The 72089-nt window shown below is 46.5% G+C and overlaps 1 protein-coding gene and 1 pseudogene across 1 annotated transcript in view; one reads left to right on the top strand and one right to left on the bottom strand.

Moving 5' to 3' along the window:
* The window catches only part of LOC103190958 (fibroin heavy chain-like), a 108720-nt gene extending 99146 nt beyond the window's left edge, over window positions 1-9574 (bottom strand). The window contains exons 1-9 of the mRNA XM_042345323.1: window positions 9492-9574; window positions 8644-8661; window positions 6573-6590; window positions 5371-5388; window positions 4827-4841; window positions 3591-3608; window positions 3177-3200; window positions 1192-1215; window positions 683-700 (exon numbers count right to left, since the gene is read on the bottom strand). Of these exons, the coding sequence (XP_042201257.1) occupies window positions 683-700; window positions 1192-1215; window positions 3177-3200; window positions 3591-3608; window positions 4827-4841; window positions 5371-5388; window positions 6573-6590; window positions 8644-8661; window positions 9492-9555 (217 nt within the window). The 5' untranslated portion in view covers window positions 9556-9574. The remainder of the gene's footprint in view (window positions 1-682; window positions 701-1191; window positions 1216-3176; window positions 3201-3590; window positions 3609-4826; window positions 4842-5370; window positions 5389-6572; window positions 6591-8643; window positions 8662-9491) is intronic.
* A 7675-nt stretch (window positions 9575-17249) lies between these two features.
* Window positions 17250-37708, top strand: LOC121851467 (annotated as a pseudogene).
* The last annotated feature ends 34381 nt before the right edge of the window (window positions 37709-72089 follow it).

Here is a 72089-nt window from a genome sequence, read left to right as displayed (position 1 = left end):
AGCACCTTCTCAGGAGTTTACTGTGATTTCCAAAAGAGGATATGGAAATGCTATTTGCACACGGTGTTTGGGGGCATAGAACAGTTTGTGATCTGTCACAGCACTCTGTGGAATGACAGATATCGGTTTAAAAGGTGGAAGGTATTGTGCATTCTGATTCCTGCGTCCAAGACCGTAACCATGAACAACTGTGAGGAGAACACATTATCGTATCTGTTCTCTTCCCAGTTGTGACTGAATGAACATCACCTCACATTTCATAACAATATTGATATTTTGTGCCAGAAAGTAGATTATCACTCGTGACAGAGGATTATCCGCAGTGATAGAGGATTATCTCCGGTGATAGCGGTCTGACCAGAGATGTGAGGAGCGTGCGACTGACATCGGGGATATCATCTCAGGAATATTGTGGAATAAGAGATATTGTGACTTTTGATTCTTACCTCCTAGACCGACACCAGCTGTGAAGAGAACAGATTTTAGTAACTGATTTATTTATTTATTTTGGAATGAATATGAGATTTCAAAAGGTAGCTCACTGCTCCGAATAATCCTCACTGAGCCCTTTTCCCTCGATGCCCAAGTTTACTTGTCAGGAGTTTACTTATTTATCAAAAGAGCACCTTTTCAGGAGTTTACTGTGTTTTCCAAAAGAGATATTGTGACTTTTGATTCTTACCTCCTAGACCGAGACCACCTGTGAAGAGAACAGATTATAGTAACTGTTAATTGCAGTCAATTCACATCATTTCAAAACAATATTTCTATTTAGTTGCCAGAAAGTAGATGCTGTGGAGTGTGATAATTCAAACATTTCATGTGAATTGCTGCTGTGAGCTGGATGTTTATTGTGTACTCAGCTTTGGTATTACTGGTCGATTGTGGTAAATTGATCAAGCTAAATAACTGAAATATTTATTTTGAAATGCCTTTCAGATTTCAAAAGGCAGCGCACTGCTCCGAGTAAGTCCTCACTGAGCCCTTTTCCCTGGTTTACTTGTCATGAGTTTACTTATTTATCAAAAGAGCACCTCATCAGAAATTTACTGTATTTACCAAAAGAGGATATGGAAATACTATTTACGAGGAGTGTTTTGGGGTCATAGAATGGTCTCTGATCTGTCGCAGAACTCTGTAGAGACCCAGATGTAGGTTTAAGGAGGAGATAATGTGAATTCTGATTCTTACCTCCAAGACCGTAACCATAACCAGCTGTGAAGAGAACAGATTATTGTAACTGTTGAGTGCAGTCAATCAACATTAATTACATTTCACAAGAATATTTCGATTTAGTGTCAGAAAGTAGATTCTGTGGAGTGTGATAAGAGAACAGATTATCATAAGTGCAAAGTGCACGGAATCAACATCATGTCACATGTCATAACAATATTTATGTTTCGTGTCAGAAAGTAGATTGTGTGAACTGTGATAACTGAATTATTTGAAAATGCAAATATTCAAAAAAATTGCTGCTGTGAACTGGACATTTATTGTAAATTAACATTTCGTATTTTTGTCAGTTGTGCTTAATCAACCGAGCTATATAACTGAAGTATTTATTGTATGGTTTCATTTTTCAGAGTTCGGAAAAGTTTAAGAATTTGTGTGGTTTTCCCTTCTACAATATGTACAAGAATATTGTGGCTCGGGCAGAAGCTAAAAGAGTGAATTCTTGCGAATTATAGATCATATTTATTCTATTTATCCTTCCTGTCCAACCTTCATAAGAAATGCATGTCACAAGACGATGAGGTTAATTGGTAAACTTGCACCAAAATCATAAAAGATGAAACTCTCCTGAGTATTAGATAATCTTCATACTTTAAAATGCCCAGAAACTACCCCTTTGAACAGCAGTATTTTCATACTTTATCATGTCTTGCAATAGCCCTTTTGCTTCTGTTCTACATTTCTCACTTTAAGTTTTGTTCTCCACTTCTACCAACACTTGGATCATAGTTTTGTTTTTTTTAGTGCATGTGTATGCTAGTTTGTGTGTTCAATCATAATATGTGTAGTTTCACTTTCACAACAGAAAGTTTACATATAAAGCGTGGTAAAAGTGAATTGTAGCATATTTTTGAAGAGTACGTATTTATCATATGGCTCTCCAAAACCAAGCTAACCACACACCTTTGCATTTTTTTTATGATGTCCTGTTTGTAATATTTCTTGATGAAATATGGCCAGTCGTGGAATTTGACCAAACGTGAGTGATAATTACTAACATGGGTGTTTTTGTTGAAGCACAGCTTGAAGTCAGGGATGTAAAGTTACTGGAAAAGTTTTGCATTTCTGATTAAGGGTAGGTATAAATATAGTAACTAAATTATTTAATAATAATAATAATCCTTGCATTTGATATAGCGCTTTTCACGTCTTCTAGGCGTCTCAAATATTTACTGTATATTGCACAAAAACAAGTTTAAATACTCGAGTTATGCAGATATATTTGCTGTCATACAAATTTACTTTACTTTTGCTATACAAATGCAATCTTGTTGTTGTTTACATTTCAGTTTCTCACGTTTGAGAAAATGAAATTGTTACTGGTACACAAAGCACATCCTCAGGAAGGAGCTGATGACTTCAAGTTTATAGCTTATGATAATTTGTCAATAAAGGTTGTGCCTCACTTTTGCTTTTGTTTAAAAAAGAAACTTCTCAATAGCCACTTTTGTGCAGAAAAAGGATTTCTCAATCGTTATAGGCCTGGTAGGGTGAAACCTTGGGCAAGTTTCCTTGCCCCACACACCTGATAATAATTGTTCAATAAAAAATAATAATAATTTGGTCACTCAATCCACGACTGTTTGTGGGACGCTGCTGTGCGCAATTGGCTGCCGCATTTCACCCACAAAATATACAGTCAATTCACTTTACAGTATATTCTGTGAAGTGCTTTGTGACGTCTAGAAGACATGAAAAGCGCTATGTCAAATGCAAGGATTATTTGTATTATTATTTATTTGAAAATGTTCAGCGTGGAAACAGGTCACTCAGCCCAACCAGTTGGTGCAGACATTTTCCATCGCAGTTTTCACTCAACCTTTGCAACCTCCTATACCCTTCTGTTCCCCTCTCCCTCTGGTTATCACAGAGCATGGTGTGTTTATTGCCTGGAATGAAAAGTCAGCTTTAAGGCAAGAGATATTGTGAATTCTGATTCTTACCTCCATAACCATAACCCAAACCACCTGCGAAGAGAACAGATAATTTAATTTTAACTCAAGTGCACTGAATTAATATCACTTCACATTTCACAACAATTTTGTGTGGATTCACCTTTCCTCAAGGTCCTATCACAGAGTTGCAATGTACTCCAACTTTTGTATTTGTATCAAATGTTACTGCCAGATCAGTCCAGATTTTACACAATAGTAATAACTTGACTATCCTTCTTCAATGTAATAATTAGTTTCTGGAATTGAAGATTATTAAAATGCCCCAGCTTGGCTAATCGCTTCTCATGCTCATTCCTCTATCACTGGAGTATGTAATACTGATGTGTGGAGTGCGTATGACACCTGGGGATATCATCTCAGCAATAGAGTGGAATAAGAGACATTGTGACTTTGGATTTTTACCTGCTAGACCAAGACCACCTGTGAAGAGAACAGATTATTGTATCTATTAAAAGCAGTCAAGTAACATCAACAACAATATCAACAATATTACATTTGTATAGCGCCTTTCACTTCGGGAGGACGTCCCAAGGCATTGGACAGACAGAGGTACGGACATCACTTCACATTTGATGTGAAGTTTGATAGTTTGGTTTAGAGTCAGAAAGTAGATTCTGTGGATTGTGACAACTGAATTGTTTGAAAAAGCAAACAATCATGAGAATTGTTGCTGCGAGCTGACATTTATTCAGTTTCCTGTGCCATTCTTCTATCAAGTTCCATTCTTCTGCTCAAGTTAGATAAGTCAATCGGTCCAGACGGGATGCATCCTTGGTTACTGAGGGAAGCAAGGGTGGAAATAGTGGAGCCTCTGGCCTCAATCTTTCAATCCTGCTTGGAAACGGGAGTGGTGCCAGAGGACTGAAGGGTTGCAAATGTTACTCCTCTGTACAAAAAGTGGGAGAAAGATAAACCTGGTAATTGCACACCAATCAGCCTTACATCAGTTTGGGGAAAACTTCTAGAGACGATAATCTGGGACAAAATTAATTTTCACTTAGAAAAATACAGATTAATGAAGGACAGCCAAAATGGATTTGTTAAAGTCAAATCATGTCTGACAAGTGTGATAGAGTGTTTTGATAAAATAACGGAGAGTGTGAATGAAGTTGATGTAGTACATATGGATTTTCAAAAGGCGTTTGATAAAGTGCCACATAATAGATTGGTTAGCAAAATTGAAGTCCACGGTATTAAAGGTTCAGTGACAGCAGGGATACAAAAGTGTCTGGGAGACAGAAAGCAGAGAGTAGTGGTGAACAGTTGGTATTCTGACGATATATATATAGTATACAGCGGTGTACCCCAGGGATCAGCATTAGGACCACTGCTCTTTTTAATCTATATAAATGACCTGGACCTGGGTATGGGGAGCACAGTATCCATGTTTGCAGATGATACAAGGCTAGGAAAAGTAATAAACGGTGAGGAGAATAGTAGCAGACTGCAGGAAGACCTAGACAGACTTGTGAAATGGGTAGACAAGTGGCAGATGAAATTTAATGAGAGAAATGCAAAGTGATGCATTTTGGAAGGAAGAATGCGGAGAGGCAATATAAGGCAACATAAGATATACCAATAATGAATTCTCTTTGCACAACGATTAAGGTGAGGAAGATTGTGAGTTCTTTTACGTACCTCCAACTAATCCAACTGTGAAGAGAACAGATTTGTATAAATATTAATTACACTAAATAAATATCATGCCACATTTCACAATTGTAATAACCCATGGCAGAAAGACATGCAAACTAGGGTAATAGTTCTGTGGAAATGAAACAGCAGGTTTAGCTGGACATTTACTTTATCGCCCCAATCATATTCTTGTTCAAGAATGATTGCCTGTATTCATTTCTTAATTGCGGCCCTTTTTGTTTAACTGTTGGCATTAAGAGAGTGGGAGAGTGGGATTGATTTGGAAAGCTCTTTTAAAAGAGCCAGTACAAACACAATGAGAAGAATAACCTCCTCTGTGCTGTATAATTCTATGATTCTATGACTTGTGTGGTATTCCCTTCTCCAATTTGTGTCAGAATTTTGTGTAGATTGAGGGTCAGACAGTGATTTAGACAGAACTATAGAACACATTTCTTTAAGGTCCTGTCACAGTGCCAGATGCACTCTTTGTAGAATGAAAAATGGTCATTTAAGGCAAGAGATATTGTAATTTTTTTTTGTTTACCTCCAAGATCGTAACCATCTGTGAAGGGAACAGATTATTGTGATGAAGACATGCACTGTCAGTATCACTACATATTTCACAACAATTGTAATAATTTGTTGCAGAAAGTCTGCAATGTGAGCTCTTATAATTAAGTTGTCTGGAAATGGAAAAATTCATAAGAACAGCTGGTGTGAGCTGGACATTTACTGTAACCCCGACCCCCCCCCCCCCCCCCCCCCCCGGCTGCCTCCCCCATCCATTGTCGAGTGGCTTTTCATCCTCTCTGCCCCCATCCTCTGGAACTCTATCCCACAGTCCCTCTTCCTTGCCCCCTCCCTTGTCTCCTTCAAGATCCTCCTCTTCGACTGAGCCTTCGGTCACCCTACCCTCCCTGCCCTCCATTCTTCCTGATTCCAACAACCAGTCAGGTGCGGATCCTTAACTGTCCAGCATCTTGGGACTTCCTCCTGGCGTGAAAGGCGCTGTGCAAATGTAATGTTTTGTTATAAAATAATTGCTTGTGTGCTTGGCTAATTTGGGAGCAAGCACCACTCAGATATATGATTATTGCAGTTTTTCACAGCTTAGTGAGTCAGGAATTAGAGGGCAGAAGTTGAAGTTTTTTACCAAAAAGTAAAAGGTTGGGAGAGCGTTTAATCCAGTAGGTATTTCAGACATAGAATGGCTAACCTAGAGGAGTTATGGAGTGGAAGCATATTAGGTTTTAAGAAATAATTATTGAGCATCTGAAAAAGGCAGAAAAAGGATATGGGACAAAGCAGCAGATGGAACTAATGAGGAAATCTTTCACAGGGCCTCAGCAGGCGTAATGGGCCAATTTTTTTCCCGTAAACATTGTAACAAGATTGTCACTTTCTGAATGATCATTGGTAGAAAGGTACCATTTCCGAGGTACAAAGGAGCCAGTGTGACTTTCCCCTGTACAGTTTGTTTAAGAATATTTTGCAGTTTGTGTAGGAGTGTTTTGTAGATTGTACAGCAGTCAAAAGTCAATTGTTGTTGAAAGAGTTATTACCATCAAAAGTATTTGTGAGCTGCATATCTACTGTAACATTCTAATAAATGTTTTCTTGTTGTTTTAGAATAATTACTCGTATTCAGTTGTTAATTGCGGCCCATTTTGTTCAACTATTAAAAATTACGGGAAATCCCAAAATGGTCATTTAAGGCAAGAGATATTGTAATATTTTTATGTTTACCTCCATGATCGTAATCATCTGTGAAGGGAACAGATTATTGTAATGAAGACATGCACTGTCAGTATCACTACATATTTCACAACAATTGTAATAATTTGTTGCAGAAAGTCTAGTATAGAGCTTTCCATGGGGAGAGCGCACCAGACACACTATGTAATTACTTGCATGATTATTCACTGCTCAGTGAGTCAGTATTTAGAGGACAGAGAATTTGTTTTTTGGTCAGCCGTGTGTCTGATACAAACATAAATCCATCACCATGCTTAAGAGAATTCCATGCATCTTATCTACACATGGAAATCGCAGAGATAGACTGTTGGAATGAAAAGTGCACTCTCTCTCTGGAGAGATGCATCCTGCTTACCTAACTCCGGAAAGCATAGGTGCAGGCTGGCAAGAGCCTCAGTTTGGGGAGCCCAGAGTGTGAGTTGGGGTAATTGCTGGAGTCTAACCAGCTAAAACCGCATAGCTTGACATTGATATCGCTGTCTGGCAAACTTTCCCGCTGCTTGTCCAGCTAGGACCACCCTACCCGTTGAGTAGGAGGATTCCCTGCCCCCAATCACTTATCTGACCTTCTGTCGATGAGCCAGGCTGGAGTACTGTGGACCGACCCGCCTGGCTCAGGAACCAGTCTACTGAGCTCATCACAGACGGCTGGCTCTAATCCGACATTCCTTTGCCAGTGAAGCTCCAAAGTAACCCCACTTATCTCCCCGCAAAGGAGGATAGTCACTGTTTGACTATCTTCTCCGCCAATACCTCTCTCCGAAAGCCACTGAAACCTTGGTCCATGCCTTTGACACCTCTCAACTGGACTATTCAAACACCCTTGTCGTTGGCCTCCCCTCCACTAACATCCATAAAATCCAGATTATACAAGATTCTGCCGCCGTGTTCTAACCCTCACCAAACTCCGCCCTCCGATTACCCTAGTCTTAGTACTGGCTGCCTGTCCCAGAGAGGATCGACTTCAAATCCCTCCACTCCTCTACACCCCCCTACCTCTCTGACCTCCTCTCTCCTCACAACAGTGCCTGTTGCCTTCGTTCCACCAGGTCTGGCCTCCTCCTCATCCCCCGAGTCCTCCGCTCCACCATCGGCGGCCGTGCCTTCAGCCACTACACCCTGAGGCTCTGGAACTCCCTTCCTCACTCCCTTCGCCTCTTCAGGTCTCAGCTGAAGACTTTTCGACCGCGCCTTTGGTCACCTTCCTCCCCCTTCCCCTGGCTCGGCCCCGGGATCCATTACTGTGAAGCGCTCTGAGACTCCATCCGGCGTGGAGGACGCTATACAAATCCAAGTTGTTGTTGTTGTAATTTGATCATTCGACATCCAATAAACGCGGGTTTGAACCCTCACTAGGTGAGTTGGAGAGTAGATACAAGGAACTCACTGTGAGCTTCCCGGTGGGCAACACATCGCACCATGAAATGAGTGAGAATATTGCTACAAGTTATTTAACAGATTGGTATAGAGAAGGTTAGGAGGTTTACAGAGGGGCCAACCAAAGTTGAAAGGATGCATATAAATTTTAAGAAAAAATTAGATAAAATCTGAAAAATATTTTCCCCCACAAAATATACAATCAATCCACTTTAACGTGTGTCCTGTGAAGTGCTTTGAGACATCATTGATGGGATAAGGAATTATATCAAATACAAAGATTAGCATTTTTTTTAAAAATCTGAAAATTTAGAGGGTTTAGGGGAAAGCAGGAGATGGGAATAAAGAGGTGGATCTTCCAGATTGATGGATTACATGGCCTCTTTCTGCTATTGTAAACATTGTAACAAGGTGTTCACTTTCTGAATTTAAAATTGTCGATGATCACTGGTGTCCGAGGTCGAAAGGAGCTGGTTCTGGCTAGGTTAAGAGCCTGTGTGGTTTCCCTTGTACAGTTTGTGCAAGAATATTTTGTAGATTGTGGCTCAAACAGAAGCTGAATGAGTGAATTTGAGGGAATTATAGATGACATTTTATCTAAGGTCCTGTCATGCCACAGATGATCTCTTTGTAGAATTAAAAAGTTATGTTTAAAGTAAGAGATATTGTGAATTCTGATTCTTACCTGATTCCTTTAAACCACCTATGAAGAGAACAGATTAATATAATTATTAAGTCCACCTCATCAATATCACTTCACATTTCATAATAAAAGTTATAACTTGTGTCAGAAAGTTCACTCACTTAACTCATTCACTTATTTTCAGCAAATATTCTTTGCTTCACTCTAATGTGCAGTGACTGTATTTTGTTGGCAAACCGTTTAGACATAGGTTATGATTTTCAAAGGGCAATTTCAGGATAGACTTCAGGAACTTTCTTTCCCCAGAAGGTTGCCAAGAAGGGTGGTCGAGGCCAAGATTCTGGACTCAGTTAAAAAAACACAGCACAATGTTGTGATGGAAAGACAGTGGATATTCTGGAACGATGAGATCAAATGACAGAGTTACCTGCTTCATCTGAACCAATCTAATGATGTTGTGAAATATTTATCGTATATATTCATTGCCAATTGTAGCCATTTTGTTCAACTACAATATTAAAGGGTACAAGGGAAAGTGGATATTAAACTAATGAGGGGGTATAGACCGGGGGGAGAAGGGAACTGTGCTCCCTGTTGCAGTACACTGCACACCTAAACCTTTTCACCAATGTCACAGCTTGAGTTTAGTTCCCATCTGAGCCCCAATGCGGAGAATCAGACACACAGGTATCCAGCATATGGGTAACCGATCTGTACTGTAGGCTGTCAGGTCCATTTTATGCCTTATTTCCCAGGCTAAACCTGTACACAATACCAAACAGCAGCACAATACCTCACCTCATCCCACCATCTCTCCAGAGCAACTCTCTCTCAGAGTTGAACCGAGGTTCAGAACGTATCAACGCTCTTGGAGAAAGAATAATCATTACCTCCAAGCGCTGTCGAGACCACAGCTACAAGCACGGACAATAAGAAGAGGCTTTGGGACTTCATCCTTGCAGTCAGTTGGTCAGTCCGAAGATGACTTTACATTGCTATGTGAGGTGGCTGCTATTTATAGGAGAAAGGAACCCTGTATGGATGCTTATCAGGGACTTTGGCTCCACAAATCTTGATTGTACAGATAATCATTACATCAGTCACGATGTGCTTGAGCACATGATAAGAATGATGATAAAAAATCAGAATATCAAGTGGTCCCTGGTTCAGTTTCTCAGGTCACTTGATGCTTGTTGGTCTGTGTCTTTAGAGACTGCCAAACTGTACTCAAAGAGGTTTTCAGATGCAAACTTCTCCAGGACTCAGACAGTGTGGTAAGACGAAATTCATGGTCCTAAATGTAACATAACTTATTATGTTTGGCGGGCCGGAACCTGAGAGGGAGAAGAGAAGTATAACAATCCAGATTCACAGGACTCTAAAAGTAGCAATTTCATAAAACTATGAACCCAGTCTCCAGCTGTCCCTCACAGAAGCCCAAACTGCATTCTATTCCCAGACCAACCTGGAGTAATCCAAACTTCTGTTCTGCACCACACATCACCTCATCCACACACCTCCTCAAGCTTCCTGGATTCTTAACACCAATGCCAAGTGTGAAAGGTTGTTGACTCCTTCATATTTAAAATAGACATTGTTCACTTGGCTGCATCCTCTTTCTCCCCCCCCCACTCCCACCCTGCCCCATCCCTCCCCAATGCATTCTACAACCTCCACATCTTCTATTACTGACCCCACCATTGCCCTCATTTCTCCCTTGACCTTCGCAACTATCATCACCCATATGAAACCCATCACTTGCTACCTTGACGCCCTCCTCACCAAACAGCAAGTCAACTCCCTCCTCTGCCCCTGCCTGCAGACACGGTTAGCTTGCCCCTTTTCTACAAAACACCAGGACGACCAGTAGCCTATACTGAAGAGGAACCATTGGCAGAAAACACATCTTATTTTATCCTCCCTTCACCTTGGAAGGGCAGGCCAATTTAGACCCCCAACCCCCCCCCCCCCCCTCCCCCAATACAGCCATGCCTGAGACCGACAAACTCAGCACGGACAGGTCGGTATTCAAGCTAGCTCCCGATCTGCATTTCTATCCTTTACACCATTAGGGCCAACACAGTCATTGTATTGAATTTCTGTTTGCTGAGACGAATTGTCTCTTGTCCCTCTTCCCCGTTACTTTCTGTCCAAGGAAATCTCCCCTTCCTGTCCAAGGTTCTCGAAAGAGTCGTCGCCTCCCAGCTGCGCTCTTTCCTCTCCACCCACTCATTTCTTGAACCTCTACAGTCGGGTTTCCGTGCTGCCCATAGCACGGAAACCACCCTGGTCAAGGTCACCAATGACATCTTGACCATCTGCGACCAGGGCTCCCTCTGCCTCCTCGTCCTCCTCAACCTATCGGCCACATTCGATACAGTTGACCATGCTATCCTCCTGCACCGCTTTTCCTCCCACCTCAACCTTCAAGGCCCTGTCCTTGAGTGGTTTAGGTCCTACCTCTCCCACCGCCTTTATTTTGTTTCCACTAATGGCTTTTCCTCCAGCCCCCGCACTGTCTTGTGTGGCGTCCCTCAGGGCTCTGTCCTCGGTCCCCTCCTCTTCACCCTTTATATGCCCCCCATGTGGTGACATCATCCGCAGACATGGGGTTCACTCCCACATGTGTGCGGATGATACCCAACTCTACCTTTCCTCCTCTACCCTCAACTCCACGACCCCCGATGTTCTGACAGCTGCCTGTCCGTCATCGAGTCCCGGACGAGAGACAACTTTCTTCACCTCAACGTGCGCAAAACTGAGGCCCTCCTGATTGGCTCGCGTCAGCGCCTCCGCACCTCAGGCGCTGACAGCATCAGCATCCAAGGCTTCACTCTCCACCTCTCAAAGCCATCAGGAACCTTGGCGTTCTGTTCGACCCTGAGCTGTCGTTTCTTCCCCACATTCGCGCCACAACTGGCACCGCCTTCCATCACCTCTAGAACATCGCCAGACTACGGCACTACTATCCCCCACTCACCTGCCCGTACCCTCCGTTCCTCTGGCTCCGGTCTGCTCCACATCCCCCGCCCCAACCGCCCTACCATCGGTGGCCGGGCTCTCAGCCCCGAGGCTCTGGAACTCCATCCCCCAGTGCCTTCGCCGCTTCCTCCCTTTCCTCCTTCAAGGCCGGTCTCAAGACCTTTTTCTTCAACCGTGCCTTCAGCTCCCCTCTCAACTCTCTACCCCCTCCTCACTCCCTCCCTTCCCTCTCCTCACCCTGACCCCCTGCTCGGGTCCCAACCCAACTGTCCAGCGCTTTCGGACGTCCTCCTGACGTGAAAGGCGCTCTATAAATGCAATCTTGCTGTTGTTGTACTTGTCCCTCTCTCTTCTCCTTTGCTTATAGCAATTGGCTGCTACATTTCGCCCACAAATATACAGTCAATTCACTTTACAGTCTATTCTGTGAAGGGTTTTGAGATGTCGAGAAGACGTGAAAAGCTCTATATCAAATGCAAGGATTATTATTATTATTATAGTTGTCCGTTGGCTCCACTATTGTAATTGGCGATCCACAGCATGAGGGTTAAAGGATATAATGTTCCCTAACAGGACTCTCATATCTAGCAAAGATATCACTCCAGATTCTTTCAGATTCTTTCATTTCATGGTTCCATGCTGTGCCAAAGGTAGCATAGAATATACGCCATGGCCAGTTAAAGGTGTCGCAGCTTCACTCAGTTGCTCACTCTCTCACCTGAGGCTCAGACGATTATGGGTTTAAAACCAATGTCAGAGACATTGACCTCTCAAAGGTTATAATATAATAATAAAAATATATTTTGCATTGAGCCTTATCACTTTGTCAAAATTGCTTCACAGGATTCACTATAAAGTGTGGCAGACAAATGAAACAGCCAATTTGCACACAGTTATGTCCCACAAACTTCCCAATGGAGTGAATTACCAATTTTATCTGGGATATTGTCGGCCACAACATTGGGAGAATGTTTTCTTTTTGAATCATGTTATTGGACGTTTAATGTCCAACTGAATGAGCAGATGGGAGCTTCAATTAACATCTCATTCAATATAGAACTCCCGTAGTATTGTATTGGAGTGTCATCCCAGAGTGTGATTTCAAAGTTCCGTTGTGGGCCTTGAACCAGCAACCTGACTTTAAGGCGAGTGTCCTACCAACAACAATACCTTAAATGTATATAGTGTCTTGGAGCATTTAGCTGAGCACTACCAACTGAGTCAGGCTTGAGATTGCGACAGTTAACCACTGCTAGAGTAAATGTCCCTGTACAAGTTATTTTCCAATGTTGGGCACGATTCTTCAAATGAGACCTCAATCTCAGCTCCCACCTGTGTCTGCTCAGGGTAGATGTTAATAATCCTACAGTGATGTCAGGAAAAAGAAGGAAATTTCTGCTTGTGTACTGACTGACAATCCTCCAGATGAATTACTCTTTCAGTATATATCAGACTTTTCTGTGTGTCATTTGGAGAAATATGATAGGGAAGAACAAGAAATAACAATCCTTGCATTTGTTATAGCATCTTATCACATCTTTAAGATGTCACACAATCTGCCAATCGACTAACAACCGGGTTCCAACTTACTGCCAGGTAAACAGAGGCGTGTGGATTCCCTGCCAGGAATCGAACCCAGTTGCTGAAACCCTCTTACACGCATTAATCACCTCAAGATTCGACTAAGGAAACTCGCTCCTTGTCGGCCTCCCCAACTCTTCCCTCCAGAAGCTGCAGATCATCCAGAACTCTGCAGAATGCATCATAACCTGCAGCAGGCTCCGTGACCCTATCACCCTCGCCCAGCTCCACTGGCTCCCCATCCCCGAGGATAGAATTCAAAATCCTTGTCCTCACTTTTAAGGTCCTCCACAGCCTTGCCCCGTCCTACTTCTCTAACCTGTTAACACCCTATCAACCTGCCCGCTCCTTCCGTTCAGTAGGCTTCGGCCTGCTCCATCTCTCCTGCCCAACCCGCGTTACCATGGGCAACCAGGCTTTCAGCCACCCTCCTACCAAGACCTTCCTCTTCGACCATGCCTTCAGCCACCCTCCTACCTTTCTGCCCTCCCTCATCTCAACCATGCCCCCACCCCCCCAGGCTCAGGTCCTGATCCCAAACTGTTCAGCACTTTGGGATGTCCTCCCAACGTGAAAGGTGCTTTACAAATGTAATTTGTTGTTGCTGCTGTGAGGGGAGTGTTGTAATCACTGAGATACAGGATTCCGCTAGGAGTAGAGAGTGAGAAACACAGTCCATTTGCTGAGTTGAATTGACAAGAGTGAGGTTAAGGAAGGTCACACATCTAGGGAGGGGCGAGTACATGATGGGATTGTAGGTGAGGATCTTGAAATTGATCCACTGGTTTATAGTCGGCTACGCCTGGTGGCTATAAAACAACTTTACACAGCGAGCTTCATGCAGGTAGCGTCTCGGAGTGTATAACAGTGCTAGAGTTTGACGCCGAACTGGGGAGAGGGGGAGGTGACCATAAGCCCAATTAAATAGTAAGGTCTTCAGGTGTGATCTGAGGACAGGTGAGGAGGCAAGGTGGAGGAATTGAGGAGAGAGTTCTATAGTTTCAGGGTCATAGTGCAAAGCACAACCACTGATGGAGATTGCAGTGTGAGGATACAGGAGGCGGAATTTTGAATTAGTTGGAATTGTGAATGTGGCGTGGGGAGCCTCACAATGAGGGCTTTGGAATAATCGAGGTGGGAGATAACGAATGGGTTGGTTGTGAAGAGGTGGGCAATGTGACGGAGCTGGAGGAGACATCCCACACGTTCCCAGCAATGCCTTGAACATCAGCTTGGACTATGTGAGTTCAAAGTTCCAATGTGGGGCTTGAACCCACATCCTTCTGACTCAGAGGCGTGAATCTGAGCCAGGTTGACATACAAGTATCTTATACCCTATTTCTCTCTTGCTGCTGTGATATTGAAAGTACAGAAGGTTGATGTGGTGCTGAAAGCATGGCTGCCAATGGTAGATTAGAGTGGTCGAGGATATGTGAGGATCTTGAAATGGATTTGTTCCGCAACTGGGAGTCAATGAAGCCTGGCAAAGACTGGGGTGCAAAGTTTGAAACCCCTCCGAAGCATGCCTAGTAGCTCAGTACAATGAAGGAGAACTACTTGGGCATGCGTCTTATGGTTCACTGACTTACCTTGATATGGGATCTTGTTGTCATCAAAGATTGATTAAATGATGGTGTAGAACTCCCTGATCACTGGGCCGTCCAGCCACAGCTTTCCCATTTATAGTTTTCTGTTTCCTGGTACTAACACTTTTCCATCCATTAATCTCATGGGCCTTAATGTGCTCAGGAGTGTGTGAAACAGTTTCTGAAAATATCAGATTCACTTCGTGTTTGATATATACTTCTAGATTGTTTTCAAATGTTGAGAAAAACTAAGGATTCGAGGGCCAAATTGTGAGTGTTTATTTAGTTTCTGTTTGTTTCTGAATGATGGTGGTGCCCGAGTCCACAGGTTACTGTGTCCTGTCTCAGTTATTTTAACTTTGGTGAAAATAGTGGCCACTGTACTCGATAACCAAAGACATGGACTGGTGTATGTCACACCCTGTCCCTCCACTCTGTCACAGAGATTGGGTTTGAAGCTCAGACTTGTTAGTTGGTGCAGATACTTTCCAGTTGAGTGAAGCTGATATCCTGCTAAATAATGCCACTATCTTACCACAAGGTGCAAGATTAATCTTGCAATCAATCAATATGACAGAGTTGGAGAAAAGCCATCAGGCGATTGACTTTGCCGGATGGCTCACCGCATTGACCACATTTTTCAGCGCCACAATAATCAACACCTCACAAGTCCGGGACAAAATACATTTTCACTTAGATAAATATGGATTAGTAAGTCAGGCAACACGGATTTGTTAAAGGCAAACCTGATGGTGTTTCTTGATGAAGTAACGGAGAGGGTGGATGGAAGTAATAAATAATAATAATAATAATAAGTAGTGCAGTTGATATCATTTATATGGATTTTCAAAGGGACAATGGCGGTATGGATACAGAACTGGTTGGGAGACGGAAAGCAGAGAGTGGTGGTGAACGGCTGTTTTTCTGACTGGAGGGAAGTGTGCAGTGGTGTCCCCCAGGGTTCAGTATTGGGACCACTGATGTTTCTGATCTATATAAATAATAATAATAATAATAATAATCCTTGCATTTGATATAGCGCTTTTCACGTCGGGAGGACGTCCCAAAGCGCTTCACAGAACACACTGTAAAGTGAATTGACTGTATATTTGTGGGCAAACACGGCAGCCAATTGCGCACAGCAATGTCCCACAAACAGTCGTAGATTGAAAATGACCAATTTATTATTGTTTTTTTTGGTTTTGGAGGGATTATTATCAGGTGTGTGGAGTAAGGAAACTTGCCCAAGGTTTCGCCCTCTGCCTGGAATTGAACTCAGGTCTCTCACTTGCAAAGCGAGTGCTCTAACCACTGAGCTACAGGACTCCACAAAATGACCTGGATTGTGTAAAGGAGCACAATTTACAAGTTTGCAGATGATACTAAGCTGGAAAAGTAGTAAACAGAGAGCAGGTTAGTAGCAGACTGCAAATGGACATAGACAGACTGGTAAAATGGGCAGACACGTGGCAGATGGAGTTTAATGTGGAGAGATGCAAAGTGGTGCATTTGTGAGGAAGAATGAGGAGAGGCAATATAAGCTGATGGTACAATCTTAAAAGGGGAGAAGGAACAGAGAGACCTGAGGTTCATATATGTAAATCTTTGAAGGTGGCCGGACAGGTAGATACAGCTGTTAAAAAAGCGTCCGGGATACTGGGCTTTATAAACAGGGGCATAGAATACAACAGTCAGGAAATTATGATGAACCTTTATATAAAACACTGGTTAGGCCTCAGCGAGAGACTGTATTTAGTTCTGGGCACCACACTTCAGGAAGGATGTCAAGACATTGGAGAAGGTGCAAAGGAGATTTTCATGGATGTGATGATACCAGGAATGAAGGACTTCAGTTATCAGGAGAGGCGAGAGAAGCCAGGATTATTCACTTTTGGAGCAGAGAAGGTTAAGAGGAAACTTTATAGAAGTTTTCAAAATTATGAGGGGATTCGATGGGGTGAACAAGGAGAAATTGTTTCCACTGGTGAGTGGATCGGTAACCCAAGGATACCGATTTCAAATAGTTGTTAAAACAAACCGGGGAGAAATTTTTCACACAGCGAGTTGTTCAGATCCGGAATGCATTGCCTGAAAGGCTGGTGGAAGCCAATTCGATAATTCTTTTAAGAGAGTAGATAATTATTTGGGGAGGAAAAGTTTGCAGGGCTATGGGGAGAGCGCGGGGAAGTGGGATTGAATTGGATAGCTCTTTTCAAGGAACCGACACAGAGCACAGACTCGATGGGCTGAATGGCCACCTTTTGTTCTGTATAATTCTATGTTTCTATGAAGTCACATTAACGCCTGTAAAATAATGGTTCCATAATAGTGGAATTGATGGTGGGCCTAAAACACTTCAGAATTAGGTAAGCAGATCCTTTCATCTGATAGAGGGATCCAAAACAAATGTTTTCAAATTAAAGTTAGGGTGGCAAGGAATTAGATTGTCATCACTCAGGTGGCAGCGGGGAGGCGAGAATGTGGAATGCACTCCCCTAGATGGCTGTAGAAGCAGGATCAATTGGCATGTTTAATGGGAGTGAGGTGGATAATTGAGAAGTGAGATTGTTAAGAGGTATTGAGAAAAAGCAGAGAATTGGGAATAAATGATGTGCTGTAATCCAGTAAACTGGCAGAACAGGGTTGATGGGCTGACCAGCCTCCTCCCATTCCTGAGAACCAATGCTGTATATTCAGAAGTTTGCTACAATGTGTACGTGAGCAGAAGGGGGCACTATGTTTTGGGGACCCCAGAGTGAGCGTTGGGATAACTGCTGGAGTCTAAACAGCTTAAACCGCATAGTTTGCCATTGAGAGCACTATCTGGCAAGCTTTCCCACTGCTTTTCCAGCTAGAAGTACCCTACCATTTAGGATTTGATTGCAGATTTAAGGGAATTTGAGTGGGAAGAATCTCTGCCCCCAGTGACTGGTCTGCCCTTCCAGGTCCTGCTGATGAGTCCAGCTGTCATCAGCAGTGCCCTGGAATACTGCGGACCTGCCTGGCTCAGGAATCGCACAAGAGACTGCCACAAAGGGTGGACTCAATTCTGACATTCTGTCACCAAATATGTCACCTTGGAACCAGTTCAGCTCCAAGGAGACCCACTTACCTTCCCCAAAAGTTAATAGTCACCAGTTGGTCATCTCACTGGGAGAGGTAGTGCGCTCTCTTGCTGATGTTTTCATTTGTTGGTTTTCCAGCACTACACATCAACAGCCACCAGGGTGCCAGGTACCTAGTGCAGCTGAGGGAAAGCGTGGGAGAAAACCTGCCTATCTACCATACAATCATGTCAGCATCAGTGAGCAAGTAAGTAAGGGAAGCCAAAGGACAGGAGAAGAAATATACATTGTAAATCTTGGCTCAAAAAGCATTGGAAACCCACATCACAATATGCCTTTCACTCACGATATCAACTTTATGATCTCCAGTCAGATTGCTCCCTTTCACTCACAAATAACTGATTGGCCAGTGACTACATTTTTTCATGTACGACACAGTACAGGGTGTGCGCAAAGTCCTGTTTACCTCCAGTTACGTCGGAGGAGCTGAAACAAGCTATCAGATATATTTTGCACTCTGCAACCTCCTAACTCCCTACTAACCCGCCCGTTCCCACCGCTCAGCCGGCTCCGGCCTGCTCCGCATCCCCTGACCTGCCCTCCCCACCATTGGCGGGAGAGCCTTCAGCATCTCTGCCCCAACCTTTGGAATTCCATCACCCAATTACTCCGCCTCGCCCCCTCTTTAGCCTCCTTCAAGACCCGCCTCAAGACCCTCCTCTTCGACCATGCCAACGGCCACCCCCTTCCCCTCCCTCCCTTCTCCCTTCCTCACCCCAGCTCGGGTGTGAAATGCTCTACACTACCTTGGGACATCCGCCCGACGTGAAAGGCGCTATACAAATGTAATGTTGTTGTTGCACTCCTCACTCCATCCATGCTACGGAAGATGTTGCATGATGGATCATTATCTGCCATGAACATGATGGCGCTCACACCAAACCTCTGGCATCTAAATACAGTTAAACACTTGTGTTGAATACAGTTAAGTACCTCTAAATTTAATTATCATCATCCTTGCCCATGTTTCAGTTCTAGTTCAATGCACTGTAGAAAAAAGACTTGGGGGTAACAGGACTTTTGGAGACCCTGAAGAAAACCATTCAGCCCATTATTTTGTGTATTTTCTCTTCCAGGAAGCCATTCTTTCTCATCCCCTGTTCTTTCCCCATCCTTGTAGCTCATCTACGCCAACTCCCTGCTTGTTGGCCTTCCAAACTTTTCCCTCCACAAGCTGCAGATCATCCAGAACTCTGCAGCTCGTGTCCTCTCCCACACCAGGCTCCGTGACCTCATCACCATCGCCCAGCTCCACTAGCTCCCCATCCCCCAGAGGATAGAGTCCAAAATCCTTGTCTTCACTTTCAAGGTCCTCCAAAGCCTTGCTGATTTTTGCCTCTGTGACTTAGAAAGTTATGCTTAAGGCTTAGTTGAGGAAGGGCAGGAGGAGGAGAAGGGCAGAGCATGTAGATCTTAAAGAGGAGAGGACCAATGATAGATCCCTGGGGAGAACCATAAGTGAAGGTACGGAGGTGGGAAGAGAAGTAAGTAAAAGTGAAACCAGGATAGGACAGAAACATGAAGGTGCCGCTGAGAGGAGAGTCAATAGAGAAGGATAGCCTGATGGATGTTCTCAGGGGGGGGCACAGAGATCACCAACTTGCATTTATATAGAATTTTTTGCGGGTTTGCATCTCAGAGCACCTAACAGTGCTGGAGCTTGACACTGAGCTGGGGAGGGGCCGCTGACAGATGGCAAATGGAGGAAATTTGCCTCATTCGTGGAATTGACCAGGGCAGTCTGGGTATTGTGGATTGGCTAATGCAATTAACTGCCTCAGATTCCGCAAGCATCAATGGAAGTCAGTGACCAATTTTATTTGAGGAAAAGGTTGGAAGGGAGCAGTTTATAAGGACAAGCAGAGAAGAGGGTGGGGAAAGAAAGACAAAGGAAAAATTTTGATTTTTCTTTTAATTATTTCGGGAGGACACGTTTTCAGGGCTATGGGGAGAAAGCAGGGGCGTGGGATTGATTTTCGTAGCTCTTTTCAAAGAGCCGGCACAGACACGATGTGACTGAATGGCCTCTTTTTGTGTTGTATAATTCTGTGACTATGATCATGAGGTGAGGACAAGAGATGATGAGATCAGAGGTGTTGATGGTGCACTAAAGTTTTTTCTTTGTCATGAAATGCAGCAGCCAGTTGCACACAGGAGTCCCACAAGCAGCCAAGGAGTGAGTGACCAGTTTTATTTAGGGGATTGTTGGCCAGGACACAAGGAGAAACTCCATTCTCTTTTCAAACGATGCTTTGCGACAGGACCTCAGTTTAACACCTCATCCAAAGGATGGAGCCTCTGACAATGCAACACCCTCCCAGCGCTGTATTGGAGCGTCATTTTAGACTGTGATCCTGATGTGGGGCTTCAAGGCACAACCTTCTGACTCAGAGGTGAGAGCGCTACCACTGAGCCAGGCTGACAGTGTTACTGAAAATGATTTTCTTTGCCTTTTCCTCTATGATACTTGTCCCTCTCTCACCCCTCTCCATTGCGTGTTGAGAACCCCGCTGGCTCCTCCATTGTACCACAAACAGCTTCTCCTCTAGCCCCCGCAGCATCTTGTGCGGTGTTCCTCAGGGATCTGACCTTGGACCCCTCCTCTTCAATATCTATATGCTCCCTCTTGGTGACATCATCTGCAGACATGGGGTCAACTTCCACATGTATGCAGATACCCCAACTCTGCCTCCACACTTGGCTCCAGGACCCACTGCTGTGCTGACAGAATGTCTGTCAGACATCAAGTCCTGGCTGAGAGCTAATTTTCTCCAGCTGAACGTCAACCAAGACCGAGGCTCTCCTGATTGGCCTCCGTCAGCGCCTCCTCACCTCAGGCGCTGACAACATCACCATCCATGGTTGCACACTCCATGTCCAGAACGCTGGCATCTTGTTTGACCCTCAACTATCCTTTCTACCCCACATCCGTGCCATGACCCGTTCTGCCTTCCACCACCTCCGCAACGTCGCCCAGCTCCGCCACTGCCTCACACCGCAGGCCACCAAAATCCTCATACATGTTTTCATTACATTGAGGCTTGACTATGCAAATTCACTGCTGGTCAATCTCCCAGCTCCTCCCTCCATAGGCTGCAGATCATCCAGAACTCTGCAGTCCGCATCTTCTCCCGCACTAGGTAACCCTATCACCCATCCTCGCCCAACTCCACTGGCTTCCCATCACACAGAGAATACAGTTCAAGTTCCTGATCCTCACCTTTAAATTCCACTATGGTCTTGCTCCCCCCTACCTCTGCAAACTCCTAACTCCCTACCACCCTGCTCGCTCCCTCCGCTTAGCGGGCTCCGGCCTGCTACACGTCCCCCATCTCGCTCGCCCCACTATTGGGACGCATTCTTCTGCCATTATTCTCCCACCCTCTGGAACTCCATCCCGTAGTCCCCTCCCTTGCCACCTTCAAGACAATCTCAAGACCCTCCTCTTTGACTGTGCTTTCGATCTGCCTGCTCCCCCCCCCCTCCCCAGCCTGCCCGACCCCAATCCCCAGCTTGGGTCCAAAATTCTGCCTGTCCAGCACCTTGGGATATCCTCCCGATGTGAAAGGCGCTGTACAAATATAATTTTGTTATTTTTGTTGTTGTAATTGTCGAATCACAGCAGGAGGGTTAAAGGACGTAATGTTCCCTAACAGAACTCTCATATCAACCGAAGAAATCACACCTGATTCTTTCATTTTATGGTTCCATGCTGTGCCAAAAGCAACAGGGAATATACACCATGGTCAATCACTCTCTTACTTTGGGTTTGAAGCCCACATCAAGGATTGGAGTTCTACACTCCAGGGTAACGCTCCAGTGCAGTATCGGTGGTGGGGGGGGGGAGCAGTGCATTGCTGGAGACGCAATCAAACAAATCAAACTTCAGAGTCCCTTGTACAGGTTGAATATTAACATCTTTAAGTCTTGGACACCGAGCAGCTGAGGTGACCGTAGATATAGTCGACACGCAATTTGTCAGACCATAATAATTCTATAATGTAATAATACTTGCACCTAACGTCAGGAGGACATTTCAAAGCGCTTTACAGGAATTTACTGTAAAGTGCAGTGATACTGTATTCTCAGAGAAATACGACAATTAATTTGCAGACAGTAATGTCCCACAAACAACCATGAACTAATGAACAATTTTATTTTGGGGGATTGTTGACTAGACACCAGGAGAGGGAAACTCGGAATGGGACTCAGTTTATTTTTTTGAAGGGATTATTACCCCCGGAAAAGGGACCCACCAATCAACTTAACCAGGGAGTCCTGTAGCTCAATGGTTAGAGCACTCGCTTTGAAGCGAGAAACCTGTGTTCGATTCCCCGCAGGGTGAAACCTTGGGCAAATTTCCTTACTCTACACAACTGATAATAATCCCTCAAAAAAAAATTGGTCATTTCAATCCACAACTGTTTGTGGGACACTGCTGTGAGCAATTGGCTGCCGCATTTTGCCCACAAATATACAGTCAATTCACTTTACAGTTTTATGTGAAGCTCTTTGAGACGTCGAGAAGGCGTGAAAAGCGTTATATCAAATGCAATGATTATTTTTAGTAGTAGTATTAACAACCAGGTACCTACTTACTGATAGGTAAACAGAGGCATGGGGAGAAAGGAAATTTCGCCCTACCTGGGAATCGAGCCCAGGTCGTCTCACTTGCAAGGCAAGTGCTCTAACCACGGAACTACAGTAGAGAATTTAGCTCAGGTATTTTTAATGTGAATTTTTGTTTTCATGCTCTCCAAGATTTCTATCAATCTTCTCTGTTCTAATGAAAACAGGCCCAGTTTGCAGATTTTTTCTGAGGTGTAGTGCTCGAACCTGAGAACCTGTCTACTTGCCTGTCAGTCATCAAAGATTGGATGAAGATCAACTTCCTGCAGAATTGTGAGATCTGACTGACCTCTGGTCACCTGAACGATTGCCACAAAATATACAGTCAATTCACTTTACAGTATATTCTGTGAAGAGCTTCGAGATGTAGACAATGTCTCAAAGCTCATGATGACCAGCTAGGACGTGGAGGAACTGATCAGTCATGCATTGGAAAAGGAATCCTCCAACTCAGCAGCAATTCACCCTGCAATTGACCTTGGGACAGCCTCCCGACATGAAAGGCACTGTAGAAATGTAAATTGTGTTGTTGTTGTTGCAAGTCAAAGCCTTAAAGATGGACAAGCAGCGTCAAGCTTGTCAGACAAGTTTCTCAATGGCAAACTGTGCAGCACAACACACAACACACATTCTGTGTCCAGCACACATTCTGGAGTTCTCAAGTTTTAGCTTGCATGCTCCTAATAATCTCTGGATTAAGTATAAACTGGATGTGTGGGGCAAGAATGCTCATTTCATTTAGTCACAGGTAAACATCCATGTGTAGGTACCATGAATATGTGGAACTGTATCTAGGTTGGAGACTCCTCAGGGCTCTGACAGCCTCTTAGCAATAAAAAAATTGCATTTATATAGCCATGTAGTTAACTTCCATATGATGCCCAAATCTTTTCTACTTCTTGTCTTGATCGCAGGTTCATTACAATAATAATAATAATAATAATCCTTGCATTTGATATAGCGCTTTTCACGTCTTCTAGACGTCCCAAAGCGCTTCACAGAACACACTGTAAAGTGAATTGACTGTATATTTGTGGGCGAAACGCGGCAGCCAATTGCGCACAGCAGTGTCCCACAATCAGTCGTAGATTGAAAATGACCAATTTATTATTGTTTTTGGTTTTGGAGGGATTATTATTAGGCTCTGTGTGGAGTAAGGAAACTTGCCCGAGGTTTGGCCCTGCCCCCCCGGGGATTGAACTCAGGTCTCTCACTTGCAAAGCGAGTGCTCTAATCACTGAGCTACAGGACTCCACATTGATGTTTGGTCTATGTGCCTGTCAGTCAACAAAGATTGGATGAGCATCAACTTCCTGCAGCTTAACATGGACAAGATCCTCATCTTCTGCAAAGATCTGACCCCTGGTTTTGGCCTCCTCAATCTTCTGGTCTCTCAAACTCACCAAACAAGTGTGAAAACTAGACGTCTGACTTGATCTTTAGATCCCGCCCTTCTTCACATTCAATCTCTGACCAAGAGTGCCTTCCTGTACCTCCACCATATTGCCCTCATTTGCCCTATATTTTACACTGGATGCCACCAAAACCTATAACTGCTCTTTTATAACCTCCCACCATGACTTCAGAAACACTGCTTATTGATCTCTCCAGTTCCACCATCCACAAGATACAACTAATTCAAACCTCCAGATCCGTAACCTCACCCACACTAAACTCTACACGCCTATCACCACATTCTATTCCAGGCACCATAGTCTCCTAGTCTCCCAGCGAATCCATTTCAAGCTCCTCATTCTTACCTCTACATCCACATGCATAGAAATGCCCTTGTAAGCATACAGTATATGTTCATGCCTTGGCACATCTCTATCTTTCTAATCTTCTTATACCCCAGCTATCTCAAGCTTTTTGCATTCCCCACCCAACCTAATAGTTAAGGTAATAGATTCCAAGCCCCTGGAAACCTCAGAACTCCCTCCCTCTACCCTCTACCTCTCCCCCTATATATGCATCTTCAATTCTTGCCTCAAAGCCAACCACTTCAATCTTGCCTTTGGTTACATTGTCTCTACCCAACTTGGTGTCCCAGCACTGTAAAGCGTTCCAAGCCATTATTCTAAGTGAAGAGTGCTATATAAATAGAAGTTGTTGTCTTGGGCATGGTGATGGCTTCCAGCATGTGTCACACCTGGCTCCCCAATCAATAAAACAGAGATATCTGTTCAATGATTGGTGTCTCTCGGTCCTCTCTCCCTCAGGGATATCTGTCCACTGTCTCTCACACCACTCCCTCAGCCTCTGTTTAACATGATGGTGATTTGGTATGTTTTCTGTTGGAATTTTCTTGTTATTTCCTCATTGTTTCGTGTCCTTCGCTCCTTTGCGTGTTACATTGCCCGCTGGCTCCACCATGGTAATTGGCAATCTACAGCAGGAGGGTTAAAGGATGTAATGTTCCCTAACAGGACTCTCATATCAAATGAAGATATCACTCCAGATTCTTTTTGATTCTTTAATTTTATGGTTCCATGCTGTGCCAAAGGCAATATAGAATATGCACCATGGCTATCTGAAGGTGTGGCAGATTAACTGAGTTACTCTCTCACTTCTGTCTCAGAGGCTTGTGGGTTCCAGTCTCAAGTCAGAGCTTAACAGAGTTGAAATTCTGGTAGCTAAATGTTGCCAGAATGAATCTCCTTCTAAGTATTTTCACAACCTCAAACGTTCAAAAAATCTGCGTTAAATGTGCATTTAATTTAATACCTTGCAGCAAATAACCAATATTTTAACACCATTGTTAATTCCAGCTTGGCAAAGGTTAGTTTAGACTGTTGCAAATTTCAACCCCACATGAGGCCATAGAGCTACCAGTCCAGGATTATTCCACAAAATGATTGAACAAGAAAGCAAGGAAATTGATGTGGTTGCGTTTTTATTCGAGGCAATGGAAAGAATAATTGGCATTCAGGAGTAAGTGAATAATTTCCTCCAATATGTTTGAAGCCATTTGGTCGCTAAAGACTACATCATGAATCAGGTGGTTATTCGCTACTCTGTCATGTCCCACTCTGAATGTTCCCCATAATCCCTATGATGAAGCTGATTCTGCTGATATCTACCTTCCTCATTTAGCATGTCCCAACACCCAGCCCCTGATGACCATTTTGAACAGTGGCTTTCCAAATTGGCAGCTTTATACCGAACATTCGGAAGATCAATTTGTATTTGATCAGCCTGGTGTTTTACACATGCAAGTTCTTCTATCCTTACAATACAATACAAAGTTACATTTGTTTAACGCTTTTAACTCCGGAAGGACGTCACAAGTTGCTGAACAGTCGGATTTGGACCTAAGCTGGGGGTCAGGGTGGGTGGAGGGCAGGGAGGGTAAGAAGGTGACTGAAGGCTTGGTCGAAGACGAGAGTTTTAAGATGCTTGAAGGAGCCAAGGGAGAGAGCGAGGCAAAGGGAATTGGGATGGAGTTCCATAGGGTGGGGACAGAAAGGCTGAAGGTTACCAAACCTTTACACATGCAAACCCTTTGCTGTGGTTAATAATCTCCAATCTACAGACATGGACATTTTCCTATGACTGGAATGAAATCCACACTCTCTCCCTAGAGGGACCTTGCTCTAACTAATTCTGGAGAATATTAAGCACAGGCTTGCAAGAGCTGAGGCAGTTATGTAGAGCAGTGCCTAGCAGTGCAGCATCAGCAGCTCAATCCAGGGCCTCATGTGAGGGGCCATGGCAAATGGATGTGACCATAGTGTAGCCGGAGGCGTCCCTCCCTGAAACCGCGTCTTGTGTTTACCACAAATCCAGACAACAAGTTCAAGTACCTTGAAAAGGAAAGGCAGCTTAGAGATGGGTCGGTACCTTGAGAGCATAGAAGGATCAGGTGAGAGTTTTTTGAGGGGGTGTTGATAAGAGTAGTTTTGAAGGAAGTGGGAATTGTGTCTGTCGAGAGGGAGAAGTTCAAGGTCTCTGCTAGCAGGGGGAAAGAAGTGGTAGCTAAGTGGTCAGGTGAGGGTTGGGGTGGAATCAAGGGAACAGTTGGTGTATTCATGCAAGAGATGAGGGAGGAGAAGAATGCTGGCTGGGGTGGGGGAGCAGAATCGAGGCATCAGAGTGGATCCTCTTAATTTTGGACCCTAAGACATCCATTATTTTCTTACAACCTCTCTATGTGTTGTATTTTTTAGGAACTCGCATTGATACCATCCGCCAGTTCTTCCAGATTCTCCCAGAGGGGCCCATTCCTCAAAGCTGCTCTGAGGAAGGAGATGGAGAATCATAGAATTATACAGCCATTCGGCCCATCATGTCCATGCCGGTTCTTTGAAAGAGCTGTCCAAATAATCCCACCTCCCCATTCTCTCCCCATAGCCCTGCAAATTTGTCCTACCTACTTCTCCCTTGAAAGTTGTTAGCAAATCCTTTCAGGCAATGCATTCCAGATCCCAACAACTCACTGTGTGAAAATATTCCTCCTCACCATCTCCCTGTTTTTTTAACAACTATTTGAAATCCTCTGGTTACTGACCCACCCACGAGTGGAAATAGTTTCTCCTTCTTCACCCTATCGAATCCCCTCATAATTTTGAAAATCTCTATTAAGTCTCCTCTTAACCTTCTCTGCTCCAAGGAGAATAATCCCAGCTTCTCTCGCCACTCTTGATAACTGAAGTCTCTCATTCCTAATATCATTTGTGGAGTCCTGTAGCTCAGTGGTTAGAGCACTCGCTTTGCAAGCGAGAGATCTGAGTTCAATTCCAGGCAGAGGGCGAAACCTTGGGCAAGTTTCCTTACTCCACACAGAGCCTAATAATAATCCCTCCAAAACCAAAAACAATAACAAATTGGTCATTTTCAATCTACGACTGTTTGTGGGACATTGCTGTGTGCAATTGGCTGCCGCGTTCACCCACAAATATACAGTCAATTCACTTTACAGTGTGTTCTGTGAAGCGCTTTGGGACGTCCTCCCGACGTGAAAGGCGCTATATCAAATGCAAGGATTATTATTATTATTATTATTATCATCCTAGTAAATCTTCTTTGCACCCTCTCCAATGCCTTGACATCCTTCCTAAAGCATGGTACCCAGAACTGAACACAGTCTCCAGCTGAGGCCTAACCAGTGTTTTATAAAGCTGCATGATAACTTCCTGACTTTTGTATTCTATGCCCGTATTTATAAAGTATCCAGTATGCTTTTTTAACCAGCTTTGTCAACCTTTCCTGCCACCTTCAAAGATTTACTTCTATGAACCCCCAGGTCTCTCTGCTCCTGCACCCCTTTTAAGGTTGTACCATCAGCTTATATTGCCTCTCCTTATTCTTCTTCCCAAATGCATCACTTTGTATTTCACCACATTCAACTTCATCTGCCACGTGTCTGCCCATTTTACCAGTCTGTTTATGACCTCTTGCAGGCTGCTGCTATCCTCACCGATTACTACTTTTCCTAGGATTGCAACATCATTAGGTTGAGGGGAATCCACCTTCGTTGTGTTCATTGACTTTGTCAAGACCTTCGATCTCGTGCCTCATGAGACCCTCATAATGAAGCTAGAAGCCATGGGAATACATGGTAGTGCTCTTGTGCATTTTATGCTGTGATGCGTTGGAAGCTTGTAGGGAGTTGCTTGTACCTACCATGGACCTAGTGAGGGCTCAAACTGGTGCTTGTTGGATGTCAAACGACCAACTAATGATTATCCTCCTTGGGGGAGGTAAGCGGATTCCTGAACTGGCTCCAAGATGACATGCCTGGCAGTGGAATGTCAGATTCAAGCCAGCTCTCTAGCAATCTCAGTACTTCAGTTTCTGAGTCAGACAGTTCCGCAGCATTTCAGGGCACAGCTGATAACAGCACAGCCAGTCTGGCTCATCAGCAGGACCTGGAAGGGCACACAGTCACTGCAGGCAGAGAGACATCCCACTCAGCTCCTGTTAACCCTGCAAGCTACTTTGGTCACTCAATCCATGACTATTCATAATAATATAATAATAATAATCCTTGCATTTGATATAGCGCTTTTCACATCTTCTAGACATCTCAAAGCCCTTCACAGAATAGACTGTAAAGTGAATTGACCGTATATTTGTGGATGAAACGCGGCAGCCAATTGTGCACAGCACTGTCCCACAAACAGTCGTGGATTGAAAATAACCAATTTATTATTGTTTTGTTTTGGAGGGATTATTATTAGGTGTGTACAGTACATTCTATGAAGCACTTTGAGTCGTCTCAAAGACATGATAATGGACTATATCAAATGCAAGGATTATTATTATAAGCCAAAGCCCTAACATGTAGGATAGTCCTAGCTGGACAAGTAGCGGGACAGCTTGCCAAACATCGATATCAATGGCAAGGTTTGTGGTGATTAGACTCTAGCAGTTACCCCAACACACACTGGTGTCCCCAAGCCTTGGCTCTTGCAAACTTGTTCCAAGTACTTTTCAGAATTAGATAACAGGATGTGTCCCTCCAGGATCCACCAATCTATCTTTGGGATTTCCATGTGTAGGTGGGATGTATGGAATTCATAGCTTGGTTTGGATACTTTTAAGCATGGCGATTAGTTTCTGCATGTATCAGACATTAGCCTGACCTCAAAAAATTTTGCATTTGAATGGAGCAGATCCCGGGTTAGATTGTGGCGCCCTCTACAGCCAGACGGCCTGTCAGCACTCATTGTCAAGGCTCACACATGAACAACGGGGTAGGAATCAGCACTTGTGAACCCACACCCCAGAAAGAAAAGGTCACATCAGGAAGAAAGGTGTGAGCCTCTGGGGAGAACATTTTTAAAAATTGGACACTAAATGTAAAAGAAAGAAACAAAGGCTGAGTAAGTATAGAGTGGCTTCAGGGATCTCCATAAGCCGAGAACAGAGGTTACAAGGAATGCAGCACTAACTGCCATCTGTTGGCCATCTCTGACAATTTGGACACAGCAACAGAACCCAACAGAGCATTGTTCTGATGGGTCTGAGTTAATAATTACAGTCTTTACATTCCGTATAGTCTCTTTCACATTGGGAGGACATCCCAAAGAGCTTCACGGGATATACTGAAATTTGCAGTGGTTGTGTGGTTTTTGGGTGAACAGCAAAAACCACCTTGGGAAAGTTTCCTTACTCCACACACCTAATAATAATCCCTCCAAAACAAAACAATAATAAATTGTTCATTTTCAATCCACAACTGTTTGTGGGACATTGCTGTGCGCAATTGGCTGCCGCGTTTCGCCCACAAATATACAGTCTATTCTGTGAAGCACTTTGAGATGTTTAGAAGACGTGAAAAATGCTATAACAAATGCAAGGAGTATTATTACTATTCAGTGTGAATGTTTCTTTTCACTTCAGATGGCTAAGGCAACATGAGAGGTCAATGCAGTGACCCAAATAAGTTTCACCCATTTGAGCTCTGGATGTGGAACCACTAACAAAGCATCAGGATTGGCACACATCTCACCTGGTCAGTCTCAACTCATGCTGTCTGGATCCCAGATGTATCACTCTCATTCAAGCACTATCTGCTGCACCCTTCATAGGAGCTTAATCCTTGCATTTGATACATAGCGCTTTTCACGTCGGGAGGACGTCCCAAAGCGCTTCACAGAACACACTGTAAAATGAATTGACTGTATATTTGTGGGCGAACGCGACAGCCAATTGCGCACAGCAATGTCCCACAAACAGTCGTGGATTGAAAATGGCCAATTTATTTTTGTTTTTGGAGGGATTATTATTAGGTGTGTGGAGTAAGAAAACTTACCCAAGGTTTGGCCCTGCCTGGAATTGAACTCAGGTCTCTCACTTGCAAAGCGAGTGCTCTAACCACTGAGCTACAGGACTCCACAAAGTCTCAGAGGCTCAGAGCTCAGAGGCAGACTGGCCTGGCAACTCAGACATCATGGACTCTGTTCTCCCCGATTGAACCTCTTATCTGTTCTCGCTTGGAGCTCCCTCTGGCTACCATTGTTCATGCTCTTGGAAATCTGCTGAGTTCTCCTGCCTTCTTGCTCAAGCAACACAACATCCTAATTTGAGGTGGTTTGATGTCATCCAGGGACTGAAAGTATCCCAAGCTGGGAATTTGCCTCTCAAAATATACAGTCAAGTCACTTCACAGTGTATTCTATGAAGCGCTTTGAGACGTCTTGAAGATGTGATGAGACGCTATATCAAAAGCAAGGATTATTATTATATTCTGGATCTGTGACCGGACATTAAGGAAACATGGATCTTTACTTTCTTCCAATGAGTTTCTGATCTACTGAAAGTCTAAAGATATTTCTACACAATTTACAAATGGCAAAACCAACAAGAACATAATCTTAAACAAAATAACAAAATACTACGAATGCTGGAAATCTGAAAACAAAAACAAAAGTTGCTGGGAACAGGTCAAGCCTCTATGGAGAAGGGAAAGTGAGTCAACGTTTCAGGTCAACGACCTTCTGTCAGAACGTAATAAGTAATAAGTTTAAGTAACCATGCGAGTGCGGTTGCACTAAGGTGGATGAGGGTTGAAAAGGGGGTGGAATAGGATGGTGTTATCAACTGTCGAACACGGTGGAGAGGTCGAGGAGAACTAGGTAGCAGAGGGAGCCATGGCCACAGAGAGAGAGGACGTCTTTTGTTACTTTAACCAGCGCTTCTTTTTGCTGTGGGCAGGGAGAACACCGGCTGGAGAGTTCAAATAGGGAGTGGAGAGAGAGGTTTTGCGAAGTTGATTTGCAACAACTTTGGCCAAGAAGGGCAGATTTAAGATGGGTGTGAAGTTTTTTTGAGGTTGGAGAGATTGAAGACAGGTTTTTTTAAGAAGAGTGATGACAGCAGTTTTGAGGGGGCAGAGCCTGACAAGAGGGATTGAGGCAGCTGATGGTGGGCTTCATCTGGGTGATGGTGGGGGAAAGGAGAGATAGGGATAGAGACAAAGGAGTGTAGGATAGGCTGTGGTAGGAAGAGAGGGTGATAAAGGAGGCATAAGGGCAGGGGAAGTGGGGTGGGTGGGAGAGGTCAAATGGTGATTTTGTGCAGATTTTTACCAATGACTCAATTTTTACACTGACGAAAGCCAACACAGGATTTGGTTTGTGTGTCCTTATTTCCTTAAAAAGGAAAAATTTGCAGGGCTATGGTGTAAGAGCAGGGCAGTGGGACAAACTGATAGCTCTTTCATAAGAACGCAAGAAATAGGAGCATGAGTAGGTCATTCTGCCCCTCGAGCCTGCCCCGCCATTTAATAAGATCATGGCTGATCTACTAATCTAATTCCATTTACCCGCCCTATCTCCTTGTCCCTTAATCCCTTTAGTTTTTAAAAATCTATCGATCTCAGCCTTGAATATGTTCAATGACTGAGATTCCACAGCCTTCTGGGGTAGAGAATTCCATAAATGTTTTCTCAACTCAGTTATAAAAGGCTGACCTTTAATCCTGCAACTATAACACCTAGTTTTAGATTCTCTACCCAGGGGAAACAGTCTCACAATATCTACCTTGTCAAGACCGTTATAGGATGAACCCCTGTCATTTCTTCTTATAGGTTTTACCTCTAATCACATCAAATTCTTCTATATTCTAGAGAATATAGGCATGGTCTACTCAACCTCTCCTTGTAGATCAAACCCGCTCATCCCAGGAACCAACCTCGTGAACCTACGTTGCACACCCTCTAAGGTGAATATATCCTTTCTTAGATAAGGAGACCAAAACTGTATACAATATTCTGGGTGCAGTCTCACCAGGGCCCTATACAATTGCAGCAAGACTTCCCTACTCTTGTACTCCTGCAATATACGCTAACTTCTATTAGCCTTTCTAATTGCTTGCTGTACCTGCATACTAACTTTAAGTGATTGGTGTACAAGGACACCTAAATCCCTCTGAATACTAACACTACCTAGCCTCTAGAAAATAATCTGCTTTTCTATTTTTTCTACCTTGGTGAATAATTTCACACTTCCCCCACATTATATTCTATCTGCCACCTCCTTGCCCTCTCACTTAACCTGTCTATATCCCTTTGCATCCTCCTTGTGTCCTCCTCACACCAAACTTTCCCATCTAGCTTTGTATCGTCCGCAAATTTAGATGCATCAAGCTCTATTTCCTCATCTAACCACTGAGCTTCAGGACTCCACTTTTTTATTTAATTATTTAATATGGCACAGAACGATGCAACACCAGGAAGATATAATAATAATAATAATCCTTGCATTTGATAAAGCGCCTTATCACGTCTTTAAGACATCTCAAAGCACTACACAAAATATACTATAAAGTGAATTTTGTGTATAATTGCACAAAGCAGTGTCCCGCAAACAGTTGTCGATTGAGTGACCACATTCTTTAGGAATTATAATTTTTGTGGGCGAAACTTGGCAGCCAATTGCACACGCCAATGACCCACAAAGAGTCATGGATTGAGTGACCAAACATGGTGGAACCATGTGTTGTCATGTGAAGAAATAGAAATGGCCAGTTCCTCATGTCACCATGTGGGAGACAGTGCCATTAACTCGGACACGCTACAGTTTTTCATTCATGGGAACAGTCAGATCCAGGAGTGGGATTACTGTGTTTGGAATCAAAGCTCCCAGCCTATATAAGAGCTGAACCTGGATTTCCCAATGTTTCCCTGGCACCGGCATTCTGTTAGGCTCTAAACAAAACTAATTTCTTGCTTAGTCGAGTAACTTTCTCTGAGAACAGAAGAGTGAAGACTAAAATTGAATGCCTTTAACATACAATATATCTAGTTGATACAAAATTAAATAGCATAATGGACAACACTCTAATTATTCTCCACACTCACCCCAAATAAGCTTACAAACACATTAATGGATGGGATTCATCAAGACCATGTATCATGGCAATTAAATAGAACCTTGGGGGTTATTTAACCCATTTATAAATGAATTGCTTGCATCTCTGCATGTTAACCTTCACAGTGCTATGGGAGCCAACGGCTGTGTCTCCATGTTATCAGGTGTGAGCTGGAGAGAGTAAACACGGGAAGAGAGGCCTCTCCTCCCACTCAAGCCTGCACCCCAGCTTAGCCTGGCACAGTGGTAGCACCCTCACCCCCCCAAGTCACAAGACTGTGAGTTCAAATCCCACGTCGAGACTTGGAATCACATTGTTTAGACTCTGACACTCCAATGCAATGCTGGGTATATTGCATTGTAGGGAGCGTCCCACAAACAATCGTGGATTGAAGTGACAATTTATTTTATTTTTTTGGAAGGAATTATTACTCCAGAAAAGCAATCCGCACCAACCGACTAACAACCGGGTTCCTAGTTACTGCTAGGTAAACAGAGGCGTGTGGAGTAAGGAAACTTGCCCAACATTTCACCCTGCTGGGAATCAAACACAGCTCCTCTCGCTTGTGTGGCAAGTGCTCTAACCGCTGAGCTACAGGACTCGAGATATTAAATGAAATGAATACATGCCAAATTTTACAATTCCTATTGGACCATTTACGTTAAATTTAATTGAACTTATAAAACACAAAAACACAAATTTGATTAAAATCTCTAAATAACTTGGACCAGGTTGTTGGTTCATTTTGGGAATTTGAACTTACAGTGCATGCTGACACATCCACTGTGTGCTTTTAATGAGATGTTAAACCAATATCCTGTCTGGCTGTTTAAGTGAACATTGAATATCCCATGGCACTATTGAAGAAGAGAAGGTAGTTTCTCCTGGTATCTTAGCCAACAATTAACCAGATTGGCCGTTCTATTCATTTCTAAGTACAGATTGGCTACTGTCTTTACCTACAAATAACACTTGTCACTTAACCAGAAATGGGCATGATTTACATTAGCATCCAAAGAGCAAAACAGATCTCATCAGTCGGCAGAATCCATCTGTTTGTGTTATAACTGAGATCAAGTTTTCCTCTCCAATACGGACTCTCAGAAGATCTCGGAGAGGACCAGTGAAGAAGGTGATCAGGTAAACAGTGGGGATTTCAGGTGTGGGTTTTCCACTGACTCAAGTATCAGTAAACCTCTTCAGCTAATCAGCAATGTAGATGTGTTGTTACAATAGGACTTAGCACAGGGCTGCAATTCTCACCTTTCGGGTCTGGGTTGGTTTCTTGGCTGTGAAATGGAACCATCACTAATATATGCTCTTGAAGTAAGTAAGGTAAGCAAAGATTCTCTGGGCTTGAGCTGGCTCTAAGTTTACATGCCTGGCAATGGAAAGTGGGAATGAAGTTACGCTTCTATGGCAGTTTCAGAAATCCAGTTGCTGAGCCAGACAGCTTCCAAGTTCTCCCAAGACTCTATTATGACAGAGCATCCAGCTCGCAGGCAGAATGTGGAAGAGCAGACCAGACACTGGAGTAGGGATGTCTCCCACTTGGCTCCTGCCAACCTTAGTGATTGCAATGGCAAGACTTTCAGTTTGAGTTGGTTGATCCCACAGTAGTTACCCCAACACTTCTGTGCAAGAGAGTATGCAATCTGTACCAGGCAAAGGACAAGGTCCATGGATTTCAGTGTATCAGACACAGTGGCTGTGCCAAACGCAATGCTATCACTGAGAGTTTGTCGTTCTTTCTGGTCTTCTGTGTGTGTGTGTGTGTGTGTTTTACTATGTGGCTGTTCGCTGTCTGACACCACTTCTCTGCACACAGCATGAAGATCTTTTTGATTCTCTGCATCTTCTTGGCTGATGTAGTGTATCTCAAAGATGTGGGTAAGTCCCCCAAACCAGTGCAGAAATCCGAGACAGCCAGGCTCACACTTGTGCTTGCTGGACTTTCCTCCCTCTCCCACACCAGGCTCCGTGACCCTATCACCCCCATCTTCACCCAACTCCACTGGCTTCCCATCACACAGAGGATACAGTTCAAGATCCTGGTCCTCACCTTCAAAGCGCTCCATGGTCTTGCTCCTCCCTGACCTTTTCCACCTCCTAACCCCCTACCATCCTGCTCGCTGCCTCCGCTCAGCGGGCTCCGGCCTGCTTCATGTCCCCCCGCCTTGCCCACCTCACTATTGGCAGCCGGCCTTCTGCCACTGTGCCCCCACCCCCTGGAACTCCATCCTGAAGTCCCTCTGCCTCGCCCCTCCCTTCCCTTCTTCAAGATCCATCTCAAGACCCTCCTCTTTGACATTGCTTTTGATCTCCCTGCTTCCTCTTGCCCTCCACCCTTCCAGATACCGACCCCCAGCTCAGGTCCGAAACTCTGTCCAGCACCTTGGGTCGTCCTCCCAACATGAAAGACGCTATACACGTGTAATTTTGTTGTTTTTCTTTGACTGTGTCTGCGTTTCTCACACTGGAGCTCATTTACTGGGTAATGTTTCACTGCCTGAGTCTCTTCATTATTCTCGCTTTCTCTCCTGAAGGTCCTGACTTGGGCTAAAGCCTGTTGTCCACTCATGCGCTGCGACAGTCAACTTGGGCTGTGGGTTAGACAGAGCTGTGCTCAGTAGCGTAACGTTCCATAGCAAAGCCAAGTACTATCTTGCTCATACCCTGGCACCTCCCTGCTTACCCCCACAACCTGCTGTCTCCGCTCGACTGGCTCTGGCCTTCAGCATGCTCCCCGTAGCCTCCATTCCACCTTTGGCGGTTGCGCTTTCAGCCATTACATTCCAAAACTCTAGAGCACTCTTCTTCTATCCCTCCATCTTGCCCCTTCCTTCCCCATACCTGAAGACTTCTTTTCGACCATGCCTATGGTCATCTCCTCTTCCTTCTCCGGCTGAGTCATGCTTCACAACCATCAACGCTCTGGGAGGCTACCCTGCAAAATACAAGTTGTTGTTATTCTCTATTCATTATTTAGGGTTTTACAATAAGTCTGTGTTCTTTGACAGAAGGACAGAAAACAGTTTCCTCAAACTGATCCCTTCGTTTCAGATAAAGCTGAAAGCCCTGACTCTGTGCATGAACCTGGCTTCAGAGAACACGAGAAATGAAGGCAGTCTCTTCTCCTATTTATCAGTTAATAACACCCATGAGATTCAGGTGTGGTTCCGCGGCGATGGGGAAACCTCACAGGAATTTGGAAACAAAAAGATGTTTTTCCAGTTGCCAGTCATCAGCGCAATCTTACAGCATATGTGCGTGACCTAGGAGTCAAAAACCGGCCACACCAGGTTCTGGATCAATGGGATACCCACAATCGCCAAGATTTTGGAGCAACATCATATTGTCCCAATCCCAATCCAAGTGGGTTACAACAGAATCTTAATGGAAAAATTTCAGCAAATGAATACTTTGCAGGCGAGGTGACGAATGTCCACATGTGGGATGAAGTCCTATCTCCCTGGAATATAGCCACCATCAGTAACATGTGTTCCCGTGTGGGAGGCAATATTATTAACTGGGAAACACTCGTGGCAATGTTGAAATACAGGATTGGTTTTACTGCAATCATCGTGGAGTCCTGTAGCTCAGTGGTTAGAGCACTCGCTTTGCAAGTGAGAGTCCTGAGTTCAATTCCAGGCAGAGGGCGAAACCTTGGGCAAGTTTCCTTACTCCACACAGAGCCTAATAATAATCCCTCCAAAAACAAAAACAATAATAAATTGGTCATTTTCAATCTACGACTGTTTGTGGGACATTGCTGTGCGCAATTGGCTGCCGCGTTCGCCCACAAATATACAGTCAATTCACTTTACAGTGTGTTCTGTGAAGCGCTTTGGGACGTCCTCCCGACGTGAAAAGCGCTATATCAAATGCAAGGATTATTAAGGATTATTATTATCATGTCTAACTCACTGAGCACTAATCATTTATATCAGCTACAATCACTGCCTGGAAATAATAATAATCCTTCCAAAACAATAATAAATTGGTCATTTTCAATCTACGACTGTTTGTGGGACATTGCTGTGCGCAATTGGCTGCCGCGTTCGCCCACAAATATACAGTCAATTCACTTTACAGTGTGTTCTGTGAAGCGCTTTGGGACGTCCTCCCGACATGAAAAGCACTATATCAAATGCAAGGATTATTATTATTATTATTATTAATCCTTGCATTTGATATAGCGCCTTATTACGACTTCGAGTTGGCTCAAAATGCTTCACAGAATATACTGTTAAGTGAATTGACTGTATATTTTGTGGCCAAAATATTTAGAATGTAAACCCAGCAGCAGAATTTGGTTTGATTAAAGATAAATATATAATTTCTTTCACTGTGCTCTCCCTTTGTGACTTATTAACGTAGTGTGTCTGAACCAGAAGATGACTCTATCCATCATTGACTGTGAGTCGGAGAGAGCAAGCACCCGTTTGTTAGAGTATAGTGTGTTAGGATTCGATTGGTTGGGTTACATTGACATATGTTGTCATCGTTGACATTGTTCTTGCTGTTGTGTCATCATGGTTATTATTATAAATAATATTAATAATCCTTGGATTTGATATAGCGCTTTACCACATCTTCAAGACATCCCAAAGCACTTTACAGAATGTACTGTAAAGTGAATTAACCGTCTATTGTGTGGGTGAAATGCAGCAGCCAATTTTGCACAGCAGTATCTCACAGATAGTCTTGGATTGAAGTGACAATGCCTTACTCACCGTTCGGTCACAGTGAGTAAGGCGAACCAGATGCTGGGCTGTATTAAAAGGGCAATATTGAACTGAAATAATGCGGTAATCCTGCCACTTTATAAATCACTGGTGTGACCGCACTTGGATTACTGTGTGCAGTTCTGGTCACCACAATATAAAAAAGATATTTCAGCAATTGAGAGGATACAGAACAACAACAAGAAAATTGCATTTATAGAGCGCCTTTCATATTGGGAGGACGTCCCAAGGCACTGGACAGGGGGTCAGGGTGAGGGGAGGGGAGGGAGAGAGGGAGCGAGGAGAGGGTAGAGAGTCGAGAGGGAACTGAAGGCACGGCTGAAGAGAAATGTCTTGAGATCGGCCTTGAAGGAGGAAAGGGAGGAGGCGGCTAAGGCACTGGGGAATGGAGTTCCGGGGCTGAGAGGCTGAAGGCCCGGCCACCGATGGTAGGGCGGTTGGGGCGGGGGATGTGGAGCAGACCGGAGCTAGAGGAACGGAGGGTATGGGCAGATAAGTAGGGGGACAGTAGGTCGGAGAGGTAGGAGGGAGCGAGGCCGTGAATGGCCTTGTAGGTGAGGATGAGGATCTTGAATTCGATCTTCTGGGGGATGGGGAGCCAGTGGAGGCGAGCGAGGGCGAGGGTGGGAGTGATGTGGTGCAGGACAGTACACGAGCTGCAGAGTTCTGAATGACCTGCAGTGTGGAGGGAGGGCCGGGAAGGCCGACGAGGAGAGAGTTCCGGATATGAGGAAGAAAGGACAGCTTAGGGTCGAACAGAACCCCGAGGTTCCTGATGGCTTTGAGAGGTGGAGAGTGCAGCCTTGGAAGCTGATGTTGTCAGCGCCTGAGGTGCGGATTCGCTGACGTGAGCCAATCAAGAGGGCCTCAGTTTTACGCACGTTGAGCTGAAGAAAGTTGTCTCTCGTCCAGGACTCGATGTCGGACAGACAGCTGTCAGGACATCGGGGGTCGTGGGGTTGAGGGTAGAGGAGGAAAGGTAGAGTTGGGTGTCATCCGCATACATGTGGGAGTTAACCCCATGTCTGAGGATGATGTCACCACAGGGGGAGCATATAGAGGGTGAAGAGGAGGGGACTGAGGACAGAGCCCTGAGGGACACCGTACGAGACAGTGCGGGGGGTGGGGAGGAAAAGCCGTTTGCAGAGACAAAATGAAGACGGTGGAAGAAGTATGACCTAAACCACTCAAGGACAGGGCCTTGAAGGTTGAGGTGGGAGGACAAGCGATGGAGGAGGATAGAGTGGTCGACCGTATCGAATGCTGCCGATAGGTCGAGGAGGACGAGGAGGCAGAGGGAGCCCTGGTCGCAGATGGTCAAGATGTCATTGGTGACCTTGACCAGGGCAGTTTCTGTGCTATGGGCAGAACGGAAACCCGACTGAAGGGGTTCGAAAAGTGAGTGGGTGGAGAGGAAAGAGCGCAGCTGGGAGGCGACGACTCTTTCGGGAACCTTGGACAGGAAGGGGAGGTTGGAGATGGGCCGGAGATTGATAGCTGTGACGTATCAAGGGAGGGTTTTTTCAATGTGGGAGTGACGGTGGCAGTTTTGAGGGGAATGGGAACAGAGCCATAGGAGAGGGACAGGTTGATGATGTCTGTGAGAAGTGGGGCAGGAGGTGGAGCTGAGAGATAAGGAGTGGAGTGGGGATGGGGTCCAGGGAACACGTGGTGGGTTTCAGGGACAGGATGAGTTTGGTGACAGAGGGTGGGGATACGGGTTCAAAGGTGTGATGGGTAGTGTGGGAGGGTAAGGGTGGGGGGTGGGTGGGAGTCGGAGTGTGGGAGGGAAGGGGTGGGGGGTTGGGTGAAAGTTGGAGGGGCAATGACCGCGGAGCGGATTCCCTTGATTTTGGATTCAAGGAAATCCAGCATCTCCTCGCAGTGAAGGTTGGAGGAAATGACCTGCGCGGGGTGGCGGGGGGGACGGAGGAGTCAGGATGTGGTAAAGAACAGAAGACTGGGGTTGTTCTTCTATTCCAGGATTATCCTGGAGTAGAAGAACGACTTGGCTGAGGCTGGAGTGGAGCGGTAGATTTTGAGGAGGTCCAGACAGATTTGCCGGTGGACTATTAGGCGAGATTTGAGGCAGGTGCGTTCAGCGGACTGCATCTGGCTCTTCAGTGAGCGGAGGTGGGTGGTGAACCAGGGGGATGAGCGAGAGTAAGAGACAGTACGGGAGTTAATGAGGGCAAGAGTGTCGAGTGTGGAGAAGAGGGTGTTGTGGAGGAGAGTGAGAGCAGAAGCGGGGTCAGTGAGCGATGAAGGCCAGAGGGAGAGAGGTTCAGAGGACTCCAAGGTAGCGGTTAGGGATTGTGGGGGTAACTTCTTTCAGGGGCGGTAGAAGATGGTGCTGGGTCTGGTGGAGGTAAGGAGGGGGTGGACGTGGTGAAGGAGATGAAGTGGTGATCAGAGACAGCCTTGTCGGTAATGGTGACATCCGAGACACTGAGGCCCCGGGTGATCACCAAATCGAGTGGGTGGCCATGAATGTGAGTGTCGGAGTTGATGTGGAGGGAGAGGTTGAGCGAGGAGAGGAGGGAGGAGAAGTCCGAGGAGATGGAGTAGGAGGGGGTGAAGTGCAGGTTGAAGTCGCCCAGGATGATGAGGCGATCAGAGCAGAGGTAAAGAGATGTTAGGAGAGGGCAACCAAAATGATTGAGGGGATGGAAGGACCAGATTACAAGGAGCGATTAGATAAAATTGGAGATGAGAAAGTTGACGGGGGATATGATTACGGTCTTTAAGATTCTGAAGGGAATAGATAATGTAGGCTGTGATGAGAAGTTTTATCTTGTCCTGCCCAGAGGACATGACTTGCGATTGAAGGGGATAAATTCACAACAAATCTGTGGAAACACCACTTCAGTGAACGAATAGTAAACTGATGGAACAGGCTCCCCAGGGAGACAGGCAGACAGTGGAAGCAAAAAATCTTGTTTGTTCCAAGAACAGAATAGATTTCTGCTGGAAAATAATATCAGGGGATACAGTATGTAGTTTGGGTCACGACAAGTCAAGCGACTTCCAGGATGACGGAAGGCGAACAAGATGATTTTTGATCTTCTTTCGCCAGCAAATTCTTTATTTCTTACGACATTCGAGAAGCGCAGATTTGAGCTGGGTGGGAGGTGATCCTGATCAGTCGATGTAATGATCACTCCTCATTAGGTGGATGGTAGGTACCAGGAAATCCCAGAGAGCTTGGGCAACACAGCTCATCAGGAGATGAGTGAGAGCTTTGCCACCATCTTCCTGTCCACAGCTCAGGCACATGTCCCTTCGCATTGAACAGTAGTTCCACCAATTGCAAGTTCAGAGTTGAAGCAGCATCTACTTGCCTCTGTGCAAGCCAGTCAAGGTTGATTCCAGGGGCTGGATGTATGAAGAAACAAAAGGAAAAATACTGCAAATGCTGGAAATCTGAAATAAAATCAGAAGTCATCAGGAACACTCTGCAGGTCAGGCAGCATCTATGGAGAGTGGAATGTTTCAGAGGAATATTTCAGATTGATGACCTTTCGTCAGAACTGATGCATCCAGTCATTCAGGACTGGGGAGGTTCCAACAAAATAGAAACAAGCAGATGTTGTTCCCACATTCAAGAAAGGTGACAGAACCAAACCTTGCAACTATTGATCCATTAGTCTGACGTCAATAATTGGAAAAATAATGCAGTCAATAATCAGAAAGTGGAATTACCTATATAAAAATAATCCAATAAATGACAATTACATGGGTTAAGAAAGGGTAGGTCTTGTTTAACCAACCTCATAGACTTCTTTTTCAGAAGGCAAATGCCTACAGCAGGCAATTGGAGACTGAGGACAAGGCGGGAAAGGGCAGGATTGTAGATGTTGCTCCCTAGGCTCTTCTCCATCGCCTTCTAATAACCATCTGCATGGAAAACAAGTGAGTCTGCAGCAAGATCAATTCACAGCTACTCAATGACATCCCTGGCCAAGAGACTGTGCACAAGTCTATAGATACTGTTCCTGACATCACAAATACTGTCAACTACCCAACTGAGTTTTTAAACTCTTTGGAACCATCTGGTCGGTATGCCTCCATACAAACTCATACTAAAGCTTGGATGCATAATCATGTTGCTGAGGAATATAATAATAATAATCCTTGCATTTGATATAGCGCTTTTCACGTCTTCTAGACGTCCTAAAGCGCTTCACAGAATATACTGTAAAGTGAATTGACTGTAGACTGAATATAGATACAACGAAGATATGCAATGGAACAAGGTTGGTGGTAAAGCAGTTGATGCCACATGTTATAGAAGCAACTATTCTGGCTGGTCAGTTCAAAAGGGAAGATGTATTCATTCCTCACGTCCCATTGCTCCCAAGTGACTGCCATTTGAGTTCAAAGGGCTCCAGTTCCCTGTTCGAATGTGCTTTGCCATGTCAATTAACAAAGCACAGGGGCAAAGCTTAAAGTCTTGCTGACCTTTTCTTGAATACACCTTTTCCCATGGACAATTCTATGTTGGCTGCTCACGTGTGGGTTCATCTCAAAACCTGTACATCATGGCAAAGGAGGAAAACTGCAAATATCGTCTACATGAAAACATTGCAATAATTCGAGGTTCTGCCGGATCACACACTAAACCCCTTCAGTTAGTGTAGCTTTGATCCTCCCACAGGAGTCCTCCCATCTGAGTATAGATAAAGACAAAATGTTTGTCTATTGCTTATGGTTTGAGCCGGGTGGGCAAGCTAACAAGGTGCTTGCCTGTCTCAACATGTTTTGGTCACATGCTCTGACACTCACAAACAGCACAGGGATGACACATGGTGAGGCTCCAAGCAACTGAAGCATCTTCAGACAAGACAAGAACATCCTTACAAATAGAAATAACTGAGAAGTGAAACAAGGTGGAGTCATTCTTACCAGGAGAGCAGTATTCTTACCACCTGTGGGATGGTGACCAGACACAGGTGTACAGACTGCCATGTCATTGCTCATGACATCACCACCATCACATTTGTCCAATTATCTTTTCACCAGTGCAAGGAATTTACTTATGAGTGGAGTCAAAAGGTAAAGTGGCTAGACTGGTGTGATGGGAGTACAGAGTTTTTTAAACATGTCACCATGGTCAGAGGCGAGGTTGATGATGATAGCTTCTGGCCATAAATCACCGTGGAGTCCTATAGCTCAGTGGTTAGAGTACTCGCCTTGCAAGCGAGACACCTGGGTTCAATTCCAGGCAGAGGGCGAATCCTTGGGCAAGTTTCCTTACACCACACAGAGCCTAATAATAATCCCTCCAAAACAAAACAATAATAAATTGGTCATTTTCAATCCACGACTGTTTGTGGGACATTGCTGTGCGCAATTGGCTGCCGTGTTTCGACCACAAATATACAGTCAATTCACTTTACAGTCTATTCTGTGAAGCGCTTTGAGATGCCTAGAAGACATGAAAAGGGCTATGTGAAATGCAAGGATTATTCTCGAATTCAAGATCCTCACCCTCACCTACAAGGCCATTCACGGCCTCGCTCCCCCCTACCTCTCCGACCTACTATCCCCCTACCTACCTGCCCATACCCTCCGTTCCTCTGGCTCCGGTCTGCTCCACATGCCCCGCCCCAACCGCTCTACCATCGGTGGCCGGGCCTTCAGCTTCTCAGCCCCGAGGCTCTGGAACTCCATCCCCCAGTGCCTTCGCCGCCTCCTCCCTTTCCTCCTTCAAGGCCGGTCTCAAGACCTTTCTCTTTGACCGTGCCTTCAGCTCCCCTCTCGACTCTCCCTGACCATTTCCCCCCAATGCTCGGGTCCTGACCAAACTGTACAGCGCCTTGGGACGTCCTCCCGACGTGAAAGGCGCTCAATAAATGGAATCTTGTTGTGTATCTTGTTGTATTATTATTATTATTATTATCCTTCAATAGGTCATAAAAGATAACCATTTGGTCAGACACATTCAGGAGTCTCTGCTCTAAGGAGACAATTATCACAATTTAAGATGTATATTCTAATCTTCTTGGGACATACCAGAACAATATGGTAAGCCAGTTCCATCTCCACATGAACTCCTGCGATCTTCCCTTCATGGTCCTTAGGGCTTGAGGGAGAATTCCATATTATCATTCGGAGCACAGTGGCTGAAAGCGTGTCTGAGCAGGGGCAGAGGTTGGTGGCTTGGGGTGTGAGCAGGTCAGAAGTGTCAAGACGTGAATGGATTTGGAGACAGGTGTGAAGATCTTGAATTCACTGAATGAAATCTTGAGGTCACTGTAGCCAGCCCGCCCTGATCAGTCTGAGAGTGAGCCTGAGGGGGCTACGCAGCAGGGTGCCCATCTTCTGTCTGAATTTGCTCTGGGTCATAAAATAGGCACACATGTTTGTGCTGCATCTCAGCAGTTGGAGCATGAACCCAGTCTCATAGAAGATGTACCCGGGATCAACAAAAAAGCCTGCGTCTTGCGAATCCCCGACGAAAGTGATAGACTTCCTTCTGTTCTCCATCAAAAGGTCACCACATCCCTCCTTCTTGACATCCCTGCTGAAGAGACCTCTGCAGATTTTGATGACAGCCACAATGTCCCGGACGGTGAGGGCATTGAGCAGCAGGATAAGAGGCAATAGGAGGAACGGGGTGGCAATGGTGTCCAACCAAGAGAAAGACACCCAACCAATCGAGGAGAAGAAGCTTTGCTTTTTATCCTGCAGAACCAGGGCACATTGTTAACCACGTACTCAACTTCCAACATGAAGTACCAGGGAAAGTTCTTCACACAGCTGAGGGAGCACACGGCGAGGATGACTCTGTTCGCTGTCCGTTCTGTGCAGTAGTTCAGCCTCAGCTTCTGGGTGCAAATGGCCACCGTGCGGTCAAAGGTGAAGGCAACCAACAGCCAGACCAAGCAGTTAGCCGAGGCTACCAGCAGAACCAGGCGGAGGGAGCAGACTGGTATGATCTCCAACACGGAGAACGGGAAGTGGAGGGCGCTGACTCAGTGTGCTGACATACCCTGAGCCGGGCTGACACACACTGAGCCGGGCTGACACACACTGAGCCGGGCTGACATACCCTGAGCCGGGCTGACACACACTGAGCCGGGCTGACGCACCCTGAGCCGGGCTGACACACACTGAGCCGGGCTGTCACACACTGAGCCGGGCTGACACACACTGAGCCGGGCTGACATACCCTGAGCCGGGCTGACACACACTGAGCCGGGCTGACACACACTGAGCCGGGCTGACACACACTGAGCCGGGCTGACACACACTGAGCCGGGCTGACACACACTGAGCCGGGCTGACGCACACTGAGCCGGGCTGACACACACTGAGCCGGGCTGTCTGACATACCCTGAGCCGGGCTGACACACACTGAGCCGGGCTGACACACACTGAGCCGGGCTGACACACACTGAGCCGGGCTGACACACACTGAGCCGGTTGACACACATTCCAACAGCAGCAGCCACTATCTTGAAAGTTAAATCTGTTCTCCCCATTTTTGCTAGGTTCCTGGCTGCTGATAGCAGAGTGAAGAGACAGACACGATTGGAACCTTTGTTTATACAGCAGACAATCCTCAGCAGATCCCAATTAACCTGTGTTAATCACAGCTGATTTAATATCATCAAAATAATAATCCATGAATCTGCTATGCTGTCTTTCACCTCTGGAGGTCATGTTATCGACCTACCCACCAATGTAAACAGTTTCTCCCTGTTCACCCTATCGAAATCCCTCATAATTTCAAACCCTCTATTAAATCTCTTCTTAACCTTCTCTGCTCAAATGAGAATAATCCCGGCTTCTGTCACCTCTCCTGATAATTGAAGCCCCTCATTCCTGGTACCATTCTGGTCAATCTCCTTTGCACCCTCTCCAATGCCTTGACATCCTTCCTAAAGTCTCTCGCTGAGGCCTAACCAGTGTTTTATATAAAACATTTTACATGTTTATACATGTTTTATATGTTTTATATGTTTTATATACATCACTCCCACCCTCGCTCGCCTCCACTGGCTCCCCATCCCCCAGAGGATTGATTTCAAGATCCTCATCCTCACCTACAAGGCCATTCACGGCCTCGCTCCCTCCTACCTCTCCAGCCTACTATCCCCCGACCTACCTGCCCGTACCCTCCGTTCCTCTGGCTCCGGTCTGCTCCACGTCCCCCGCCCCAACCGCCCTACCATCGGTGGTCGGGCCTTCAGCCTCTCAGCCCCGAGGCTCTGGAACTCCATCCCCCAGTGCCTTCGCCGCTTCCTCCCTCTCCTCCTTCAAGGCCGGTCTCAAAACCTTTCTCTTTGACCGTGTCTTCAGCTCCCCTCTCGACTCTCTACCCCCTCCTCGCTCCCTCCCTTCCCTCCCCTCACCCTGACCATTTCCCCCCTCCTCGCTCCCTCCCCTCCCCTCACCCTGACCATTTCCCCCCAATGCTCGGGTCATGACCCAACTGTGCAGCGCCTCGGGACTTCCTCCTGACGTGAAAGGCGCTTTATAAATGGAATCTTGTTGTTGTTGTTGTATATAAAGGTTCATCATAACTTCCTGACTGTTGTATTCTATGCCCCTGTTTATAAAGCCCAGTATCCCGGACGCTTTTTTAACAGCTGTATCTACCTGTCCGGCCACCTTCAAAGATTTACTTATATGAACTCCAGTTCTCTCTGTTCCTTCTCCCCCTTTAAGATTGTACCATCAGCTTATATTGCCTCTCCTCATTCTTCCTCACAAAATGCATCATTTCTCTGTATTAAACTCCATCTACCACGTGTCTGCCCATTTTTCCAGTCTATCTATGTCCATTTGCAGTCTGCTACTAACCTGCTCTCTGTTTACTACTTTTCCAGCTTAGTGTCATCTGCAAACTTGTAAATTGTGCTCCCTTTACACAATCCAGGTCATTTATATAGATTAAAAAGAGCAGTGGTCCTAATACCAACTCCTGGAAGCACCACTGTATACTTCCCTCCAGTCAGAAAAATTACCATTAACTACTCACTGCTTTCCGTCTCCCAGCCAGCTTTGTATCCATGCTGCCACTATCACTTTAATACCATGGGCTTCAATTTTTCTTTGAAATCTATGGATGTCGCAATTTATCAAAAGCCTTTTGAAAATTCATATATATTACATCAACCCAACTACCTTTATCCACCCTCTCCGATATTTCATCAAAAAATGTGCTTGGTGGGAAAACGAGGCAGCCAATCTATGCACAATGACGTCTCCACAAACAGTCTTGTGAAACGAGTGAGTGATAATGAAGGGAGGTCAGAAAATGTCAAAAACCGGTATGTCTTTCTGCAAATGATTCTGATGTGTATAAGGGACATGTTTTTCCCCATGAGGTTGTTATTGGACAAAGTTATTCACTTTACACTAAATTCTGTAAAACACTTTGAGACAACTCAACAACATGATAAGGTGCTATATCAAATGCAAGGATTATATTATATTAAAAATTAATTATAGCATGTAAACTATAATAATAAGAATCCTTGCATTTGATATAGCGTCTTCGAGACGTTTCAAAGCGCTTCAATAAAATGTAAAGTGAATTTACTGTATATTTTGTGGACAAAACACAGTAGCCAATTGCTGTCCCACAAACAGTCGTGGATTGAGTGACCAATTTTTTTTTAAGGAATTATTACCCCCAGAAAATCGATCCACCAATCGCCTGACAACCAGGTGCCTACTGGTGCCTGCAGTAGCTAAACAGATTCGTATATGTGGAGTAAGGAAACTTGACCAACATTTCGCCCTGCTTGGGATTGGATCCCAGGACCTCTTGCTTGAAAGGCCAGTGCTCTAACCGCTGAGCTACAGGACTCCACAACTGTCATATTGCTTTGCAAATCGTATAAAGAAAATATGTTTGTATTTCCCTTCCAGAAATATAACCCATGAGAATCATATAATAATAATAATACTTGCATTTGATTTAGCGCTTTTCACGTCTTCTAGACATCTCAAAGCGCTTCACAGAATATACTGTAAGGTAAATTGACTGTATATTTGTGGGCAAAAGAAATATAGAAATTCTTACTTAATTTTACCATATTTTAGTTACAATGCCAACTTTAAATAGCAAAGTAAACATTTACACAAATTTAATTATTTACATAAATTTAAATATTTAAACTAATAATACAGCAAGCGAGCAGTAAGAAAACTTGCCTAAGGTTTCACGAACAGTAAGTAGGAACCCGTTTATTAGTTGATTGGCGGATCACTTTCCAGGGGGTAATAATCCCTCCATAATAATAATAATAATAATGTAGTCACTCAATCTACGACTGTGTGGGATACTGCTGTGAGCAATTGGCTGCTGCGTTTCACCTACAAAATACAAAGTCACTGCACTTTACAAGTGTATCCTGTGAAGCACTTTGAGATGTTTCAAAGACGTGATAAGGAGCTGTATCAAATGCAAGGATTATTATTGGCAGGATTAAGGGGTGAGCACCCTTTATTGGGAGGACTAAGGGGTGAACACCCTTATTTTAGTGGTTAGAGCACTCGCCTCGCATATGAGAGGGACCTGGATTGGATTCCCGGGCGGGTCAGGGTGAAACCTTGGCAAGTTTCCTTACTCCACACGCCTCTGTTTACCTAACAGTAAGTAGGAACCCGTAAAATAATTTGTGACTCAATCCACGACCCTGGGTCAGTGCTGTGCACACTTTGCATTTAACCACAAAATAAACAATCATTCCACTTTACGGTAAATCTTACAAACTTACAAGAAGGGATGTTAGAATGAAGAAGACAATACGATCCATATGATCTCATCCCTCCAGAACATCCCACTCCCCCACCCCCTTGCAGTATATATGCAAGTTGTTGTTGCTGCTTTCACCCACAAACACACAGTCACTACACTTTACAGTGAATCCTCCTGATGTGAAAGGCGCGGTAGAGGCTGAAGTTGATTGGGAACTGGAAGGCCACAGCTCTGAGGACGGTCTTGATCTCGGCTCGGAAGCGCGCCTGGGTCACGGCGTAGACACACGTGTTGGTGCAGCAGTTGAGGAGCAGAAGCATGTAGCCGGTCTCTCTGGCGATGTACAGTGGGTCGCTGGGCCCGGAGTGGGAGCGGGAGCCCGTGGCCCTCCAGTACAGGAAATACATCACGTAACTTGACCACAACAGGATGAAGGTGCCAGATATCCCGAAAAGCACCACGATCGACCTCCTGCGGTTCTCCAGCTCCGGGTCATCTCCGCACCGCTCTCCCAGCTTGCCCGCCCTCAGCGCCCGGCGCACCCGACTGCTCCGCACAATGTGCCTGACCGTCAGAGCGTTGAGGAGGAGAACGAGCACAAATGGCAGCAACGGAGTCAAAATGCGCTGGAGCCAGGAAAAGGCAGTCCAGGCCGGAGACGTGTAGTAACTGGGCTTCGTTCTACAGAACCAGGGCACCCGGTTAACCGTGAAGGAGGGCTCGTATTTGAAATAACGTGGGATGTTTTCCACATACGACAGCAGGCAGACAATGGCTATGACCACAGCTGCGGTCTGCTCCGTGCAGCAAATGGCTTTGAGCCTCTGGTAGCAGATGGCCACAGTGCGGTCCAAGGTGAAGGCGACGGTGAGCCAGACAGAGGTGTCCCTCGCCGAGTAGAGCACGTAGGTTCTGAGCCTGCAGACGGGCGTCAGGCTCAGGAAAGTGGCCGGGAAATAGAGGCCAGCGATGCGGTAAAGGATGACATCCGTGAAGACAACCAGGAGGTCGGCAACTGCCATGGACAGCAGGTAGCGAGTGACTGACCTCGAGAGACCACACTCCCCCCGGCTCAAGATCACGATAGTCAGAGAGTTCACTGGAGGGAGAGAAAGACACACAGAATAATGAGAATAATAATAATCCTTAACGATGTTGAGATGTCTCAAAAGCGCTTCACAGAATATTCTGTAACGTGAATTGACTGTATATTTTGTGGGCAAAACATGGCAACCAATTGTGCATAGCACTGTTCTACAAACAGTTGTGGACCAATTATTGTTTTTTTTGAAGGATTTATTATCCCCCTGAAAAGCAACCACCAGTCGACTTGGGAATTTCCTACTTACTGCTAGCTAAACAGAGGCATCTGGATTAAGAAAACTTGCCCAATGTTTCGCAGTGCAGGGAATCGAATCCTGGTTTTCTTGCTTGCGAGGCGAGTGCTCTCACCACTGAGCTAGCGATGAAATAGATTCTGTCAACTGGAAATGGAAAACCGAGAAGTTGAACAAAAGTGACAGAAACGGGAGAGGTGAAGTCAATGAGAGTTCCAAGGTTTTAAATTCAGAGTATGAATAGTTAATCAAGCTGATATGAACTGGGTCTATTCAAGTAAAGGAGATGCAATCAAAATTTGAAAAATGGGCGGTTATCAGAAGGAAAAATGCAGAAAAGGCGAAGGAAAAACCGAACAATGGACCACCGACAAATCTGGCTGGACCTCCTCAAAATTTACCGCTCCACTCCAGCCTCGGCCAAGTCGTCCTTCTACTCCAGGATAATCCTGGAGGCGAAGAACAACCCCAGGCTACTGTTTTCCACCACAACCCGACTCCTCCGTCCCCCCCGCCACCCCGCGCAGGTCATCTCCTCCAACCTTCACTGCGAGGAGATGCTGGATTTCCTTGAATCCAAGATCAAGGGAATCCGCTCCGCGGTCACTTCCCCTCCAACTTCCACCCACCACCCACCCCTTCCCTCCCACACTCCGACTCCTACCCATCCTCCCCTACACACCTTCGTACCCGTTTCCCCACCCTCTGTCACTGAACTCATCCTATCCCTAAAACCAACCACCTGCTCCCTTGACCCCATCCCCACTCCACTCCTTATCTCCCAGCTCCACTTTCTTGCCCCACATATCACTGACATCATCAACCTGTCCCTCTCCTCTGGCTCTGTCCCCATTCCATTAAAAACTGCCATCATCACGCCCACCCTGAAAAAACCCTCCCTTGATGCGTCGCAGCTATCAAGCTACCGGCCCATCTCCAACCTCCCCTTTCTCTCCAAGGTCTTGGAAAGAGTTGTCGCCTCCCAACTGCGCTCTTTCCTTTCCACCCATTCTCTTTTCGAACCCCTTCAGTCAGGTTTCCGTGCTGCCCATAGCACAGAAACTGCCCTGGTCAAGGTCACCAATGATATCCTGACCATCTGTGACCAGGGCTCCCTCTGTCTCCTCGTCCTCCTCGACCTATCGGCAGCATTCGATACGGTCGACCACGCTATCCTACTCCACCGCTTGTCCTCCCACCTCAACCTTCAAGGCACTGTCCTTGAATGGTTTAGGTCGTACCTTTCTCACCGTCTTCACTTTGTCTCGACGAATGGCTTCTCCTCCACCCCCCGCACTGTCTCATGTGGTGTCCCTCAGGGCTCTGTCCTCGGTCCCCTCCTCTTCACCCTCTATATGCTCCCCCTTGGTGACATCATCCGCAGACATGGGTTAACTTCCACATGTATGCGGATGACACCCAACTCTACCTTTCCTCCTCTACTCTCAACTCCACGACCACCGATGTCCTGACAGCCTGCCTGTCCGACATCGAGTCCTGGACGAGAGACAACTTTCTTCAGCTCAACGTGCGAAAAACCGAGGCCCTCCTGATTGGCTCACGTCAGCGCCTCCGCACCTCAGGCGCTGACACCATCAGCATCCAAGGCTGCACTCTCCACCTCTCAAAGCCAGTCAGGAACCTCGGCGTTTTGTTCGACCCTGAGCTGTCCTTTCTCCCTCACATCCGCACCACAACTGGCACCGCCTTCCATCACCTCCGGAACATCGCCAGACTACGGCATTACCTCACCCCTCACGCTGCTGAAACCCTGGTTCACGCCTTTGTCACCTCAAGGCTGGACTATGGGAACTCTCTCCTCGCCGGCCTTCCCGCCACCTCCCTCCACAAGCTGCAGGTCATTCAGAACTCTGCAGCTCGTGTACTGTCCCGCACCAGGCTTCGGACCACATCACTCCCACCCTCGCTCGCCTCCACTGGCTCCCCATCCCCCAGAGGATTGATTTCAAGATCCTCATCCTCACCTACAAGGCCATTCACGGCCTTGCTCCCTCCTACCTCTCCAACCTACTATCCCCCTACCTACCTGCCCGTACCCTCCGTTCCTCTGGCTCCGGTCTGCTCCACGTCCCCCGCCCCAACCGCCCTACCATCGGTGGTCGGGCCTTCAGCCTCTCAGCCCCAGGCTCTGGAACTCCATCCCCCAGTGCCTTCGCCGCTTCCTCCCTCTCCTCCTTCAAGGCCGGTCTCAAAACCTTTCTCTTTGACCGAGCCTTCAGCTCCCCTCTCGACTCTCTTCCCCCTCCTCGCTCCCTCCCTTCCCTCCCCTCACCCTGACCATTTCCCCCTCCTCGCTCCCTCCCTTCCCTCCCCTCACCCTGACCATTTCCCCCCTGCTCGGGTCATGACCCAACTGTGCAGCGCCTTGGGACGTCCTCCTGACGTGAAAGGCGCTTTATAAATGGAATCTTGTTGTTGTTGTTGTTGATATAAAAAAGAAAAACAAAACGAGTTTAAGAAAGAAGAAATGATCAAAGAGGAACACCATGGGAGATCAAAGAAGAATTTAGGAGGGAAAAGAGCAGAAGGAAGATCAGGAGGTGCCAGAAAACATCCAGAACCACAAGGTCAGGAAGACCAGTAAAACAACCTCAAAAATGGATTGATTTTTTTTTCCCAGTCAGGCATCTGACACACACCCATCACCATGATTAAGAGTTTCTAAATCAAGCTGAGAATTCCATGCATCCCACCTACACATGGAAATCTCAGAGATAGATTGTTGGAACAGAATGCACACTTGCTTCCACCTAATTCCATAAAGTATTGGGCACAGGTTGGCAAAAGACAAGGGTTGGGAACCCCAGAGCCCTGGGAGTCTAACCAGCTAAAACTGCATAGCTTGCTATTGATATCTCTATCTGATAAGCCTTTCCACTGCCTGTCCAGCTATGAGCAACCTACGCTTTAGGACATCGGCTGCAGGGTTAACAGGAGCTGAGTGGGAGGATTCCCTGCCCCAGTGGCTGGTCTGCCCTTAATAATAATCCTTGCATTTGATATAGCGCCTTTCACGTCAGGAGGATGTCCCAAAGCGCTTCACAGAACACACTGTAAAGTGAATTGACTGTATATTTGTGGGCGAACGCGGCAGCCAATTGCGCACAGCAATGTCCCACAAACAGTCGTAGATTGAAAATGACCAATTTATTATTGTTTTGGTTTTGGAGGGATTATTATTAGGCTCTGTGTGGAGTAAGGAAACTTGCCCGAGGTTTCGCCCTCTGCCTGGAATTGAACTCAGGTCTCTCACTTGCAAAGCGAGTGCTCTAACCACTGAGCTACAGGACTCCCTTCCAGGTCCTGTCAATGAGCCAGGCTGGGCTGTGCTCATCAGCAGTGCCTTGGACTACCTTGGACTTGCTTGGCTCAGGAACCAGACTACCGAGACTGCCACAGAGGGCTAACTCAACTCCAACATTCCAAACATATCACCTTGGAACCAGCTCAGCTCCAAGGAGCCCCTGGTTACAAAAATTGATTGAACAGGACTGTGGCAGAGAAGAAAAAGGAGAAAAAAATAAAAAAGGAAAATGTTGGATAATCATTTAAGAGTGAATAGACAATTAACTGGGAACCAATGAAAGAAGACCAGTATAAAAAAGGGATTCTGGGAGAGCAACTAGATTGTTGGGAATCGAGACGACAGAATAACAGAATTACTTAATACACTAAGTGTTGTGGATTCAGAATCATTACACACAGGATACACTGTAAATGGAGTGACTGTGAGCAAAACAAAGTGGCCAGTTTCGCACAGCAATGTCTCACAAACAGCCATGGAGTCAGTGACCAATTTTATTTGGGGGATTATTGACCAGGACACCAGGAGAGAGAAACTCTTCTCTTTTCAAATAGAGCCATGGGATCTTTAACATCCGCCTGAACAGGTAGATGGGACCTCGGTTTAGCATCTCATCCGAAGGACAGTACCTTCATTTTATCGATGGTCCCCTATATGGTTCCACTCTCAACCCCAGTTCTGAAATTGGAATAGATCTCCAACAGCAGCAACAACAAGATTCCATTTATAGAGCATCTTTCACGTCGGGAGGACTCAATCTCCAGTCTCAGTTAATGTGTCTGAAGGTTGTGAGTTTGAACCCCATATTTAGGGACTTCACAGAGTTAAAGATCTCCTGCAGCACTTTTGGAAAAGAGAGGGGAGATTTTTTTCTCTCTCTCCCAGTGGCCTGGCTGACAACTCCCTCAGATAAAGTCACTTGCTCGCTTTATGGCTGTTTCTGGGATATTACTACTATATATAGATATTGTCTGCTGTGATCACCAACGTGACATGAGAGAAACTAATCTCTCTCTCTCTCTGGAACTCCCTGCCTCGATCCCTCCACCTTACCCTCTCTTTATCTCTCTTTAAATTCCACCATAAGACCTACCTCTTCGATAGAACCTAAGATCACCTCCCCACTCTTTGCATTTGATATAGTGCATTATCACATCTTTGAGACATCTCAAAGCGCTTCACAGAATATACTGCAAAGTGAATTGACTGTTCTGGGGCTGAAATGCGGCAGCCAATTGCGCACAGTAGCGTCCCACAAACAGTCGTGGATGTTAAGTGATCCAAGTTATTTTTTTTAATTATTTTTTTCAAAGTATTATTAACCCCAGAAAAGCGAATCTGCCAATCAACTAACAACCGGGTCCCTACTTACTGCTGGGTAAACAGTGGAGTAAGGAGACTTGCCCACCATTTCACGAGTGCTCTAACCACCGAGCTAAAATCATTCATTTTGTGGCTGTTCGTATGACATCAGCTGATGTGCTTGAGCCTCAGTCTCTCACTCTCTCACCTCCGAGTCAGAAGGAATCAAGCCCCACAATGGGAACTTGAACCCATATAATCTAAGATGACACTTCTAGTATTGCTGTCTGAGGCCCCATCCTTCGGATGAGTCATTAAACCAAGCTCCTCGTCTGTGCCCTATTCAGGCGGACATTAAAGATCTCCCGCGGAGCTGTATGAAAAGAGAAGGGGGTTTCTCTCCCAATTTCCTGGATGACAATCCCCCAGACAAAGTTGTTCGCTCACATCATGGCTGTTTGCGGAGATGATGCTCTGCACAAATTGGCTGCCGTATTTCACCCATAAAATACACAGTCACTACACTCTACAGTGATCCTGCAAAGTTCTTTGAGACATCCTCCCGATGCGAAAGGCGCTAGACTAAATGTAAAAATTATAATTATTAATAAACACACAGTCACTATGCCAGCCGGAGATTCATTAGGAATAGGAAGTTCTGAGAGCCGAGCAGAGACTAAGCAGTAACAGTGGGAATCTTACTCACAGGGAACCCCAGTCACTGCCAGGAGAGGGTAGTAAATGGATTGAAACTGAGCCATCCTGTGCGACTGAGCCATGGCAGAGAGGAGCCGAGGGTGAAAGGAGACACCAAGAATCAAGACGTCCTCATTTATCTCCCTGACAAAGCCCCGGGGAGATCTTGTCCCAGGCCCATGTTACACACACCTACATTAACAAACAGTTAAACAACACCTTGTACCTCATACCCAGGGGAATCGGGGTCTCAGCCTGGCTCAGTCTCTCACACTCGCTTCCGAGTCAACATGTTGTAATTAGCAGCTCAGGGAATAAGAGAGAAACAGCATGTGGAACCCAAATTCCATCCAGTCTCAGTCTATCAACCCATTTCATCTGAAAATACAAGGTGAAACTTATTAAGCTATTTCAATTGATGCAGTTCCTTTCACGTCACGAGGATGTCTCACAGAGGTGCACACTGCTGGGTGGGCACGTACGCTGGGGGTTAGAGCTGAGGGTGGTGGGAAGGGAAGCAACAATTAATAATAATAATAAATAATTCATTTTATTATTATTCAATCTCATATCAGCTGGCAAGTACGGTGCCTCAGACAATGCAGTGCCCTCCCAGTAACACTGGGAGTATCATATTAGGGGTTTACGCTAATTTGATTTGGTTCACGCCTTTGTCACCTCAAGGCTGGACTATGGGAACTCTCCTCGCCGGCCTTCCCGGCCCTCCCTCCACAAGCTGCAGGTCATTCAGAACTCTGCAGCTCGTGTACTGTCCCGCACCAGGCTTAGGGACCACATCACTCCCTCCCTTGCCCTCACCCTCGCCCTCACCCTCGCCCTCGCCCTCACCCTCGCCCTCGCTCGCCTCACTGGCTCCCCATCCCCCAGAGGATTGATTTCAAGATCCTCATCCTCACCTACAAGGCCATTCACGGCCTCGCTCCCTCCTACCTCTCCAACCTACTATCCCCCTACCTACCTGCCCGTACCCTCCGTTCCTCTGGCTCCGATCTGCTCCACGTCCCCCGCCCCAACCGCCCTACCATCGGTGGTCGGGCCTTCAGCCTCTCAGCCCCGAGGCTCTGGAACTCCATCCCCAGTGCCTTCGCCGCTTCCTCCCTTTCCTCCTTCAAGGCCGGTCTCAAAACCTTTCTCTTTGACCGTGCCTTCAGCTCCCCTCTCGACTCTCTTCCCCCTCCTCGCTCCCTCCCTTCCCTCCCCTCACCCTGACCATTTCCCCCCTCCTCGCTCCCTCCCTTCCCTCCCCTCACCCTGACCATTTCCCCCCTCCTCGCTCCCTCCCTTCCCTCCCCTCACCCTGACCATTTCCCCCCTCCTCTCTCCCTCCCTTCCCTCCCCTCACACTGACCATTCCCCCCCTGCTCGGGTCCTGACCCAACTGTGCAGCGCCTTGGGACGTCCTCCTGACGTGAAAGGCGCTTTATAAATGGAATCTTGTTGTTGTTGTTGTTTATACCATAACCTTCTGACTCAGAGGTGAGAGAGTGAGAGACTGAGGCTCAAGCGCATCAGCTGATGTCATACGCACAGCCACAATAATGAATAATTTTAGCTCAGTGGTTAGAGCACTCGCGAGCGAAAGACCTGGGTTTGATTCCAGGCAGGGTGGAATGGTGGCGAGTCTCTTTACCCACAGTAAGTAGGAACCCAGTTGTTAGTCAGTTGGCGGATTCGCTTTTCAGTAAATAATACATTGAAAAAAATAATTTAAAAATATAATAAATTGGTCACTTAAAATCCACGACTGTTTGTGGGACGCTAATAAAACACTTACTGCTTCGTCTCTGCTCAGCTCTCAGAACTTTCCATTCCTAACAAATCTCCGGCTAGTGTAGTGACTGTGTGTTTATTAATAATTATAATTCTTACATTTAGTCAAGCGCCTTTTGCATCAGGAGGACGTCTCAAAGAACTTTGTAGGATTCACTGTAGAGTTTAGTGACTGCTTTATGGGCGAAACACGGCAGCCAGTGCACAGCATCATCTACAAATAGCCATGAAGTGAGCGATGAACTTTGGGGCATTGTCATCCAGGAAATTGGTAGATAATATTATTGTTATTATTATTATTAATATTATTATTATAAATCAGCAAACATCCTGTAAAGTGAATTAACTGTATATTTTGCGGGCAAAACGAGGCAGCCAATTGTGCACAGCAGCGTCCCACAAAGAGTCACGGATCAAATAACTATATTTTTGGTCATTTAATGTACCTCTGGAAATGTGATCCGCCAATCGACTAACAGAGGCGTTGGCAGTAAGCAAACTTGCCTAAGATTTTGCCCTTCTTGGAAATCGAACCCAGGGCCTCACATGCGAGGCGAGCACGCTCACTATCACTGATTATCAAAGAACCATAGAGTTATACAGCGAGAAGGAGGCCATTCGGCCCATCGTGTCTGTGTCGGCTCTTTTAAAAGAGCTTCCAAATTAACCCCACTCCCCCACTCTCTCCCCATAGCCTTGATCAACCCCACTCCCCGCTCTCTCCCCATAGCCCTGATCAACTCCACTCCCCCACTCTCTCCCCATAGCCCTGATCAACCCCACTCCCCCACTCTCTCCCCATAGCCCTGATCAACCCCACTCCCCCACTCTCTCCCCATAGCCCTGATCAACTCCACTCCCCCACTCTCTCCCATAGCCTTGATCAACCCCACTCCCCCGCTCTCCCCATAGCCCTGATCAACCCCACTCCCCCGCTCTCCCCATAGCCCTGATCAACCCCACTCCCCCGCTCTCTCCCCATAGCCCTGATCAACTCCACTCCCCCGCTCTCTCCCCATAGCCCTGATCAACCCCACTCCCCCGCTCTCCCCATAGCCCTGATCAACCCCACTCCCCCGCTCTCCCCATAGCCCTGATCAACCCCACTCCCCCGCTCTCCCCATAGCCCTGATCAACCCCACTCCCCCGCTCTCTCCCCATAGTCCTGATCAACCCCACTCCCCCGCTTTCCCCATAGCCCTGATCAACCCCACTCCCCCGCTCTCTCCCCATAGCTGCACCTATCCAAATTCCCATTTCTTGCCAGGCTCCACCTTCTACCTGTGTCCCAAGTTCTGATTTCAAGCTCCTTACTCTCGCCAAACTCCACAGGCTCGTCACCCTGTCCTCTCCAGGCTCCATTGAATCAACAGTTCAATTTCAGGATCCTCTCCCTTGCCTAGAAATCCTTCCACTCCCTGGACCTCCCAATCCCTCTGATCTCCTGCTACTCCACTCAGCTAACTGTTCAGCCAACTTGAGCTCCCTGACTTCAGAGGCTCAACCCAGTTCCTACAACAACAAAAATTATATTTATACAGACTTTCATGTCAGGAGGACATCCCAAGGCGCTGGACAGTCAGGGATTTGGATTCGAGCTGTGGGGTTAGGATCAGGGAGGGTGGAGGGCAAGGTGGTTGGGAGTGGAAAGGTGGCCAAAGAGGGAGGTCTTGAGTCGAGCCTTAAAGGAAGCAATGGAGGTGTTCAGCTCACGGAGCCTAGTACAGGAGAGGACATGAGCTGCAGAGCTTTGAATAGTTGGCAGCTTGTTCTAACCTAATCTCCAGGATGCCCTCCCTTTCCCACTGTATCTCGCACCCTTCTCTTTAAACCTCAGCTTAAAGCCTACCTCTTTGACCACTCCTATGAGTGCTCTCTAACCCTGTCCTTGTGAAGCACTCAAAGGCACTAGCCTCTGTAGCTCAGTGGTTTGAGCACTCACCTTGTAAACGAGACACTGGGTTCAATTCCAGGCAGAGGGCGAAACCTTGGGCAAGTTTCCTTACTCCGCACACCTAATAATAATCCCTCCAAAACCAAACAATAATAAATTGGTCATTTTCAATCTACGACTGTTTGTGAGACATTGCTGTGCACAATTGGCTGCCGAGTTCGCCCACAAATATACAGTCGATTCACTTTACAGTGTGTTCTGTGAAGCGCTTTGGGACGTCCTCCCAACGTGAAAAGCGCTATATCAAATCAACGATTATTATTATTACATACCAAGAAGTGGATAAAAACAGGCTGTAAATTGCGTGCTGAGTTCTTTATTTAAATTAACAAATGGATACACACAAACGGCTGTTAGACCCAACTACAGTAAATGGAGGCTTTTTGATCTCCACAGAGATCCTCAGAGAGTGAGTGGCAGCTTCCTCATAGGAGTCGGGCAAAGAAAACATCCCATCAAAAGGCACTGCTCAAATGCTTCCGTGAAAGATGCTGTGCAAATGTATTTTGTTGTGTCAATGTGAACTTGTGTTGTAGGAGAGCTTTTGCTTTGCCTGATTCCTCTGAGAAAGCCCTCACTCACTCAAAACGATGCACAGGATTCAACAACAACAACTTGTGCCCCAGAGCGATTTACTGTCAAGTGCAGTGACTGTGTGTTTCATGGGCGAATGTGGCAGCAAATTTGTACATAGCGATGGCCACGCAAACAGTCACAAAGAGAATAGTGATTTTATCTGGGTATTGCCAGCCAGGACACAGGGAGCGAGAGACAGAGAAGCTCCCTTCTCTTTTCCCAACAGCACCGTGGGAGATCTTTAATGCCCATCGAGCCCACAACCGTCTGACTCAGAGGCGAGAGTGTGAGCGAGAGGCTAAGAGAAGCCCAATTGATCTATTTAATGCAGACTATTTAGTCCGCAGGACTCCCACACTCGCTGGGACTGACAAACCAAAGCTTCCTGAGATCTGCGGAGAAAAAAACAACTTCCACCAGATTGAAGAAATGCACACGTTTTAGCTTATAAACTACAATCATTCTCGATCCTTGCTGAGATTTGCGGGTGAGAGCACCAGGTTCAGTGCACATTCCAACAACGGCTTTCCTGAGATTGAGCCTCTGTTTGAGGGTTAATAATGCATCTTGTGACGACATTTTATGCTCCTTGTGATGACACTTTACCGCGGAAAAGTCTCTCGGCCAGCGAGTCAGGGTCTCACACACCGTGACCCTCACTCACACGGTGGAGACTCCCAGCACACAGTGCTCTGCTCTCCCCCCGATACACCCAGAGAGTTAGAGACTCAGAGAGACACAGACTGACAGACAGAGAGTTCGAGAGACACATGAGGCTGAGAGACAAAGTCAGAGAGTCAGAGAGTGAGGGACAGAGAGACAGTTAGAGTGAGAGACAGAATGAGAGACAGTCAGAGAGACAGAGGCAGACCAAGTGAGAGAGTCAGGCGGGTGCAGTGCTGTCCGTGCGTGGAGTCAGGGAGGCAGGAGAGCCAGCAGTAGGGGCAGGACAAGCCACAGCGATCTCACCCCATGGCTCACTCCGGTAGCACCTGTCAGAGAGAAAGGGACAGTATCAGTCAAATCAGCTCACAAGCAAGCAATGTAACATCCAGGCTCGACTACACAAACTCCCTGCTCATCGGCTTCCCCCCAACTCCCCCCTCCACCGGTTGCAGATCATCCAGAACTCTGCAGCCCGTGTCCTCACCCGCACCAGGCTCTGTGACCCTATCACACCGTCCTCGTCCAACTCCACTGGCTTCCCCTCACACAGAGGATACAGTTCAAAATCCTGGTCCTCACCCTCAAAGCCCTCCAGGGTCTCACTGCCCCCTGACCCCCTAACGCCCTACCATCCTGCTCACTCCCTCCGCTTGGCCTGCTACACTTCCTCGCCTCGTCCACCCACCACTGGTGGGCGGGCCTTCTGCCACTCTGCCTCCACCCTCTGGAACTCCATCCAACAATCCCTCCGCCTCGCCCCCTCCCTCGCCTCCTTCAAGACCCATCTCAAGAGCCCAGAGTGTGCGTTGGGGTAAGTCTAACCAGCTAAACCCACACACAGCTTGGCCATCGAGAGAGAGAGAGAGAGAGAGAGAGTGCGAGAGCGCTATCTGGCCAAGCTTTCCCGCTGCTTGTCCAGCGAGGACCCCCCTCCCCATTAGTTAGGGCTTTGGTTTGCAGGGTTAACAGGAGCTGAGGGGGAGAATTCCCTGGTCTTGTATCTTACCTACACTGACTGTGAGCTTCACCGACGCACATTCCTCTGATCGCTGAGAAGCCCGGACCAGGCACTGGAAGGTTCCGCTAAACTGTTGCAGGACTTGGCTGATACGTAAGGTGGCGTTGTGTCCATTGATCCAGTCGGCTGACATCCGGGTGTGATTCCTGAACCTCTTGTCCTGAGTGTCCGCACGGAAACCTTTGCTGTTCTCCGCATGGACCACGATTGTCTTATTCCCGACCTCGGTTTGCCAGGACACCTTCAGCAGCGATGGCTCGCTTCCATTATAACTGAAGGCACACGGTAAGTAAACAGTACCATTGGCCTGGGCTGTGACGTCCTCTGACCTGGTCTGGCAGGTCACGTCACCTGGGGAGAGCAAACACTGTCAGGTCACTACCTCAACGGGTCTTGTTTTCAAACCCCTTTACTCCCTGGCACCTCCCTCCCTTTCTGACCTCACTCCCCAATCCACCACCCAGCGCCCGCCTCCTGCCTGTCCCTTGCGCCCAACGTTCCACCTTTGGAGTTCGCCCATTCATGCCTCAAAACTCTGGAACACTCTAAGAGGCTTCTCTGTGTGGGGGGCGCTGGGTAAGTGCAAGTTGTCTCAACTGGTGTTTGAGTGTCTGAGAAGCTCAATAGAGGGTCTGATAAGCTATCGCTCATCTCCCAGACAGACAGTTGTACATTTGAGCCCCTCCACCTCACCCCCAACCCACTCCCCCAACCTACACCCCCTACCCACGTCGCTCACAGTCCAGGCTGACACCCCAGTGTAGGACTGGGGGTGCGGAGAAGAGAGAGAGTCGCATTGTTAAACCTCACTGCCCTGTTCAAGCGAACATCGTGTGTCACGGGGAGAGCTGTGAGTGGCGTGAAGATGTCTTACCTCCCTGAACGCAGCAGTTCACGAACAGGAAGACATGGCAGAGGCAGAGATACCTCCTGCCTGGTGCAGCCTGACCGGCAAGAGAGAAAGACACACAGATTAAGATTTCTGCCATTTCCACTTGCACACCACACACTGTGGCCGAGCACTTGCTCACTGACATGTGAGAACAAGCTTCCTCCCCGCATCATTGTGTCTTAGTGCGTAGACCCCATTCACTCGCTCTCATAAGAACATAAGAAGTTGCTGGCGAAAGAAAATTAAGGTCCGTCTAGTTTGCCTTCCACCATCCTGGCAGTTGCTTGACATGTCATGTCACAAACCCACTCACTCACTCCCTCGCTCCCACTTGCTCTCCCTCACTCTCTTTCCCTCGTATGTTCTCCCTCACTCGTTCTCACTTCCACTCTTTAACTCGCTCTCACTCACTCGCACTTGCTCTCTCTCTCAGTCGCTCTCTCACTCTCATTCTCTCTCTCTCTCTCGCTCGCACTCTTTCATTCTCTCACTCACTCTCGCTCCCTTTACGTCTCCAAACCCGTGTCGTCTTGTTCTACTCTCTCAGTGCATCCAACAGTGTTGATCTGGGTTTAGTTTTTTTAATCCCATCTAAAATTTTATAAATCGCTAGGAATAATAATAATAATAATCCTTGCATTTAATATAGTGCCTTATCACATCTTCTAGCCTTCTCAGAACTTCACAGATTGTACTGTTAAAGAACTGACTATATTTTGTGGGTGAAACGCAGCAGCCAATTCCACACAGCAGTGTCATTGTTTTTTNCGAAAGAATTATTACCCCTGTAAAAGCGATCCGCTAATCGACTAACAACCGGGTTCCTGCTTACTGCTGGTAAACAGAGGTGTGTGGAGTAAGGCAACTTGGCCAACATTTCGCTCTCCCGAGAATCAAACCCAGGTCTCTTGCTTGCGAGGCGAGTGCTCTTATTGCAGAACTACGGAACTCCACAGGAAATGAATCATTTCTTGGAAGTCCGACCAGCCCCAGCTTCTCTAATTATTGCTCAATAGCTCAGGTTTCATTCTTCTCGCACAGGGATGATGCATGAGTCTCGTCTCTCTCCTGTGCACAGTCCTAATGATCAGAGCTGTCTGATGTCTGCATGGTGCAGCCTGACCACAACACTTGAATTGGCAGGATGTGACTAGAGGAGTACCACAAGGGTCAGTGTTTGGGCCTCAGCTATTTACAATTTACATCAATGACCTGGACATTGAATGTAACGTATCTAAATTCGCGGATGACACTAAACTCAGTGGGAGAGTGAGCTCTGAGGATGATGCAAAAAGATTGCAACGGGATATAGATGGGCGAGAGGAGGGGGCGAGTCGGTGGCAGATGGAATTTAATGTGGGGAAGTGTGAAGTTATTCACCTCGGTGGCAAAAATAGAAAAACAGATTATTTTCCAGAGGGGGAGAGATTAGATAGTGTTAGTGTTCAGAGGGATTTGGGTGTCCGTGTCCGTACAATCAGACCTAGAGATCTATTCTCTCCCTTCCCTCCCCTCACCCTGACCATTTCCCCACTGCTCGGGTCCTGACCCAACTGTGCAGCGCCTTGGGACGTCCTCCTCTGACGTGAAAGACGCTCTATAAATGGAATCTTGTTGTTGCAGAGATCTAAACTCAATTGATGTAGCAAAGTAGCCCAATATCCGGTTTGCTGTCTTTATTGCTGCCTCACATATTTTGATGTCATGAGCAATAAATCATGAACCCCCCCAGATCCCATGATAATTATACAATAATAATCCTTCCCTTTGATACAGCGCCTTATCGAGTCTTCGAAGCGTCTCAAAGCGCTTCACAGAATATACTGCAAAGTTTAGTGACTGTGTATTTTGTGGGTGATACCCCGCAGCTAATTGCACAGCAGAGGCCCATAAACAGTTGTAGATTGAGTGAACAAATTATTGTTATATATTTTTTAAGGGATTATCAGCCCCGTAAAAGCGATCGCCAATCGACTAACTGGGTTCCTACTTACTGCGAAGCCGTGTGGAGTAATGAAACTTGCCCAACATTTCGCCCTGCGTGGGAATCAAACGTTGGAAGGCAAGTGGACTAACCACTGAGCTACAAGACTACACGCACTGCCATGACCCAGTCTGCCACTTCCTGTCCCCTCTCAGCCCACCAAAACCCTCATCCACTCATCGATTACATCTTGGCTCAACTATGCCAACTCTCTGCTTGTTGGCCATCCTAACTCTTCCCTCCACAGGCCGAACATCATCCAGACCTCTGCAGCTCGTGTCCTCTCTCGCACCAGGCTCCAGACCGTATTACCCCCACCTTCGCCTGGCTCCACTGGCTCCCCATCCCCCAGAGGATAGAGTTCAAAATCCTTGTCCTGGCCTTCAAAGCCCTCCATGGCCTCGCTCCTCCCTACCTCTATGATCTGCTGACCCCAAACCAACCTGCCCGTTCCCTCCGCTCAGCGGGCTCTGGTCTGCTCATGACCCCTGTCCCACCATCGGCAGTCAGAACTTCAGCCTCTCTGCCCTCACCTTAGGAGCTCTATCCCAAAATCCGTCCGGCTCTCTCCCTCCTTCGCGTCCTTCAAGGCCTGCCTCAAAACCCTCATCTTTGACCGCACCTTCGGCCACCCTCCTACTCCCACCCTCCCTGCCCTCCACCCCCTCCTGATCCTAATCCCCTGCTCGGATCAAAATCCTTGACTGTGCAGCACTTTGGGAAATCCTCCCGATGTGAAATATCACTTCTTGTTGGTACCCAGTGATCACAATTTGTGAAGGAGTCACAGACACACAGACAACATAAATACACACACACACACAGACAACAACAACAACTTTGATTTTATATAGTGCCCTCCAAGCCGGACGGCGTCTCAGAGCGCTTTACAGTGACGGATCCCGGGGCCGAGCCGGGGGAGGGGGAGGGGGCGGGGGAGGGGGAGGGGGGGAAGGTGACCAAAGGCGCGGTCGAAAAGAAAGGTTTTCAGCCGAGACCTGAAAATAGGAAGAGAGGGGGCGAGGGGAAGGGAGTGAGGAAGGGAGTCCCAGAGCCTCGGGGCGCAGTGGCTGAAGGCACGGCCGCCGAGGGTGGAGCAGAGGACTCGGGGGAACGAGGAGGCCAGACCCGGGGGAACGAAGGCAACGGGCACTGTGCTGAGGAGTTAGGAGGTCAGAGAGGTCGGAGGGTGCAAAGGAGTGGAGGGATTTGAAGACAAGGTGAGGATCTTGAAGTGGATCCTCTCTGGGACAGGCAGTCAGTGCAGTCGGGCAAAGACTGGGGTGATCGGGGAGCGGAGTTTGGTGCGGGTGAGAATGCGGGCGGCAAAGATTTGTATGACATACACACACACGGACACACATAAACACACACTCAGAGGCATACAGACACCACATAATAATATAATAATAATCCTTGATATTGCGCCTTATCACTTCTTTGAATCGATTCAAAACACTTCACAGAATATACAAAGTGAATGACTATATAGTGGAGTCCTGTAGCTCAGTGGTTAGAGCACTCACATTACAAGTGAAAGGATCTCGGTTCGGTTCCCAGACGGGCAAAGTATTGAGCAAGTTTTCCTAATCCACGCGCCTCTCTTTACGTAGCAGTAAGCTTTTCCGGAGGTAATAATCCCTTTAAAAAAAATTGTCTGCCACATTTCTCCCACAAAATATACAGTCAATTCACTTTACAATATATTCTGTGAAGCGCTTTACGACATCTCGAAGGCTCAATAAGGCGCTGTATCAAATGCAAGTGCTCTGACCGCTAAGCTACAGGTCTATACATAACACACACACACCACACATAGACATACAAACATAGACAGATACACAGACACATTAATCACTCACCCAGCAAAGAGTCGTCCTTTTCATTGGTAGTTCGATATCCAGGTACCAAATTCCCACAAATTCTCCAGGCTCTCTGTGTCTCTCTCTTTCAGTCTCTCTTTCTTGTCTCTATCTTACTCTTTCTCTCTCTTTCTGTCTGTTTCTATCTGTCTTTCTATGTTTACATCTATGACTCCCTCTCAATCTGTTTCAGAAGCTGACTGACTGAGTCTGTATAGGAGTGAGCGAGCCTCTACTTGCATTTATATTACATCAAAGTGAAACCACATCTCTTTCAATCCAGTCCGACTAGAGGGGGAAGTCCAGGATGTGACAAGATCCATAAACTTATAAACTCCTTAGAACTTCACTGACTTAACAAGTCACGAGCACCAACGTCAACATGCGTCAATCTCCCAGACGCACTTATTAATATCTGTGCATTTGATACAGAGTCTGTTCGTGTGGTTGAGACTTCCCATTAGCGCTTCACAGCCAATTGAGTACAAACAGTCATGAATTGAGTGACCACATTATTTATTTATTTATTTATTTATTTGTTTGTTTATTTATTTGTTTCTTTCTTTCTTTCTTTCTTTCTTTATTTATTTATTTATTTATTTATTTATTTATTTATTCGTTAATTCATTCATTTGTTTGTTTGTTTGTTTGTTTGTTTGTTTGAAGGATTACTACCCCAGAAAAGCGATCAAAGTGTTTCACAGAGTACACTGACTATGTATTTTTGGGGCAAAACGCAGCAGCCAATTGTGCACAGGAGCATCCCATAAACAGTCGTGGTTTGAGTGACCAAAGTATTATTCTTTTAAGATACCAGGAATGGGGAACCTTAGCTATGAGGACAGTGGAGACGTTATGACTTTTCCCATTAGAGCAGAGAAGGTTACGCGGGGACCTGATAGAGGTCTTCAAGATCATGAAAGGTTTCGACAGGTGAGATAGGGAAAGCTGTTTCCACTGGTAGGTGTGTCTGTGACCCGCCGTTACAGCTAATTGCAGCTAATTGCACAGCAGAGGCCCATAAACAGTTGTAGATTGAGTGAACAAATTATTGTTATATATTTTTTAAGGGATTATCACCCCCATAAAAGCGATCGCCAATCGACTAACTGGGTTCCTACTTACTGCGAAGCCGTGTGGAGTAGTGAAACTTGCCCAACATTTCGTCCTGCGTGGGAATCAAACGTTGGAAGGCAAGTGGTCTAAACCACTGAGCTACAAGACTACACGCACTGCCATGACCCAGTCTGCCACTTCCTCTCTCCTCTCAGCCCACCAAAACTCTCATCCACTCATCGATTACATCTTGGCTCAACTATGCCAACTCTCTGCTTGTTGGCCATCCTAACTCTTCCCTCCACAGGCCGAACATCATCCAGACCTCTGCAGCTCGTGTCCTCTCTCGCACCAGGCTCCAGACCGTATTACCCCCACCTTCGCCTGGCTCCACTGGCTCCCCATCCCCCAGAGGATAGAGTTCAAAATCCTTGTCCTGGCCTTCAAAGCCCTCCATGGCCTCGCTCCTCCCTACCTTGTGGAGTCCTGTAGCTCAGTGGTTAGAGCACTCGCTTTGCAAGCGAGAGACCTGAGTTCAATTCCAGGCAGAGGGCGAAACCTTGGGCAAGTTTCCTTACTCCACACAGAGCCTAATAATAATCCCTCCAAAAAACCAAAAACAATAATAAAATTGGTCATTTTCAATCTACGACTGTTTGTGGGACATTGCTGTGCGCAATTGGCTGCCGCGTTCGCCCACAAATATACAGTCAATTCACTTTACAGTCTGTTCTGTGAAGCGCTTTGGGACGTCCTCCCGACGTGAAAAGCGCTATATCAAATGCAAGGATTATTACCTCTATGATCTGCTGACCCCAAACCAACCTGCCCGTTCCCTCCGCTCAGCGGGCTCTGGTCTGCTCATGACCCCTGTCCCACCATCGGCAGTCAGAACTTCAGCCTCTCTGCCCTCACCTTAGGAGCTCTATCCCAAAATCCGTCCGGCTCTCTCCCTCCTTCGCGTCCTTCAAGGCCTGCCTCAAAACCCTCATCTTTGACCGCACCTTCGGCCACCCTCCTACTCCCACCCTCCCTGCCCTCCACCCCCTCCTGATCCTAATCCCCTGCTCGGATCAAAATCCTTGACTGTGCAGCACTTTGGGAAATCCTCCCGATGTGAAATATCACTTCTTGTTGGTACCCAGTGATCACAATTTGTGAAGGAGTCACAGACACACAGACAACATAAATACACACACACACACACAGACAACAACAACAACTTTGATTTTATATAGTGCCCTCCAAGCCGGACGGCGTCTCAGAGCGCTTTACAGTGACGGATCCCGGGGCCGAGCCGGGGGAGGGGGAGGGGACAGGGGAGGGGGCGGGGGAGGGGGAGGGGAGGGGGGGGGAAGAGGTCTTCAAGATCATGAAAGGTTTCGACAGGTGAGATAGGGAAAAGCTGTTTCCACTGGTAGGTGTGTCTGTGAACCGCGGTCACAGTATGAATAATAATAATAATAATAATCCTTGCATTTGATATAGCGCTTTTCACGTCAGGAGGACGTCCCAAAGCGCTTCACAGAACACACTGTAAAGTGAATTGACTGTATATTTGTGGGCGAACGCGGCAGCCAATTGCGTAAAGCAATGTCCCACAAACAGTCGTGGATTGAAAATGACCAATTTATTATTGTTTTGTTTTGGAGGATTATTATTAGGCTCTGTGTGGAGTAAGGAAACTTGCCCAAGGTTTCGCCCTCTGCCGGGGATTGAACTCAGGTCTCTCACTTGCAAAGCGAGTGCTCTAACCACTGAGCTACAGGACTCTTAAGATATCACCAAAAGAAGCCGAGGGGAGGGTTAGAAGACACGTTTTCACTCAGCGAGTTGTTGGGATTTGGAATGATCCGCCCGAAACGGCAGTGAAGTCCGATTCGATAACAGCTTTTAAGCGAGAACTGGACAGGTATCGGGGGAGGACGGGTTTGTGGGGTTATGGGGAGGACGGGTTTGTGGGGTTATGGGGAAGACGGGTTTGTGGGGTTATGGGGAGACGGGTTTGTGGGGTTATGGGGAGACGGGTTTGTGGGGTTATGGGGAAGACGGATTTGTGGGGTTATGAGGAAGACGGGTTTGTGGGGTTATGGGGAGGACGGGTTTGTGGGGTTATGGGGGAGACGGGTTTGTGGGGTTATGGGGAGACTGGTTTGTGGGGTTATGGGGGAGACGGGTTTGTGGGGTTATGGGGAGACAGGTTTGTGGGGTTATGGGGAGAACTCGTGATTGGGGTCAGTGAAAGTGACACTCACTCTGTCAAAGAGCTGCACAGACTCGATGTGCCAAATGGCCTCCTTCTGTGCCGGAACATTCTATGAATCTATTCTATGAATAAGATTATTACCCCAGAAAGCAACCTTCAACCAACTAACAACCGGGTTCATGAATAAATAATAATAATCCTTGCATTTGATACAGCGCCTTATCATGTCACTGAGACGTCTCAAGGTGCTTCACAGGATATATTGTCAAGTGGAGTGATTTTGTTTTGTGGGCGAAACGCAGTAGCCAATTGCACACAACGACATCCCCACAAACAGCCGTGGATTGATTGACCACAATTTTATTTATTGATTTTTTGAAGGGATTTATTACCCCCGGAAAATGGTAACCAGACGTGTATGGAGCAAGCAAACATGCCTAAGGTATCGCCCTGCCCGGGAATCGAATCCTGGTCTCTCTCGTGCAAGGCGGGTGCACAAACTGCTACAGGACTCCATGTGGTCTCAGTGAAGCTAGCGAGCGAATTTATCTGTTGGCCAGAGAGAGAGAGAGAGAGAGAATTTCCCTTCTCTTTTCCCAACAGCTTCTCGGGAGACCCTTGATGTCTACCTGAACAGGGCACAGACAGGAGTAAATGAGGTTTAACGTCTCATCCGAAAAACAAAGTCTCTAAACATGTGGCACTCTTTCTCTCTCTCTATGCACTGCATTGGAGTGTGAACCTGGACTGTGAGCTCAGAGGGGGCCTTGACTGTGAGGGGCTTTACTAAGAGGACGAGTGTGAGAAAGACTGAGATGTGAAACCTCAGACCTAACCACATGGTGAGAGCGTAGATCAGCTCTCACATCCCAGCTGTAAATTGTTAACCATGTCTGCTCAGCCACTTCCTGTGGAAATCAAATTAACAGCTTCTCGTCTCATGCGCACTCAGCATTGGTTAGAGACAGTAAAGCTCCCTCTGCACTGTGCATCCAGGTCAGAGTTAGAGACACAGTAAAGCTCCCTCTACACTGGGTGCACACTCCCAGGTCAGGGTTAGAGACACAGTAAAGCTCCTCTACACTGTGCGTCCACACTCCCAGGTCAGGGTTAGACACAGTGAAGCTCCTCTACACTGTGCGTCCACACTCCCAGGTCAGGGTTAGACACAGTGAAGCTCCTCTACACTGTGCGTCCACACTCCCAGGTCAGGGTTAGACACAGTAAAGCTCCCTCTACACTGTGCGTCCACACTCCCAGGTCAGGGTTAGACACAGTGAAGCTCCTCTACACTGTGCGTCCACATTCCCAGGTCAGGGTTAGACACAGTGAAGCTCCTCTACACTGTGCATCCGTCCACATTCCCAGGTTTTACCCTGAGAAACGTGTAGGGGAAGGAGCAGGGGATGGGATTTATGTGGACATTTCTCATCTGAAACACAATGTCTCTGCCCCAGAACATCAGCTTGGACTGTGAGCTCAGATCCTGATGTGAGTTCAAGCTTCCATTTGCCCACAGTCCAGGCTGACACTCCAGTGCAGTGCTGGGGTGGTGGGGGGAGCGCTGTTTTGTTTCAACGTTAAACCTCACTCACTCCCCCGTCTGTGCCCTGTTCAGGCAGGGTGGAGGGAGTGAGTGAGTGTGGGAGTGAGTGAGCGAGGTCGGGAGAGATGGAGGGAGGGAGTGAGTGAGTGACTGTGGGAGCGAGCGAGGAAATGGGAAGGTAGGGCTGGAGGAGGGGTGTGGTGTGGGGGGGTTTGAGCTGCTCAGTTTCCTGCTGTTGGTGGGTTCCTGTTTGCCAGACGCTGAGCTGGTCAGAGCAGCTGATACCAGGTCACAAGATTGTTGCTCAATGAGAAGCACTTGTGTTGGAATCACATTTCCTGATCTCTCTCCACACGTCGCTGTGTGTTTATACATTCCAAACCTACATCACATTTCTCACACGGCTTCACATCTATTAGGACCTGAGATTTCCCTGCGTCATCACATGCCCACACACATGGAAACCCGTCACCCTGATCAGTTGGGTATCTCCAATGCTTTTGATTTCAAGCTCCTTTCACTCATTTTCAAACCCCTTCCGGCCCTGGCACCTCCCTCCCTCCCTCTCCGACCTGCTTACTCCCCAACCCACTACCCACTGCTTCCTCTCGACCGGCTCCGGCCTCCTTCACGTTCACTGTGCTCACCGTCCCACCATCGGTGGCCGCGTTTTCAGCCACTAGGCCCAGAAATTCTGGAACATCTTCCCCTATCTTTCTGCCTTCCTTCCCCATCCTCGCATCGCACCTGAAGACCTTCCTTTACCGTCACTTTCCTCCCCGGCTCGGAGTTGTGCTACGCCACTGTCAAGCGCTCTGGGACGCTGCCTTATGTGAGAAGCTTTGTGTAAATGCAAGTTATTGTTGTTGTTGAACCAGACTAAAAATTCAACATGTATCTGTCACCTACATGTACATTCCCTATGTTTGAAATGGAATATGCAATCTCTCTCTCTCTCTCTCGCTCCTTAGAGGGACGCCCCATGCTTACCTATATCCAGGATGGTTTTGGCGCAGGTTGGCGAGAGCCAAGGCTTTGGGGGGAGCCCAGAGAGTGTGTTGGGTGGTAACTGCTGGGGTATAACCAGCTAAACC

The sequence above is a fragment of the Callorhinchus milii genome, unplaced genomic scaffold (assembly GCF_018977255.1).
Source record: "Callorhinchus milii isolate IMCB2004 unplaced genomic scaffold, IMCB_Cmil_1.0 Scaffold41, whole genome shotgun sequence".
In the NCBI taxonomy this organism is placed as follows: domain Eukaryota; kingdom Metazoa; phylum Chordata; class Chondrichthyes; order Chimaeriformes; family Callorhinchidae; genus Callorhinchus; species Callorhinchus milii.
This window is presented reverse-complemented; position numbering and strand designations above follow the sequence as displayed.